Genomic DNA, 66,058 nt, shown 5'->3' with positions numbered 1-66,058 from the left:
TGCGGTTAGCTAGCTGCGATGATCCAGATGAAAAGGTTCTGAGTTTGCGGTAGGAATCCGGGGATATGGAGAGAAAAATAGGTCCGGTATGCTCTGGTTTGAAACGCATTGTACGAACTGGCGAGAGCTTTCCGAGCTAAGGGTTAGCTGATGACCGCTAGCAGTAGTTATCTGACTGATAGCTGATAGCTGGTAGCTAGGTAGCTAGCTAGCTTCAGTTGAGGGATTCCAGTTCGGAGGTAAATAGAAATACTTTAGAAAAAAAACAGATCCACACCACATTGGGTGAGGCGGGTTGCAGGAGAGTATATTGAAGTTGAGGTTTAGGAAAAATATTAAAAAGAATGCGAAAGGGAAATCACGTGACCCTTGAACGAGATGGCCGCATGAACTAAGAGCTCCGCAGAAGTAGTTTCCAATTAATCTTACTTCCACTTCAAGGTTAAACCCCTTTAGCTTTAGTCAAAAAGTCATGGCGGCTACAAAAGGCGACATTACAGGTGACATTTTTACCCTGACTCGAGCACTAGCGGCGGAAAAAGCCTCCAAGAAGCAGCTAGCTTCAGAAAAAGCTAGCGCCATTAGCGAGGAGCAAGAGGACCCGTCCCCCTCCGAGGCCCAACAAATGCCAACCTCACACTCTGTCGAAGACATCCTTTCTGAGCTGAGATCCCAACGTACAGAACTCAACATTAAGTTAGATGCCATTAACTCTCAGCTCAGTGCGATAGGGAGAAAGGTGACAATCCTGGAAAATGCTTTGCCTGACATCAACAAAAGATAACCATCAACGCGGGGCGCCTGGACGAGGCAGAGGGGAAAATCCTATCCATGGAAAACTTACTGACAGACGCCATGGAAACAATAGCATATGCTAAAAAGAAAATAGAGCATCTGGAAGAGAAAACAGAGGACCTGGAAAACAGGGGGCGAAGGAATAATTGTGTTCTATTAAATCTGGGCGAAAAAGAAGAGGGAAACATGCCACTGATCCGCTACCTGCAAGACAAACTTCCCGAGTGGCTCCACCTGTCCACCGACAGGCCCATAGAACTCGAGAGAGCTCACCGAGCATTGAGGCCCCCACCAGCAGCCAGACAACCACTGCTCCCAATCACCATACGTTTCCTGAGATTCACCGACAAGGAACGAGTCCTACAAGGTGGCGAAAATCAACACCATTACAGTGGGACACGCCAAACTCACTTTACACCAGGACCTGTCAGCTGGAATACGTTGAAAGCTCCGAGAGTTTGACGAGGTGAAGAAATACTCCATTGACCGAGGCATCTTTAGGGGATTCAAATACCCAAATGAGCTCAGGATTCTTCACCAAGGAGCCCTGCGACACTTCAAAACTCCCGAAGAGGCAAAACGGTTTTTTTGAAAGACATTCCTGGTCAATGAGAAATGGACCAATGACTAAATGCGATTACTGTTATTACTAATGGAGGTAAGACAACATATAGCCGGCATCCAAGACCCACCCGCCCCGCTGAATGTCATTATAGCCGTCTAATCTATATTTATTTTCCTTTAGCTGAGAGGGATAGGCTCTATAGCCTAACCTAGGCCTACTAACATTTCAGCCTACTTTTATTTCCCTCTTTTTTTGTGCTATTATTACTTGTGGTTCCCTATGTCCCTTGGGGGAGGTATATGTAGGCTGGGCTATTGATTTTATTTTCTCCCTCTTTTAATGTTGTCTGGACGGGGGCTACGTTGTCATTTACTCAATGCGGGGCGGAGAGGATGAGGCATTTATTTGGTAGGGAGGGGGAGACGTTGTGCGTTGCTAACTGTTCCCGGTTTTTTGGTTTTTTTCGGACGCAGAATTGAGACTGAGCGGGGGGGTAATAGATCCAACGGGATATGTCGAGTGGTTTGGGAACTCGGCTGGGATGTTCAGAGATTGTTATTTTATGTACACCATTTATTTTCCTTTTATGTGAACGCAGCTGTAACGATTATCCACCTTTACCCAGAGATGACTTGCACTAAAGTTTGATTTCTGTTCGATGACGATGACTAGTACCTTAAATCTACTGACATGGAACTGCCATGGTCTAGGTCATGCAATAAAACGGAAAAAGATACTATGTGCTCTAAAAAAGGAAAAAGCAGACATTGCGCTATTACAAGAGACACACCTCTGTGATGGCGAACATGCCAAACTCCGCAGAGCTTGGGTGGGACAGGTGTATTTCTCATCTTTCAAATCAAACAGATTAGGTACAGCCATACTTATCCATAAGAATGTTCCACTCATAATTGACAAAAACATATCTGATCTGGAGGGGAGATTTATTTTGATAACTGGGTCACTGTATGGGCAACCAATTACTATCTTAAACATATACACCCCTAACACAGATACTCCTGCTTTCATGTCAAAAATGATAACCCTGTTCAATGAGCATTGTGTTTCCTTTGGAGGGGTGGTCGGAGATTTTAATTGTACCCTCAACCCAACCCTAGACAAATCATCTCAAGTCCCCACCACAACTCCTAGATCTGTAAAGACGTTGAACTCTCTTACTAAAGAGATGGGACTGACAGATATCTGGAGAGAGACTAATAGCTCAACTATGGACTATACATACTACTCTAATGTCCATAACACCTACTCCCGTATAGATTATAATCGGACCCATAGCACTTTCAGATCACGCCTTTGTCCACCTCCGCTTTGACCTCTGCAAAAACATTCCGAGGTCAAAGAGCTGGAAATTCAACACCTCCATGTTATCAAACGAAGCGTTCCATACATTGGTAACTACATGGATAGACAACTACACACAAGACAACAAAGATTCTCCTGTTTCTCCGGCCACAATGTGGGACGCTGCCAAAGCCACACTAAGAGGTCATCTAATTGCATATGCTTCCTCTAAGAAAAAAGCAATGGAAGCACACAGGCTAGATCTTGAGAGGGAGCTGGAACGCTGTGAAAAAGTACATAAACAATCCCCAGACAGCACCTCCTGGAGTCAACTTAAAGCAGCCAAAGCCGAACTGAATTTGGACTATACTCGGGAGATAAAAAAAGTTTTCTTTACTAAACAGAAATACCATGAGTATAGCAATAGGCAGAGTAGATTGCTTGCTTACCAATTAAAAAATAGCAGTCAGAGCGTACAATCATGGCTATCCGAACAGCAGAGGACGAGGTCACATATGACCCCAAAAAATATAAATGTAACTTTTCATGATTTTTACTGCAAACTATAAACCTCTGAGAGAAAACATATGGAGGCAGAACTCCACTCCTTCCTAGAGGGATTCTCGCTCCCTAAACTATCAGAGACCGACCGAGAAGATCTCAACTCCCCCCTTCACTCCTGAGGAGATCCTGGAGGCAATTACCTCCATGCCACCTAATAAGTCCCGAGGCCCAGATGGATTCCCCAGAGAGTTCTACAAAGCTTTTTGGCCCCAGCTTAGCCCTATTTTCATGCCAATGCTGGATGATTTTTGCAAAAATGGAGTTCTCCCAGACTCAATGCACACAGCTCACATTACAGTGTTGCTCAAAAAAGACAAGGGCCCTCTATCCTGCTCGTCCTTCCGGCCCATAAGCTTGTTGGATTTTGACTACAAAATAATTACCAAATTGCTCGCCAAAAGACTAAACAAAATAATAAAAGCGGACCAAACTGGATTTATTAGAGACAGATACTCTTCGCCGTCTTTTTGATATTATTGCTCAAGTAAACGCACAGAAGACCCCTGTCCTGCTGGCTTCACTGGATGCTGAGAAGGCGTTCGACAGGATGGAGTGGAGCTTTCTGTTCGCAGTCTTAGAAAAGTTCAATATGGGCCCAAACTTTATTAAATAGACTAAGTCCTTATACTCTCATCCAAATGCCATGGTGACTACTAACGGACTGAACTCTGACAGATTCCCTTTGGGACGGGGCACAAGACAAGGGTGCTCGCTGTCCCCCCTGCTCTACTTGTTAGGGGCAGAGCCTCTGGCAGAGTTGATAAGAAGCAATCCAAGTATTATGGGTGTCTCTGCAGGCAGCCTGCAGCACAAGATTTCGCTTTATGCGGATGATGTCTTGCTCTACATATCCAACCCTGAGAAATCCCTCCCTCCCATTTTAGACACAATTGCTCAGTATGGCAAGTTTTTAGGATATAAGATCAATTTTAGCAAATCCACTGTCTGCCCTCTCAATCTTACACTCACCAGCTCTATGAAGACACTATGTCCATTTCAATGGAAGACAAAGGGGTTTCAATACCTTGGTTTCTTCATAACACCAGATCTGAATAGCCTTTTCAAGGAAAATTATCTTCCACTCCTGGATCGAATCAAGAACGATCTCCAAACCCGGATCTCCCTCCCAATTAGCCTAGTCGGAAGAATTAATGTCATCCGTATTAACATCCTCCCTAGACTGAACTACTTATTTCAGATGCTCCCATGCTATCTCCCAGTTTCCTTTTTCAAAACAACTATCCAAAGCTTCACCAAATTTATATGGGGCAATAAAAATTTCAAGGATCAAGTTCTCCACTCTATCGAAACCTGAATCTAAAGGTGGTCTTGCCTTTCCCTCCCTTCAATTGTACTACTGGTCTGCCCAAATCCACAACATGCTAACATGGATCACAAACAGACAAGAGTCAACATGGATTCAGATAGAAGCCCAATCCTGTGGTTCATTGCCCCTAAGCTCAATTATATTCATTAATAACTTTAGTGAACTGGGGAACATAGCCAAAACCTTTGTGATTTACAGCACCCTACTAGCGTGGAGGGACTGTAAGAAATGCCTGGGCATTTCCTCCCAAATATGTTCTCACTCGCCTACAGTAGGCAACCTAGACTTGCCAAAAGCCCTGAGTGATGCCAACTTTAAGCTTTGGCATACTCTAGGAATCAGGATCTTTTCAGACCTATTTCATCAGAAAACCACTACACTGAAATCCTTTCAATCCTTTCACTGCTCTGCAGTGAATTCAATGTGCCAAGATCCCTTTTTTTTTTTATATCTTCAAATTAGATATGTCATACACTCATTTACTTCAGCTGAATGAGTTTGAAACCCTTCTTGTCACAGCACAATCCATTAAAGGCAAAATCTCCTATATCTATAGACTCCTTTCTGAGAAAGGAGGCTCCTCCTTTACTCCTTTGAAAATAATCTGGGAAAAGGACCTTGGTCTGACTATCAGTGATGAGTTATGAGCGGAGGTTTGCGACAGGGTTTACTGCTCCTCTACTAATGTAAAGATGAAAGAATCTAATTCCTCATTTTTGTACAATTTTATTACACTCCAATGAGACTCCACAGAATGAAAACAGACACTTCTCCTAACTGTAAAATATGTACCTTGGAAAGTGGAACCTATATGCATGTATTTTGGAGCTGTAGAGAGATTGCCAAAATCTGGCAATCTATACATACTGCTGCACAGAAAATACTAGATGTAAAGTTTGATATGACCCCGTGTATCTATCGTCTTAATGCCCAGCAGGACTTTGTTCTTGATCCTGACAGAGAAAATTAGCTAATGACTATTAAATACTTTGCTAAGAAATGTATTCTTCTATTGTGGGCCTCTAATACTTCTCCTACATTTAAAATGTGGATTGACCAGATTGTTGACTTTCTCCCTCTTGAAAAGCTCACTTATGACCTCTGCAAGAGACAGCCCAAGTTTGATAGAGTCTGGTCTCCACTACTCAACTATATTTCAAATTGGACAGAGTGAATGGGGTGATTAGGGAAATGAGCAGATACGTGTTGTGTAAGGTGCTGTAAAAACTAAAAACGAATTATTTGCTAGTCGTGTCAGCTAAGGCTGGAAATAGCTAATAAGAACCTTGATAGTGCTGCTGCAAGTTTTTAGATATATTTTTTTTCATTTTTAATAATTATTCTTTACTTTTTTGAAATATATATATATATTTTCATTTCCAATAGTATTATTGTTAGTTTTTATTAAAAAATATATATATTTATATTATTAGTTTATTTTTATGATTATTATTTTTTTTAAGTCTGTCACATCTGTGAGTGTGGAATGTGTTTTGTTAGTTGATTGAAAAACAAGAACCTAAAACTTTATATTTAAAAAAAAAAAGAATGCGAAGAAAAATATAAAAAGATGTATACATGGGACAAGACAAAAGACAAAAGCGTCTGACTGCTACGCCATCTTGGAATTGTATTTTTTTGTTTCATCAGACCAAAGGACATTTCTCCAAAAAGTACAATCTTTGTCCCCATGTGCAGTTGCAAACCGTAGTCTGGCTTTTTTAAGGCGGTTTTGGAGCAGTGGCTTCTTCCTTGCTTAGTGGCCTTTCAGGTTATGTCGATATAGGACTCGTTTTACTGTGGATATAGATACTTTTGTACCTGTTTCCTCCAGCATTTTCACAAGGTCCTTTGCTATTGTTGTGGGATTGATTTGCACTTTTCGCACCAAAGTACGTTCATCTCTAGGAGACATAACGCGTCTCCTTCTTGAGCGGTATGACGGCTGCGTGGTCCCATGGTCTTTTATACTTGCGTACTATTGTTTGTACAGATGAAAGTGGCACCTTCAGGTGTTTTGGAAATTGCTCCAAGGATGAACCAGACTTGTGGAGGTCTACAATTTTTTTCTGAGGTCTTGGCTGATTTCTTTTGATTTTCCCATGATGTCAAGCAAAGAGGCACTGAGTTTGAAGGTAGGCCTTGAAATACATCCACAGGTACACCTCCAATTGGCACAAATGATTTCAATTAGCCTATCAGAAGCTTCTAAAGCCATGACATCATTTTCTGGAATTTTCCAAGCTGTTTAAAAAGCACAGTAAACTTAATGTATGTCAAATTCCGACTTAAACTGTATGTAAACTTCTGACCCACTGGAATTGTGATACAGTAAATTATAATGTATTGTGTAATGCCCAAAGTTCATGTTCTAACCGACGTGCCAAAACTATAGTTTGTTAACAAGAAATTTGTGGAAAGGTTTAAAAACAAGTTTTAATGACTCCAACCTAAGTGTATGTAAGCTTCTGACTTCAACTGCATCTACATTACTAAATCCATTTGTATGTATAGTGCGTATGCTATTGTGTGTGTTTGTGTGTGTGTATACATGTGTCTGTGCCAATGTTTGTGTTGCTTCACAGTCCCTGCTGTTCCATAAGGTGTTTTTTAAATATTTTTTAAATCTAATTTTACTGCTTGCGTCAGTTACTTGATGTGGAATAGAGTTCCATGTAGACATAGCTCTATGTAGTACTATGTGCCTCCCATAGTCTGTTCTGGATTTGGGGACTGTGAAGAGACCTCTTGTGGCATGTTTTGTGGGGTATGCAGGGGTGTCCGAGCTGTGTGCCAGTAGTTTAGACAGACAGCTCGGTGCATTCAACATGTCAATACCTCTCATAAATAAAAGTAGTGATGAAGTCAATCTCTCCTCCACGTTCAGCCAGGAGAGATTGACATGCATATTATTAATATTATCTATGTATACATCCAAGGGCCAGCCGTGCTGCCGTGTTCTGAGCCAATTGCAATTTTCGTAAGTCCTTTTTTATGGCACCTGACCACACGACTTAACAGTAGTCAAGGTGCGACAAAACTAGGGCCTATAGGACCTGCCTTGTTGATAGTATTTAAGAAGGCAGAGCATCGCTTTATTATAGACAGACTTCTCCCCATCTTAGCTACTACTGCATCAATATGTTTTGACCATGACAGTTTACAATCTAGGGTACTCCAAGCAGTTTAGTCATCTCAACTTTCTCAATTTCCACATTATTTATTACAACATTTAGTTGAGGTTTAAGGTTTTGTGAGTCTCTTTTGTTCCAAATATAATGTTTTTAGTTTTAGGAATATTTAGGGCTAACTTATTCCTTGCCACCCACTCTGAAACTAACTGCAGCTCTTTGTTGAGTGTTGCAGTCATTTCAGTCGCTGTAGTAGGTGACGTGTATAGTGTTGAGTCATCCGCATACATAGACACTCTGTCTTTACTAAAAGTCAGTGGCATGTCGTTAGTAGAAATTTGAAAATGCAAGGGGCCTAAACTGCTACCTTGGGGAATTACTGATTCTAACTGAATTGTATTTGAGAGGCTTCCATTAAAGAACACCCTCTGTGTTCTGTTAGACAAGTAACTCTTTATCCACATTATAGCAGGGGTGTAAAGCCATAACACATACGTTTTTCCAGCAGCAGACTATGATCGATAATGTCAAAAGCTGCACTGAAGTCTAACAAGACAGCCCCCACAATCATTTTATCATCAATTTCTCTCAGCCAATTATCAGTCATGTGTGTAAATACTGTGCTTGTTGAGTGTCCTTCCCTATAAGCATGCTGAAATTCTGTTGTCAATTTGTTTACTGTGAAATAGCATTGTATCTGGTCAAACACAATTTTTTACAGAAGTTTACTAAGGGTTGGTAACAGGCTGATGAGCCAGTAAAGGAGGCTTTACTATTCTTGGGTAGCGGAATGACTTTAGCTTCCCTCCAGGCCTGAGGGCACATGCTCTAGAGAGCTACTAAAGCTACCGGCTACTAGAGTAGGCTTAAATTGAAGATGTTGAAGATCAGGACCATGTCTTTCAAAGATAATTCATAAAAATCCAAATAACAGATCTAAATTGTAAAGGGTTTAAACACTGTTTCCCATGCTTGTTCATTGAACCACAAACAATTAATGAGCATGCACCTGTGGAACGGTCGTTAAGACACTAGCAGCTTATAGACTGTAGGCAATTAAGGTCACAGTTATGAAACTTAGGACACTAAAGAGGCCTTTCTACTGACTCTGAAAAACACCAAAAGAAAGATGCTCATCTGCATGAACGCTGGCATGCTGCAAGGAGTCATGAGGACTGCAGATGTGGTCAAGGCAATAAATTGCAATGTCCGTACTGTGAGACGCCTAAGACAGCGCTCGACAGGATGGACAGCTGATCGTCCTCGCCGTGGCAGACCACATGTAACAAACCTGCACAGGATTGGAACATCCGAACATCACACCTGCGGGACAGGTACAGGATGACAACATCAACTGCTCGAGTTACACCAGGAAGGTACAATCCCTCCATCAGTGCTCAGACTGTCCGCAATAGGCTGAGAGAGGCTGGACTGAGGGCTTGTAGGCCTGTTGTAAGACAGGTCCTCACCAGACATCACCGGTAACAACTTCACCTATGGGCACAATCCCACCATCGCTGGACCAGACAGGACTGGCAAAAAGTGCTCTTCATTGACGAGTTGCAGTTTTGTCTCGTCGGGTGAGATGGTCGTATTCGCGTTTATCGTCGAAGGAATGAGCGTTACACCGAGGCCTGTACTCTGGAGCGGGATCGGTATGAGGGTCCGTCATGGTCTGGGGTGGTGTGCCACAACGTCATCAGACTGGGCTTGTTGTCACTGCAGGCTATCTCAACGCTGTGCATTACAGGGAAGACATCCTCCTCCCTCATGTGGTACCCTTCCTGCAGGCTCATCCTGACATGACCCTCCAGCATGACAATGCGACCAGCCATACTGCTCGTTCTGTGCCTGATTTCCTGCAAGACAGGAATGTCAATGTTCTGCCATGGCCATCGAAGAGCTCGGATCTCATTCCCATTGAGCACGTCTGGGACTTGTTGGATCGGAGGGTGAGGGCTAGGGCCATTCCCCCAGAAATGTCCGGGAACTTGCAGGTGCCTTGGAAGAAGAGTGGGGTAACATCTCACAGCAAGACCTGGCAAATCTGGTGCAGTCCATGAGGAGGAGATGCACTGCAGTACTTAATGCAGCTGGTGGCCACACCAGAAACTGACTGTTACTTTTGATTTTGACCCCCCCTCCTTTGTTCAGGGACAGATTATTCCATTTCTGTTCTTGTTCAGTTTGTCTCAGTTGTTGAATCTTGTTATGTTCATACAAATATTTACACATGTTAAGTTTGCAGAAAATAAATGCAGTTGACAGTGAGAGGATGTTTTTTTTGCTGAGTTTATATATATACTGCTCAAAAAAATAAAGGGAACACTTAAACAACACAATGTAACTCCAAGTCAATCACACTTCTGTGAAATCAAACTGTCCACTTAGGAAGCAACACTGATTGACAATAAATTTCACATGCTGTTGTGCAAATGGAATAGACAACAGGTGGAAATTATAGGCAGTTAGCAAGACACCCCCAATAAAGGAGTGGTTCTGCAGGTGGTAACCACAGACCACTTCTCAGTTCCTATGCTTCCTGGCTGATGTTTTGGTCACTTTTGAATGCTGGCGGTGCTTTCACTCTAGTGGTAGCATGAGACGGAGTCTACAACCCACACAAGTGGCTCAGGTAGTGCAGCTCATCCAGGATGGCACATCAATGCGAGCTGTGTCAAGAAGGTTTGCTGTGTCTGTAAGCGTAGTGTCCAGAGCATGGAGGCGCTACCAGGAGACAGGCCAGTACATCGGAAGACGTGGAGTTCATAAACTGCACTGTTATGTCATCCTGTCTGAGCTGACAAGGTAAAGATACAACTTCATGCATTGGGACCAGCTTCTTCACAACATGGCTCTATTATACTTCAATCTATCACTGATCTGAACGAGGTGTGGTCTCATATCAGTTACAGTATATACACACTTCATACCTAGGAGTGCAACAACCCAGCAGCAGGACCGCCTTTGTGCAAGGAGGAGCAGGAGGAGCACTGCCAGAGCCCTGCCAAATTAACTCCAGCAGGCCACAAATGTGCATGTGTCTGCTCAAACGGTCAGAAACAGACTCCATGAGGGTGGTATGAGGGCCCGACATCCACAGGTGGGGGTTGTGCTTACAGCCCAACACCGTGCAGGACATTTGGCATTTGCCAGAGAACACCAAGAATGGCAAATTCGCCACTGGCGCCCTGTGCTCTTCACAGATGAAAGCAGGTTCCCACTGAGCACTTGACAGCCGTGACAGAGTCTGGAGACGCCGTGGAGAACGTTCTGCTGCCTGCAACATCCTCCAGCATGACCGGTTTGGCAGTGGGTCAGTCATGGTGTGGGGTGGCATTTCTTTGGGGGGCCGCACAGCCCTCCATGTGCTCGCCAGAGGTAGCTTGACTGCCAGTAGGTACCGAGATGAGATCCTAAGACCCCTTGTGAGACCATATGCTGGTGCGGTTGGCCCTGGGTTCCTCCTAATGCAAGACAATGCTAGACCTCATGTGGCTGGAGTGTGTCAGCAGTTCCTGCAAGAGGAAGGCATTGATGCTATGGACTGGCCCGCCCGTTCCCCAGACCTGAATCCAATTGAGCACATCTGGGACATCATGTCTCACTCCATCCACCAACGCCACGTTGCACCACAGACTGTCCAGGAGTTGGCGGATGCTTTAGTCCAGGTCTGGGAGGAGATCCCTCAGGAGACCATCCGCCACCTCATCAGGAGCATGCCCAGGCGTTGTAGGGGGGTCATACAGGCACGTGGAGGCCACACACACTACTGAGCCTCATTTTGACTTGTTTTAAGGACATTACATCAAAGTTGGATCAGCCTGTAGTGTGGTTTTCCACTTTAATTTTGAGTGTGACTCCAAATCCAGACCTCCATGGGTTGATAAATTGGATTTCCATTGATTATTTTTGTGTGATTTTGTTGTCAGCACATTCAACTATGTAAAGAAAAAAGTATTTAATAAGATTATTTCATTCATTCAGATCTAGGATGTGTTATTTTAGTGTTCCCTTTATTTTTTTGAGCAGTGTATATTTACCCCAAAAATATATGGGGGATTGGAAATGATGCAGGCAATTACATTGATGGAAGCAACAATCTTTCCGCAACATTAAAGCTGATCCACTCCTTATTATAATTTTTTTTTAAACGTGCCATTGGAACGCAGGAGTGATGGTTTCTGATAATGGGCCTCTGTATGCCTATGTAGATACAGTAAGGGAAAAAAGTATTTGATCCCCTGTTGATTTTGTATGTTTGCCCACTGACAAAGAAATGATCAGTCTATAATTTTAATGGTAGGTTTATTTGAACAGTGAGAGACAGAATAACAACCAAAAAATCCAGAAAAACGCATGTCAAAAATGTTAGAAATTGATTTGCATTTTAATGAGGGAAATAAGTATTTGACCCCTCTGCAAAACATGACTTAGTACTTGGTGGCAAAACCCTTGTTGGCAATCACAGAGGTCAGACGTTTCTTGTAGTTGGCCACCCTGTTTGCACACATCTCAAGAGGAATTTTGTCCCACTCCTCTTTGCAGATCTTCTCCAAGTCATTAACCTCTTAGTGATCCCTTCCCAGTTATCGGGATTGATTTGACAACACCCAGTGAAATTGCAGTGTGCCAAATTCAAACAACAGAAATCTCATAATTAAAATTCCTCAAACATACAAGTATTATACACCATTTTAAAGATAAACTTCTTGTTAATCCCACCACAGTGTCCGATTTCAAAAAGGCTTTACGGTGAAAGCATACCATGCGATTATGTTAGGTCAGCGCCTAGTCACAAATAAACATACAGCCATTTTCCAGCCAAAGAGAGGAGTCACAAAAAGCAGAAATAGAGAGAAAATTAATCACTAACCTTTGATGATCTTCATCTGATGGCACTCATAGGACTTCATTTTACACAATACATGTATGTTTTGTTCGATAAAGTTCATATTTATATCCAAAAATCTCAGTTTACAAAGCGCGTTATGTTCAGTAATGTTTTGCTTCCAAAACAGCCGGTGATTCTGCAGAGAGCCACATCAATTTACAGAAATACTCATCATAAACGTTGATTTAAAGATACAAGTGTTATGCATAGAATTAAAGATAAACTTCTTAATGCAACCACTGTGTCATATTTCAAAAAAGCTTTACGGCGAAAGCCATAAATATATCCTAGCTTCTGGGCCTGAGTATTAGGCAGTTAACTCTGGGCATGCTTTTCATCCGGACGTCAAAATACTGCCCCCTAGCCCAAAAAGGTTTCGAGGCTGACGTTTGGCAACTCGAACCTTCAGCTCCCTCCACAGATTTTCTATGGGATTAACTTTTTAAGGTATAGGGGGCAGTATTTTCATTTTCGGATGAAAAGCATGCCCAGAGTAAACTGCCTAATACTCGGGCCCAGAGTCAAATATTAGCATATTATTAGTAGATTTGGATAGAAAACACTCTGAAGTTATAAAACTGTTTGAATGATGTCTGTGAGTATAACAGAACTCATATGGCAGGCAAAAACCTGAGAAAAATCCAACCAGGAAGTGGGAAATCTGAGAATTGTAATTCTTTTGAATCCCTATCAAAACTACAGTGTCTGTGGGGTCACGTTGCACTTCCTAAGGCTTCCATTGGCTGTCAACAGCCTTTAGAAACGTGTTTCATCCTTCTCCTGTTACTGGGCAGAAAATAGGAGTTCAGTCAATGAGTGGACTGCCTGGAACTCACTGGTTGTTTACTGCGCAGGCACATTTGGCGCACCGCTCCTTCTTTTTCCTCTGTAATGAATACGCTATTGTCCGGTTGGAATATTATCGACGTTTTATTATAAAAAGACCCTAAGGATTGATTGTAAACAACGTTTGACATGTTTCTACGAACGGTAATGGAACTATTTGACTTTTCGTGTCTGGATTTACGCTCGCGCGTTATGCCTTTCGATTGTGATCTGAACGCACGAACAAAACGGAGGTATTTGGACATTAATATGGAGTATTTCGAACAAAAATAAAATGTATTGTGGAAGTAGGAGTCCTGGGAGTGCATTCTGACAAAGATCAGCAAAGATAAGAGAATATTTATAATATTAATTCTGAGTTTAGTTGACCCCAGAACTTGGCGGGTATCTGTATAGCTTGCTTTGATGGCTGAGCTATGTACTCAGAATATTGAAAAATGTGCTTTCTCCGTAAAGCTATTTTAAAATCTGACACAGCGGTTGCATTAAGGAGAAGTATATCTATAATTCTTTCAATAACTGATGTACATTTTATCAACGTTTATGATGAGTATTTTTGTAAATTGATGTGCTCATTCACCAGGAGTTTTGGTGGGAATACATTTTCTGAACATCACGCGCCAATGTAAAATGGGGTTTTTGGATATAAATATGAACTTTATCGAACAAAACATACATGTCTTGTGTAACATGAAGTCCTATGAGTGCCATCTGATGAAGATCATCAAAGGTTAGTGAATATTTTAGCTGTATTTTTGGTTTTTGTGATGCATGTCCTTGCTTGGAAAATGGCTGTGTGGTTTTTCTTGTGAAGTTTATGTCCTAACATAATCTAATTTTATGCTTTCGCCTTAAAGACTTTTTGAAATCGGACAATGAGGTTAGATTAACAAGAAGTTTATCTTTAAAATGGTTAAAATAGTTGATTGTTTGAGAAAATGAAATTATGAGATTTTTGCTGTTTTGTATTTCACGCCACGCTATTTCACTGGCTGTTGAATAGTGTGTCCCGCAGGTGGGACGCTAGCATCCCATGTAGCCCATAGAAGTTAAGGTCTGGAGACTGGCTAGGCCACTCCAGGACCTTAATGTGCTTCTTCTTGAGCCACTCCTTTGTTGTCTTGGCCGTGTGTTTTGGGTCATTGTCATGCTGGAATACCCATCCACGACCCATTTTCAATGCCCTGGCTGAGGGAAGGAGGTTCTCACCCATCGTCCCTTTGATGCGGTGAAGTTGTCCCCTTAGCAGAAAAACAACCCCAAAGCATAATGTTTCCACCTCCATGTTTGACGGTGGGGATGGTGTTCTTGGGTTCATAGGCAGCATTCCTCCTCCTCCAAACACAGCGAGTTGAGTTGATGCCAAAAAGCTCAATTTTGGTCTCATCTGACCACAACACTTTCACCCAGTTGTCCTCTGAATCATTCAGATGTTCATTGGCAAACTTCAGACGGGCATGTATATGTGCTTTATTGAGCAGGGGGACCTTGCGGGCGCTGCAGGATTTCAGTCCTTCACGGCGTAGTGTGTTACCAATTGTTTTCTTGGTGACTATGGTCCCAGCTGCCTTGAGATCATTGACAAGATCCTCCCGTGTAGTTCTGAGCTGGTTCCTCACTGTTCTCATGATCATTGCAACTCCACGAGGTGAAATCTTGCATGGAGCCCCAGGCCGAGGGAGATTGACAGTTCTTTTATGTTTCTTCCATTTGCGAATAATCGCACCAACTGTTGTCACCTTCTCACCAAGCTGCTTAGCGATGGTCTTGTAGCCCATTCCAGCCTTGTGTAGGTCTACAATCTTGTCCCTGACATCCAGTGAGAGCTCTTTGGTCTTGGCCATGGTGGAGAGTTTGGAATCTGATTGATTGATTGCTTCTGTGGACAGGTGTCTTTTATACAGGTAACAAACTGAGATTAGGAGCACTCCCTTTAAGAGGGTGCTCCTAATCTCAGCTTGTTACCTGTATAAAAGACACCTGGGAGCCAGAAATCTTTCTGATTGAGAGGGGGTCATATACATATTTCCCTCATTAAAATGCAAATCAATTTATAACATTTTTGACATGCGTTTTTCTGGATTTTTTATTATTATTCTGTCTCTCACTGTTCAAATAAACCTACCATAAAATTATAGACTGATAATTTCTTTGTCAGTGGGCAAACGCACAAAATCAGCAGGGGATCAAATACTTTTTTCCCTCACTGTATTCCATAAAAAAATGCCATTTCCAGCTAGAATAGTCATTTACAACATTTTATTTTATTATTTATTTAACTAGGCAAGTCAGTTAAGAACAAATTCTTATTTTCAATGACAGCCTAGAAACAGTGGGTTAACTGCCTTGTTCAGGGGCAGAATGACAGATTTGTACCTTGTCAGCTCGGGGATTTGAACTTGCAACCTTTCGGTTACTAGTCCAACGCACTAACCACTAGGCTATGCTGCCGACCCCGTTAAAAATGTCTACACTGTGTTTCTGATCAAATTGATGTTATTTTAATGGACAAAAAAATTGTGGTTTTATTTTTTTTTTAAACAAGGACATTTCTAACTGACCCCAAACTTTTGAACGGTAGTGTATATAGCATTCTGTTGGTGGCAAGAATTGTATATAATAATTTTAATGGAAAAGCTCGAGGTGCATTGCAACCTGTATGGCGCAGCTGTCAACATTTTGGTCCTGAAATGAAGCTCGTATATTTTTCAATTAATGCTAGTTCCTTTCAGCCAATGTGTATCTTTAACATATGGCAGGCAAACAAGTTCCCTACTTTCTCCCTTCTCGACTCGCCTCCTCCATTTTGTGGTTGTGCTGCAATCAGTTGGTTGTAAATTTGGATTGAGCAGATATTCCCATATATTTTCGATAACTGCATATGTGACATAACTCCTCTGTTTCTATTCATAATAACATTAACAAATTGAATTCCATTTTTAAACATTTTTTCCATAAAGAATTGTTTGTTATTAATCAGTATATTTGAATTTAACCATAATTTGTTCTATCTTTTCTGCAAGATGAAACTGAAATTGTAACCAGCTTTGTATGGCTTGTTTAAGAAAGGGCGATACTTTAAACAAAATGTAATTTTCAATTCGTCGGAAATTAGATGTTGTAATCTGTATAAAGGCAGTTTTTGAACCAACGATGAGCTTTTCTTTAATCTACTTGAGAACCATTTTGGGTTTAAATATAACTTATGTATGAGTGAAGCTTTTAGTGAGCGGTTTAAAGCTTTAATATTTAATCATTTTTGCCCCCCCAAACTCATATTCATTATATTAATAGGCACGTTTAATTTTGTCTAGCTTAGCGTTACAAATAAAATGCTCATATGATTTCAAAAAATTAGTAATCTGGAGTAGGCAGCGCCATTAGTAAGTAAGTAAACTGTGATGGGACCAAAGAGTTAATCAATGTGATTTTTCCATTGATAGGCAAGTAATTACCTCTCCATGGTTGCAGAATCTTATCTATATTTGCTAACTTTCTATTGAAATTAATTGTGGTATGTTCATTTAAATTTTTTGAAATGTGAATACCAAGTATGTCTACTTCACCATCTGCCCATTTTATTGGTAAACTACAAGGTAGTGTAAACACTGTATTTTTTAACGATCCAATACGTAATATGGTACACTTGTCATAATTAGTTTTTAATCCATAGAGGCTAGAAAAGTGATCAAGATCTTCAATGAAACTGTGCAGGGATCCAGATTGCGGACTTAAGAAAAAACTAGAGTCATCGGCATACATTGACACTTTTGTTTTTATCCCCAGGATTTCTAACCCCTTAATGTTCTTGTTGGATCTAATTTTAATAGCTAGCATTTCAATGGCCATAATAAATAGATATGGAGGCAATACTTTCTGAGAAGTAACCATTATTTACTATTTTACATCTGGGGTTGCTGTACATAATATAAGAGATTCACCAAAATTAAAGTAATCCAGGCATTTATATATAAATTCTAGTCGTACTTTATCAAACACCTTTCCAAACTCTTCTATGAAGACCAGGCCTCGTATCTTCGATACATTTTACAGACAGCTAGCCTCAACCCCTCCCATCTATCTCTGAAAACCTTCCATACATTTCTCAACTATCCTGTGATGTTTTACAAAAGTTCTGAACCTTTATATTATCATAGTTTATTACTGATCAATTTACTTTGGCTTTTAAAGTCACCCAGTCGTGCTATTTGCAGATTTAGCTTTAGGTAAATGTTGTGATTTTTCCATTCCTGAAACTTCGACCAAAAACAAGCCACATATGGGCAATACCAAAACCACTGATCTAATGATTGTGTCTCTTCACAGCAAAATCTTCAGAGCTTGGATGGTTGTATACATACATACATATACATAACATTCTATTGGTTGCAAGAATTTTGTGTAATAATTTTAATGGAAAAACTCTACCTTTTGAATCCAGTGTTGTTTTGTGTATCAGTTCATCAACCATGTGCCATGGAATCGGCACATAAAAAAATCTCTTAACAGCTATTTTGCAACCTGTATGGCGCAGTTGTACATTTTTGGTCCTTAAATGGAACTGGCATGTTTTTTTTATTTATCCCAAAAATTGTTTAGGAATTTTGATCTTTAATTCAGGGCCGACATACAGGTTCCATAACATCTCCGCCTTCCACTTTCCTCCTTCAATTTTGCAGTAATGCTGCAATCAGTTTTTTGTCATTTTGAATGGAGCAGACATTTCCATATATTTTTTATATCATTAAACAAAAAACCTGAAGACTGTTATTTTTTTTTAATCACTAGTGTATTTGTTCCTTTTTTTTCTGGTGGATTAAACTTGCAAATAGTCCAGCTAGCCATTTGATGAGCTGTTCATGAGTCTTATGGCTTGGGGGTAGAAGCTGTTAAGAAGCCTTTTGGACGTAGACTTGGTGCTCCGGTACCGCTTGCCATGCGGTAATAGAGAGAACAGTCTATGACTAGGGTGGCTGTAGTCTGGCAATTGTTTGGGCCTTCCTCTGACACCGCTTGGTATAGAGGTTCTGGATGTCCAGTCATGATTCTCTTGATGGTGCAGCTGTAGAACTTTGTGAGGATCTGAGGAACCATGTCGAATCGTTTCAGTCTAGGCGTTGTCGTGCCCTCTTCACTACTGTCTTGGTGTGTTTGGACCATGATAGTTTGTTGATGATGTGAACACCAAGGAACTTGAAGCTCTCAACCTGCTCCACTGCAGCCCCGTCGATGAGAATGGGGGCGTGCTCGGCCCTCCTTTTCCTGGAGTCCGCAATCATCTCCTTTGTCTTGATCAAATTGAGGGAAATGTTGTTATCCTAGGCTGTCTCATCGTTGTCTGTGAACAGGCCTACCACTGTTGTGTTGTCTGCAAACTTAATGGTGGTGTTGGAGTTGTGCTTGGCCTTGCAGTCATGGGTGAATAGGGAGTACAGGAGGGGACTGAGCACATACCCCTGAGGCGACCTCCGTATTGAGGATCAGCGTGGCAGATGTGTTGTTACCTACCCTTACCACCTGGGGGCAGCCCGTCAATTAATGCCACTGGCAATAACTCAGTTCAAGCCCATCATAAAAAGCTCTATGCAAAGTTGTTTTCAAACTGGTGATGCGCAAATTGCATGTTAGATATCCCAGGTCTGCTTGAAACATGTTGGTATTACAGACTTGGTCAGGGACAGGTTGAAAATGTCAGTAAAGACACTTGCCAGTTGTTCAGCGCATGCTCGGAGTACACGTTCTGGTAATCTGTCTGGCCCTGCGGCCTTGCGAATGGTAACCTGTTTAAAGGTCTTACTCACGTCGGTTATGTTGAGCGTGATCACACAGTCATCCGGAACAGCTGATGCTTGTGCTTCTAGTTCCGACCATGCAGTAATATCTAACAAGTAATCTAACCTAACAATTTCACAACTACCTTATACACACAAGTGTAAAGGAATGAAAAAGAATATGTACATAAAAAATATATGAATGAGCGATGGCCGAACGGCATAGGCAAGATGCAGTAGATGGTATAGAGTACAGTATATACATATGAGATGAGTAATGTAGGGTATGTAAACATTATATAAAGTGGCATTGTTTAAAGTGGCTAGTGATACATTTATTACATCAATTTCTCATTATTAAAGTGGCTAGAGATGAGTCAGTATGTTGGCAGCAGCCACTCAATGTTAGTGATGGCTATTTAACAGTCTGATGGCCTTGAGATAGAAGCTGTTTTTCAGTCTCTCGGTCCCCGCTTTGATGCACCTGTACTGACCTCGCCTTCTGGATGATAGCGGGGTGAACAGGCAGTGGCTCGGGTGGATGTTGTCCTTGATGATCTTTTTGGCCTTCCTGTGACATCTGGTGGTGTAGGTGTCCTGGAGGGTGATGCGTTGTGCAGACCTCACTACCCTTTGGAGAGCCTTACGGTTGTGGGCAGAGCAGTTGCCGTAGCAGGTGGTGATACAGCCCGACAGGATGCTCTCGATTGTGCATCTGTAAAAGTTTGTATGTTTTTGGTGACAAGGCGAATTTCTTCAGCCTCCTGAGGTTGAAGTGGCGCTGCTGCATCTCTTCACCACGCTATCTGTGTGGGTGGACCATTTCAGTTTGTCCGTGATCTGTACGCCGAGGAACTTAAAACTTTCCACCTTCTCCACTACTGTCCAGTCGATGTGGATAAGGGGCTGCTCCCTCTGCTGTTTCCTGAAGTCCACGATCATCTCCTTTGTTTTGTTGACATTGAGTGTGAGGTTATTTTCCTGACAACACACTCTGAGGGCCCTCACCTCCTCCCTGTAGGCCTTCTCGTTGTTGTTGGTAATCAAGCCTACCACTGTAGTGCCTTCTGCAAACTTGATGATTGAGTTGGAGGCGTGCATGGCCACGCAGTCATGGGTAAACAGGGAGTACAGGAGAAGGCTGAGAATGCACCCTTGTGGGGCCCCAGTGTTGAGGATCAGCAGGGTGGAGATGTCGTTACCTACCCTCACCACCTGGGGGCGGCCCGTCAGGAAGTCCAGGAACAAGTTGCACAGGGCGGGGTCGAGACCCAAGGTCTTGAGCTTAATGACGAGTTTGGAGTGTACTATGGTGTTAAATGCTGAGCTGTAGTTGATGAACAGCATTCCTACATAGGTATTCCTCTTGTCCAGAAGGGTTAGGGCAGTGTGCAGTGTGATTGCATCGTCTGTGGACCTATTGGGGAGGTAAGCAAATTGGAGTGGGTCTAGGGTGTCAGGTAGGGTGGAGGTGATATGGTCCTTGACTAGTCTCTCAAAGCACTTCATGATGACAGAAGTGAGTGCTATGGGGCGATAGTAATTTAGCTCAGTTACCTTCGCTTTCTTGGGAACAGGAACAATGGTGGCACTCTTGAAGCATGTGGGAACAGCAGACTGGGATAAGGATCAATTTGAATATGTCCGTAAACACACCAGCCAGCTGGTCTGCACATGCTCTGAGGACGTGGCTGGGGATGTCGTCTGGGCCAGCAGCCTTGCGAGGGTTAACACGTTTAAATGTTTTACTCACATTGGCTGCAGTGAAGGAGAGCCCGCAGGTTTTGGTAGCGGGCCGTGTCAGTGGCACTGTATTGTCCTCAAAGCGAGCAAAGAAGTTGTTTGGTTTATCTGGGAGCAAGACATCGCGGTCCACGACGGGGCTGGTTTTCCTTTTGTAGTCTGTGATTAACTCTGCCACATACCTCTCGTGTCTGAGCCGTTGAATTGCGACTCTACTTTGTCTCTATACTGACGCTTAGCTTGTTTGATTGCCTTGCGGAGGGAATAGCTACACTGTTTGTATTCCGTCAGGTTTCCGGTCACCTTGCCCTGATTAAAAGCAGTGGTTCGTGCTTTCAGTTTTGCGCGAATACTGCCATCAATCCACAGTTTCTGGTTGGGGAATGTTTTAATAGACGCTGTGGGAACAACATAACCGATGCACTTGCTAATAAACTCGCTCACCGAATCAGCGTATTCATCATGTTATTGTCCGAAGCTATGCGTAACATATCCCATTCCATGTGATCGAAGCAATCTTGAAGCATGGAATCCGATTGTTCGGACCAGCGTTGAACAGACCTGAGCATGGGCGCTTCCTGTTTTAGTTTCTGTCTATAGGCAACAAAATGGAGTCATGGTCAGATTTTCCGAAAGGAGGGCGGGGGAGGGCTTTATATGCGTCGCGGAAGTTAGAATAACAATGATCCAGGGTTTTGCCAGGCCGGGTCGCGCATTCAATATGCTGATAAAATTTAGGGAGCCTTGTTTTCAGATTAGCCTTGTTAAAATCCCCAGCTACAATAAATGCAGCCTCAGGATATGTGGTTTCCAGTTTACATAGAGTCAAATGAAGTTCTTTCACGGCCGTCGATGTGTCTGCTTGGGAGGGATATACACGACTGTGATTATGATCAAAGAGAATTCTCTTGGGAGATAATGCGGTCGGCATTTGATTGTAAGGAATTCTAGGTCAGGTGAACAAAATTACTTGAGTTCCTGTATGTTGTTATGATCACACCACGTCTCGTTAATCATAAGGCATACACCCCCACCCTTCTTCTTACCAGAGAGATGTTTGTTTCTGTCGGCGCGATGCGTGAAGAAGCCAGGTGGCTGTACCTACTCTGATGACGTATCCCGAGTGAGCCATGTTTCCGTGAAACAAAGAACGTTACAATCTTTGAGGTCTCCCTGGAAGACAACCCTTGCTCGGATTTCGTCTACCTTGTTGTCAAAAGATTGGACATTGGCGAGTAGCATGCTCGGGAGCGGTGCGTGATGTGTCTGTCTACAGAGCCTGACCTGAAGACCACTCCGTCTGCCCCTTCTGCAGCGCCGTTGTTTTGGGTCGCCGGCTGGGATCCGATCCATTGTCACTGGGCAGCTTGCGGCTGTGCTTCCCTTTGCAGTCCGTAATGGTTTGAAAGCCCTGCCACATCCGACGAGCATCAGAGCCGGTGTAGTACAATTCAATCTTAGTCCTGTATTGACGCTTTACCAGTTTGATAGTTCGTCAGAGGGCATAGCAGTATTTCTAATAAGCATCCGGGTTAGAGTCCTGCTTCTTGAAAGTGGCAGCTCTACCCTTTAGCTCAGTGCGGATGTTGCCTGTAATCCATGGCTTCTGGTTGGGGTATGTATGTACCGTCACTGTGGGGACGACGTCATCAATGCACTTATTGATGAAGCCAGTGACTGATGTGGTGTACTCCTCAAAGCCTTCCGAAGAATCCTGGAACATATTCCAGTCTGTGCTCGCAAACTAGTCCTGTAGCTTAGCATTTGCGTCATCTGACCACTTCCTTGTTGAGCGAGTCACCGGTATTTCTTGCTTTAGTTTTTGCTTGTAAGCAGGAATCAGGAGGATGGAATTATGGTCAGATTTGCCAAACGGAGGGCGAGGGAGAGCTTTGTTTGCGTCTCTGTGTGTGGAGTAAAGGTGGTCTAGAGTTTTTTTTCCTCTGGTTGCACATTTAACATCCTGGTTAAAATTAGGTAAAACGGATTTAAGTTTCCCTGCATTAATTAAAGTATCTGGCCACTACGAGCGCCGCCTCTGGATTAGCATTTTCTTGTTTGCTTATTGCCTTATACAGCTCCTTGAGTGTCGTCTTAGTGCCAGCATCGGTTTGTGGTGGTATGTAGACAGCTACATAAATCTTGGTAAATAAGTGTGGTCTACAACTTATCAGGAGATACTCTACCTCAGGCGAGCAAAACCTTGAGACTTCCTTAATATTAGATTTTGTGCACCAGCTGTTATTTACAAATAGACACAGACCGCCACCCCTTGTCTTACCGGAGGCAGCTGTTCTAGCCAAAATCCAGCCAGCTGTATGTTATCCATGTCGGCGTTCACCCACGACTCGGTGAAACATAAGATATTACAGTTTTTAATGTCCCATTGGTAGGATAGTCTTGATTGGAGTGCATCCATTTTGTTATCCAATGATTGCACGTTGGCTAATAGGACTAATTGTAGAGGGGGATTACTCACTCGCCATCGGATCCTTACAAGGCACCCCGACCTACGTCCCCAATCTCGGTCTCTTCTTCATGCGAATGACAGGGATTTGGGCCTTGTTGGGTGTCTGAAGTAAATCCCTTGCGTCCGACTCATTAAAGAAAAAATCTTTGTCTAGTACGAGGTGAGTAATCGCTGTTCTGATATCCAGAAGCTATTTTCGGTCATAAGAGACGGTGGCAGAAACATTATGTGCAAAATATGTTACAAATAATGCAAAAAAACACACCATAGCACAATTGGTTAGGAGCACGTAAAAAAAATAACCGGAAGTGAGAGACTGTAGCCTCCCGAGTCTGTAGACTGTAGACTGAGAGACTGTAGACTGTAGCCTCCCGAGTCGCCAGCTGGACGGTGTTTCCTCCGACACATTGGTTAAGCGAGCAGTGTGTCAAGAAGAGGTGCGGCTTGGCAGGGTCGTGTTTCGATGGATGCATAGCTCTCGACATTAGCCTCTGCTGAGTCTGTAGGAAAGTTGCAGTGATGGGACAAGACTGTAACAACCAATTGGGGAGAAAAAGGACTAAAAAAAGTAAGAGGTTGTAATCTGACTAAAGGGAAAAAGGCAATTTTTAACATGGGGTGAGCCATTCTTACTAATCTGTTGAAGAACCTGTTCGGATTCAAGTATACATTTTGTATGACTGAAGCCTTTAGTAAGAGGTTCAATGCTTTATTATATAATAATTTTAGCCCTCCGAATTCATATTCATTATATAAAAAGGTCAGTTTAATTTTGTCTGGCTTGCCATTCCAAATAAAGTGGAATATTTTTTGCTCATATAATTTAAAGTCGTTCAGTGTACGCAGGGCCATAATCTGGGAAATGACTAAAGAGTTAATCAGGGTGATTTTTCCACAAATAGACAGGTATTTACCTTTCCAGTGCAGCAAGATCTTATCTACTTTTGCTAACTTTCTATTAAAATATATTGTAGTGCGATCATATACAGTTAAAGTTGTAAGTTTACATACACTTAGGTTGGAATCATTAAAACTAATTTTTCAACCACTCCACAAATTTCTTGTTAACAAACTATAGTTTTGGCAAGTCGGTTGGGACATCAACTTTGTGCATGACAGTGGGTCAGAAGTTTACATACACTAAATTGACTGTGCCTTTCAAACAGCTTGGAAAACTCCAGAAAATTATGTCATGGCTTTAGAAGCTCCTGATGGGCTAATTTACATCATTTGAGCGAATTGGAGGTCTACCTGTGGATGTATTTCAAGGTCTACCTTCAAACTCAGTGCATCTTTGCTTGACATCATGGGAAAATCAAAAGGAATTAACCAAGTCTGGTTTATCCTTGGGAGCAATTTCCAAATGCCTGAAGGTACCACGTTCATCTGTACAAACAATAGTACGCAAGTATAAACACCATGGGACCACACAGCCATCATACCGCTCAGGAAGGACATGCGTTCAGCCTCCTAGAGATGAACGTACTTCGGTGCGAAAAGTGCAAATCAATGCCAGAACAACAGCAAAGGACCTTGTGAAGATATTGGTTGGAAACAGGTACAAAGTATCTATATCCACAGTAAAACGAGTCCTATTTCGACATTACGTGAAAGGCAGCTCAGCAAGGAAGAAGCCACTGCTCCAAAACTCACATTACAAAAAGCAAGACTACGGTCCCCACAGCTGCACATGGGGACAAAGATAGTACTTTTTGAGAAATTCCTCTGGTGTGATGAAACAAAAGTAGAACTGTTTGGCCTTATTGACCATTGTTATGTTTGGAGGAAAAAGGGGGAAGCTTGCAAGCCAAAGAACACCATCCCAACCGTGAAGCACGGAGGTGGCAGCATCATGTTGTGGGGGTGCTTTACTGCAGGAGGGGCTGGTGCACTTCACAAAATAGATGGCTTCATGAGGAAGGAAAATTATGTGGATATATTGAAGCAACATCTGAAGACATCAGTCAGGAAGTTAAAGCTTGGTCGCAAATGGGTCTTCCACTAGGCTCTAACCACTAGGCTATCTGCCGCCCAGTACTCCTTGGTCTTTCTGGTGCAGCTTGATAATGACCTCCAGCATACTTCCAAAGTTGTGGCAAAATTACTTAAGGACAACAAAGTCAATGTATTGGAGTGGCCATCACAAAGCCATGACCTCAATCCTATAGAACATTTGTGGGCAGAACTGAGAAAGTGTGTGCGAGCAAGGAGGCCTACAAACCAGACTCAGTTACACCAGCTCTGTCAGGAGGAATGGGCCAAAATTCACCCAACTTATTGTGGGAAGGTTGTGGAAGGCTACCCAAAACGTTTGACCAAGTTAAACAATTTAAAGGCAATGCTACCAAATACTAATTGAGTGTATGTAAACTTTTGGCCCCAGAGTCTGTAAGCAAGGGGCACCACCAAGCAAGCTGCACCAGAAAGACCAAGGAGTACTGGGCGGCAGATAGCCTAGTGGTTAGAGCGTTAGACTTATAACTGAAAGGTTGCAAGATCAAATCGCCGAACTGACATGGTAAAATTCTGTCGTTCTGCCCCTGAACAAGGCAGTTAACCCAGGCCATTGAAAATAAGTATGTGTTCTTAGCTGACTTGCCTAGTTAAATAAAGGTCAAATAAAAACAGGTCAGGGAAAAGTTGTGGAGAGGTACAGATCAGGGTTGGGTTATAAAAAAATATCAGAAACTTTGAACATTCCACAGAACACTATTAAATATGGTATGGCACCACAACTAACCGCCCACCAAAACTCATGGACCAGGCAAGGAGGGCATTAATCGGAGAAGCAACAAAGAGACCCTGAAGAAGCTACAACGCTCCACAGTGGAGATTGGAGTATCTGCCCATAGGACCACTTTAAGCCGTACACTCTGCTGAGCTTTACGGAAGTGGTCAGAAAAAAGTCAAAAGAAAAAAATAAACAAACACGTTTGGTGGGAGACTCCCCATACATATGGAAGAAGGTATTCTGGTCAGATGAGACTAAAATTTAGCTTTTTGGCCATCAAGGAAAACGCTATGTCTGACGAAAACCCAACACCTCTCATCACCCCGAGAACAGCATCCCCACAGTGAAGCATGGTGGTGGCAGCATCATGCTGTGGGGATGTTTTTATCAGCAGGGACTGGGAAACTGGTCAGAATTGAAGGAATGATGGATGGCGCTAAATACAGGGAAATTCCTAAGGGAAACCTATTTCAGTCTTCAAGAGATTTGAAACTGTGGTGGTTCACCTTCCAGCAGGACAATGGCCCTAAGCATACAGCTAAAGCAACATTCGAGTGGTTTAAGGGGAAACATTTAAATGTCTTGGAATGGCCTAGTCAAACTCCAGATCTCAATTCAATTGAGAATCTGTGGTACGACTTAAAGATTGCTGTACACCAGCAGAACACATCCAACTTGAAGGAGCTGGAGCAGTTTTGCCTTGAAAAATGGGCAGAAGTCCCAGTGGCTAGATGTGCCAAGCTTAAAGAGACATACCCCAAGAGACTTGCAGCTGTAATTGCTGCAAAAGGTCGCTCTACCAAGTATTGACTTTGGGGGAGGGGGGGTGAATAGTTATGCTCACAAGTTATGTCTTATTTCTTGTTTGTTTCACAATAAAACATATTTTGCATCTTCAAAATGGTAGATATGTTGTGTAAATCAAATGATACAAACCCCCCAAAAATCTATTTTATTTCCAGGTTGTAAGGCAACAAAATAGGAAAAATGCCAAGGAGGGTGAATACTTTTACAAGCCACTGTACCAACGCCCCTGCTGTGTTCCAGGCTCTGGTTAATGATGTTCTCCGCAACATTTTGAACTGGCTCATCTTTGTCTACCTTGATGAGCTCCTCGTCTTCTCCCGCTCCACCCAAGAACATGTGCTCCATGTTCGACAGGTTCTCCAATGCCTCCTGCAAATGGATCACGGGAAGGTGAAAGCGGTGGTGGATTGGCCCCAGCCTAATTCCAGGGTGCAGCTGCAATGTTTCCTGGGGTTCGCCAACATCTACCACCGCTTTATTCCTGGCTTCCACCCTGTCAGCCCTCACTTCGTCCAAGGTTCCGTTCACGTGGTCTCCAGCTGCTGACCGGGTGTTCCAGGACCTCAAACATCGCTTCATCACAGCTCCCATCTTGGTTCATCCTTGCCCATCCCGCCAGTTCGTGGTGGAGGCTGATTCTTTGGATGTTGGAGTGGGGGCTGTGCTGTCCTATCGTTCTGCCCTGGACTTCAAGCTACATCCCTGTGTCTTCTCCCATCGCCTCAACGCCATGGAGAAGAACTACGTTGTGGGGAATCGTGACCTTCTCATGGTGAAGATGGCATTGGAGGAATGGAGGCACTGGCTGGAGGGGGTGGAACATCCGTTCATCATGTGGACCGACCACAAGAACCTGGAGTATGTCCGCATCGCCAAGCACCTCAATTCCAGGCAAGCTAGATCGAGCTTTTCACACGGTTCAACTTTTCCCTCTCGTACCTGCCGAGATTCAAGAATGTCAAGCCGGATGCGCTGTCACCGGGGTCCTCAGTTCTCGTCCCAGTTCTGGAAGGCGTTCTGCACCCTCATTGGTTCGTCGGGCCAGCCTTTCCTCCGGGTTCCACCCCCAGTCCAACGGCCAGTCGGAGCGAGCCAACCAGGATCTAGAAACTACTCTGCGCTGCCTGGTCTCCACCATCCCCACCACCTGGAGCCAGCAGCTTGTGTGGGTCGAATACGCACGCAGCACCCTTCCCTGCACTGCCTGTTACTTCGACGTTGTCTGCATCTGGGTCTTACCTGAAACGTGATAATTGCTGTTTATTTACGGATTGTGACTTTAACTAAGTGGTGTGAGAACAATGTGTTTTTGACACCCAGGTTGTCTGAAGGATATGAGTAAATGTGAGTGACCTACATACATTGTCTATTAATGTGACACCTGCCTGGCAGCCTTGCGACACTCCATGCACAGGTGACACACAAGTGACACTTACACATGCTCACTAGTCATCTATCACCTGGGAAAGCGATTATAGATTGAGAACGAGAACGAGAACAAACTAAGGAGGTGAGGAGTGAGTGGGTGTGTTAAAAAAACAGATAGGAAGGGGAATTGTATATGAATCATTCACCTATTATTGTTTATGAAATATACATTAACTTCCTCTTTCTTATAAGGGTAATTTCCCCTCCCCACATGGGTTAAATGGAGAAGACAAATTTCAGTTGAATACATTCAGTTGTATAACTGACTAGGCATCCCTCTTTCTCTTTCCCTAAATATACCCTGCCCATTATTGTTCAGCCTCTGTATTATTTATAGGAACTTCACTTCCCTATGTCTGCCACCAGTGCTGTTTCTCGGTATAAGCTACATAAGTGGCTGTTAGGGGGCACCAAACCAAAATAAAATGAATCCTGTGACACAATACTTTATTTCTATTGTGCACAATATAATCCGAAACACATCCAAAACAAAATGCAAATGCATCCAACAAGTTTGTAGTCACAAACTTGAAGGAAGTCATTGCTTGCTAGGAATACGGGACCAAATACTAAACTTTTTAATAATTGAATACACTATTCGTGACTTTGTCCAAATACTTATGACACCTTCAAATAGGGGGACTAGATACATGAAGTGCTTTAATTTCTAAACGTGAAACAGATATGTATGAAACTATCTTCAAATAAAAGGTGGCATTCCGTACTGTCACCTCATGAAGAAAAAAAACATCTCACAGTGTAGAGCCAAAAATAAAAGTCTTAGCTTCACTGTTCCAAAAAATATAGAGGGGAGTGTATGTTTAAATAGAGGGAAGAGGAGGGGAAATTCCCCGAAGTCCCAAATTCCAATCTCAGGAATTCTTGCAATGTGTGACTTTTTCTATATTCCCCAGGTGACTTTGACGCAGTGAAACAATCCCCTTATATGAGCTATAACCACTATAACCTTTACCCTTTAACACTTGACGTGTGTGTGTGTGTTGATGATAGTCAACAATGCAAGTTATAGAAGCAAAAAGTCATCATTCAGCAGAAGAAGAGCTGGATCCTGAGGGAATTGTTAACCTGAAAGTGTCTTCTTGATGTCAGAGGGCATGTTTGTACTGAACAACTGATTTCTGTCAAACACATGTTGGAGGTGCCAGACAGATATTTCTGCATTTTATAAATTTTGGTGTGATATTTTGGTGTGATGCTTATTTTGAGTGCAATAGCCTTATCTGTATTGATTAATTATTGTGTGCTTACTTTTATTTTGCATGATCCCTTTTGGTTTGCTGTTCTTTTTGTGTTTCACGAAGACTGACTAAACCCGATCCAATGGACCGTTTAAAAGAGGAACAGAGAGATCTACAACAGAAGAGAGAGAGAGAGGGAGAATGCAGAGTTGTTACTGCTGTAACGCACACCTCTTCCCAGATGGGGATGAACAATTACCTGTGTAAGTGAGACTGAATGATACTGTGAGAATGGCCTACTCTTTACACTTGCTCTGCTTCTCCCCTTTGTGTGTTCAGTATGCATTGAGATCCTGAGGCCCATTGTCGTACCATTCATCCACCACCATCACCTCATTTTTCAGCATGATAATGCACGGCTCCATGTCGCAAGAATCTGTACACAATTCTTGGAAGCTGAAAATGTGCTAGTTCTTCCAAAACCTGCATACTCACCAGACATGTCTCCCATTGAGCATGTTCGGGATGCTCTGGATTGATGTGTACGACAGCGCGTTCCAGTTGGAAGTAGAAGCCTAAATATTTTTTTTCTGCAATTCCTGAGGACGCATACAATAATCCAGAGGGCGTGATCAGAGAATTCATGCAATCCGCCTTGAAACTTCCTATAGAGACTGTAAACAAGGTGGCTTTCCACCGAGTACACAGACTTGGAGCTCTGAGCGACAAGACCAAGGGTCCCTTACCGATCATCGCAAAATTTGAACACTACCAACAAAAGGAGCTGATCAAAAGCAGGGGAAGGGAGCTTAAAGGGACCAAATTCGGTGTCAATTACCAATTTCCAAGGGAGATAAATGAATGTTGTAAGAGACTGTGTCCGGTACAAAGACAACAAAGGGAGAATGGTAAGTGTGCCTTTATCATTGTGGACAAACTCTTTATAGATGGACAGCTATTCTGAGAGAGCTCCATAACACCGTGGCTGTACTAAATTCTACAGGGACTTCAGGTTATGAAAAAAAGAAGGTATGGGAACTGTAAAAATATCTGAACATTATGATGTGGATATGAACACACGTATTCAATTACATGCTTATACATACACACACCTGATCTCGCTCTATTCTCTCACTCTCTCTTTTCTCTTCTTTCCCTCTCTCTATTGTCGAGAACTGTTTTATAATTGAATGTGTTTGTTTGTCTGTCTTTTTTATGTATTTGTCTACAAGTTTATATATGTTTACAACAAGCAAGGGGAAGATATCAGAATAGGGGCATTGGGGAATAATAACATATTATACGGAATACATTTGTACTTGTAACGATTGTCGTGTGTGGAGGACCAAGACGCAACAGGGAAGTGTATACTCATCTTCTCTTTTTAATATATAAGAAGGAGAAACAAAATAAACACGTATACAATTAACAGAAACGACACTAACAGTTCTGTCAGGTGACAAGCACAAAACAGAATACAACTACCCACAATACAAACACACCCCTAATTATAGGACCTTCAATCAGAGGCAACGATAGACAGCTGCCTCCAACTGAAGGCCCCAACACCAATTAGCTAAACATAGAAACACAAACGACTAGACTGGACATAGAAATAAACTAACAGAACAATAACCAAAACCCTGGACTAATAAATCAAATACCCCTCTACCTGGACACATACACAAAACCACATAAAACAAATACCCCCTGCCACGTCCTGACCAAACTAAACACTAACAAATAACACCTTTACAGGTCAGAACATGACAGTACTGTAGTGAAGCCGTCTCTAGAGTAATGCAAGGTCTCTTTCATGATCATGTGAAACATCAATTGGTATGGAAATGCTGTTTTTCAATTATGTTAAAGGTAATTATGATGCAACTATGATGGTGATACGATATGGATTACAATTATCATCATGAATATTAAGGCTATACACACTACATGTTGCACACACAGACACTCAACAATGCAAATTGGCAGTTATTATTTATTTGGACATCACACATTTTAGTCTTACTCTTATACAGACATCGTACACACTCTCACTATATCACATCCAATATCATACACATCAACCTACTCAGATTTGCTAAACACATAATATCTTGTCTCAATTTTCTAACATATGTGGTATTGGCTCACAGGAAAACAGGCAAGGGAATAAAACAAATATTGCTAGAACCTATTTCTTGAATTCTAAATAGCAGACATTTGAAAGATCTAGTTTTGACCTTCATAATACCTCTGATGGCGGTAACTTTAAAAGCACTAATTATGGTCAATTTAGACTGCGAATAGTATGTAGTTATGATAAGGGGTGAAATAAGTATAGCCAGTTATAATTGTAACGGTTTAGCAGATTATAAAAAGGAGATCAGTCTTTACGTGGCAAAAAGTAAAGGAATATAACATATACTGTTTACAGGAAACTCACTCTACATCCTTAGATGAAGTTGCGTGGAAAAATAAATGGGGTAGTGAAATATTTTTCTGTCATGGACAAAGGAACTCAAAGGGTGTGATGATATTAATTAACAAAAATTTCGATCTGAATGTGCAAATAGTCAGGAAGGTGGATTCTTTTGAATAGGAAAGTGGACCAAAAAGAGATTTGGCTCATTAATCTATATTGTCCAAATCTGGATAATCCAGACTTCGAAAACATTTATACCAATTTATTGAACTTACAGGCAACACATGATCTAATAATTATGGTAGGAGACTATAACACAGTGTTAAGTACCTCAATGGACCGTAAAGGTAATCACTCTACAAACTATCATCACCATGCCCTTAAGGAAATCACAAATATTATGGACACATTAGAAATAGTGGATATTTGGAGAATAAAAAACCCCGACCTAGTGAGATATACATGGATTTTCCATGTGGACGGGGATATTGGAAATTACATTTAAAAAAAATTTACGCAATTTCGTGGTATCCAATTGGTAGTAGTTACAGTCTTGTCTCATTGCTGCAACTCCCGTACGGACTCGGGAGAGGCGAAGGTCGCGAGCCATGCGTCCTCTGAAACATAACCCAACCAAGCCGCACTGCTACTTGACACAATGCCCATCCAACCCGGAAGCCAGCCGCACCAATGTGTCGGAGGAAACACCGTACACCTGGAGGACAACACTGGAGGACAACTTATTTTTAACTAAGACAAAATTATTTATAACAGAATTTTTCCAGTATAATATAGGTTCAGCAAATCCCCTTATTGTTTGGGATACCTTTAAATGTACCTTCAGGGGTCATTCAATTCAATATTCATCAATAATAAAAAAGCAGTTTCTGGCTAAAGAGACAAGACTAACAAGGGAAATCCATTAGTTAATAGTACAGGTAGATAGCAATAAAAGCAATACTACAGAGATACAAAATAAGTTTGAGGAAAAACAAAAAGAACTTGAGGAACTTATTCAAGAACGATCTAATGTAATCTATTACAAAAATAAAGCAAACTGGATGGAATATGGAGAAAAATACACAAAATTCTCCCTGAATCTCCTATACAGGGATGTTAAAAAAAGAATTTGTAGAAAGTCGTTACTGAAGACGGAGTCATCTATGATTCTCCGAATTATATTTTAAAAGAGGAAGCAAATTATTTTAGGCAGATGTTCTCTTTTCTGTCTCATCCTCTCCCACTGAATGAAGATTATGGTAAGGAATTCTTTCCTAATAATATAAAAAATTGAAAATTATCAAATGTACAGAAAGATCAGTGTGAAGGCCAAAGTACAGAGGAAGAACTTTTTGAGGCTATTAAATCCTGTCAGTCCTGAAAAACCCCAGGGCTTGATGGCATACCAGTATATGAAGTATTTTTTGATATACTAAAAGCTCCTTTGTTAGATTGTTTTAACTACTCCTATAGAAATGGTAGTCTGTCAGGTACTCAGCAGGAAGGTCTGATTTCTCTATTATTAAAACAAGACCCAGATGGCAAATATAATGACCCAGTCTATCTAAAAAACTGGAGGCCCCTTACACTTCAATGTTGTGATGCAAAAATACTAGCAAAATGAATAGCACTTAGAATTAAAAGGGTTTTACCAGGTATTGTTCATCCTGATCAGACAGGTTTTTTGCATGGACGATACATTGGAGATAATATACGACAACTACTAGAAATAATACAACATCATGAAACATATAAGAAGCCAGTAATGGTATTTATAGCGGATTTTGAAAAGGCATTTGATAAAGTAAGGCTGGATTTTATTTATAAATGCCTGGATTTTTTTCAATTTCGGTAATTCTCTTATAAAATAGGTAAAAATAATCTGTAGCAATCCCAGGTGTAAAATAGTAAATAACGACTACTTCTCAGAGAGTTTTGAATTGTCAAGAGGAGTTAAACAAGGGTGTTCGCTGTCACCATGTCTATTCATTATGGCCATCGAAATGCTAGCTATTAAAATCAGATCCAATAACAACATTAGAGGATTAGAAATCCAAGGCTTAAAAACAAAGGTGTCCATGTATGCCGATGACTCAAGTTTTATATTAAGTCCGCAAGCTAGATCCCTGCAATGTCTCGTTGAAGATCTAGATAACTTTTCTGTACTCTCTGGACTAAAACCTAATTAGGATAAGTGCACAATATTACGTATTGGATCCTTAAAAAATAAAGCTTTTACATTATGCTGCAGTTTACCTATAAAATGGGCTGATGGTGAAGTAGACATACTCGGTATTCATATCACAAAAGATATAAATAAGCTCTCCACAATGAATTTCAACAGAAAACTTGTAAAAATAGACAAGATCCTGCAACCATGGAGAGGTAAATACCTGCCTATTTATGGAAAAATTGCTGTGATTAACTCCTTAGTCATATCTCAGTTTACTCAATTACTTATGGCGCTGCAAAAAATATTTCGCTTTATCTGGGACGCTAAACCAGACAAAATAAAACCTATCTATATAATGAATATGAATTGGTTGGGTTGAGATTATTTTATATAAAATCACTAAACCTCTCTCTTAAAGCTTCACTCATTCAAAAGTTTTATTTGAACCCTAAATGGTTCTCAAGTAGATTACTAAGAAAAGCTCATCCATTGTTTAAAAATTGCCTTTTTGCCTTTGTGCAGAATGCCATGTCTCATTTTCGATTAATTGAAAATGATACTTTTTTCAAAGTATCTCTCTTTTTCAAACAAGCATTGCAGAGCTGGCTACAATTTCAATTTCATCCCCCTGAAAAGATAGAACAAATATTACGGCTGAACTCAAATGTGCTGGTTGATAAAATACCTGTATTTATGGGAAAGATGTTTGAAAAGCGTATTTTGTTCTTAAATTATATTGTAAATTGGAATGGTAGAGTTATGTACTACATGGAATTATCAGATTTGTACGGGAAGGTCTGCTCAATCCAAGAGTACAACCAATTGATTACAGCATTACCCCAAAAATGGAGGAGGCAGGTGGCAGCGGAAGGAGGTAGGGAACTGGGCTGTCTGCCCAATATAAAGGATCAAAACTGGAGGAGGAATAAAAATAGCATAAATAGGAAAGTATACCAGTTTAATTTGAGGACCAGGATGTTGACAACTGTGCCATACAGATTGAAACATAGTTCGGAAGAGATTTTTGATGTACCGATTCCATGGTAGAGGATGTATGAGTTGATATATAACCTCGGAAGATTCAAGACTTTGTGCTTTTCAGCTAAAATTATTACATAGAATTCTCACCACCAACAAAATGTTGAATATTTGGGGCATAAAATCATGGACTCTTCAGATTTTGTTGTGAGGATACAGAATCAACAGACCATTTATTTTGGTATTGCCCTCAGGTAAGCCTGTTTCTGGTCTCAGGTTCAGGAATGGCTGAAAATGCATAGCATTGATCTAAAATTGACCCTAGAAATAGTACTGTTAGGAGATCTGGAGAGACCGGGTCAGTCAATTACTAATATACTAATACTCTTAGTAAAAGTATTTATCTTCAACTCTCAATCTGTGGATTCTATTCGATTATATAGATTGAAATTCTACGTTAAACATCACAACATAGTTGAAAGATATGTGTTGCGTAGAAACCCGAAGTGGGTGGCCAGCAGAGATAGATGGGATGGGCTAAGGGTTGGTATGTGGAAGTGGAGTTGCTGTGTGGGGGAGAGAATGATGGTCAAAGATAAAAGTTTTTAAAAAAAGTAAAAATAAAACATAATAAAAAGTGCATTTGAATGACACTAAGTGGCAGTGTTTTTACAACTAATGGCGGTTTGCCTGAGGCTGATGCCGTGCAGGTGTTTGTACACATGCATATACACACATACTAATTTAAATAAACACATACAAGAACACACACATACATCTAATAGTGCCAGACATGCACACAAACATATACAGTTGGCATTGCTGTTATGATTTTAGTTGTCCTTGATGTCCTTTGTTTTAAATGTATTATTTTTTTGCATCGTTGTTTGCTGTTTTCTTCTGTCTTTTCCTTTTTACTCTTTAGTTCATTCTCTTGGTTGTTGGTGCATTGGGGGGGTTCATGGGGGTGGGGAATGGAATTTTATTTTTCTTCCTGGGGTGGGACTGTGGGAGGGATCTCGAATGGTCGAGGGACAGCTATCTGTGCACACACCCCTGAGGGGCTCCAGTGTTGAGGATCAGCGTGAAAGATGTGTTGCTACCTACCCTCACCACCTGGGGGCAGCCCGTCAGGAAGTCCAGTTGCAGAGGGAGGTGTTTAGTCCCAGGATCTTTAGCTTAGTGATGAGCTTTGAGGGTACTATGGTGTTGAACGCTGAGCTGTAGTCAATGAATAGCATTCTCACGTAGGTGTTCCCTTTGTCCAGGTGGGAAAGGGCAGTGTGGAGTGCAATAGAGAGTGCATCATCTGTGGATCTGTTTGGGCAGTATGCAAATTGGAGTGGGTCTAGGGTTTCTGAGATAATGGTGTTGATGTGAGCCATTTCCAGCCTTTCAAAGCACTTCATGCATGCAGACAAGAGTGCTACGGGTCTGTAGTAATTTAGGCAGGTTGCCTTCGTGTTCTTAGGCACAGGGACTATGGTGGTCTGCTTGAAACATGTTGGTATTACAGACTCAATCAGGGACATGTTGACAATGTCAGTGAAGACACCTACCAGTTGTTCAGCACACGTCCTGGTAATCCGTTTGGCCCCGCAGCCTTGTGAATGTTGACCTGTTTAAAGGTCTTACGTCGGCTACGGAGAGCGTGATCACACAATCGTCCGGAACAGCTGATGCTCTCATGCATGCCTCAGTGTTGTTTGCCTCGATGCAAGCATAGAAGGTATTTAGCTCGTCTGGTAGGCTCGTGACACTGGGCAGCACGCGGCTGTGCTTGCCTTTGTAGTCTGTAATAGTTTGCAAGCCCTGCCACATAAGACGAGCGTAGGAGCCGGTAGAGTACGATTGACGCCCTATGGACATCTCTACTTGCACTTCATCATCTGCACATCTATCACTCCAGTGTTAATGCTAAATTGTAATTATTTCGCCACTATGGCCTATTTATTGCCTTACCTCCTTAATCTTACTACATTTGCACACACTGTATATAGATTTTTCTATTGTGTTATTGACTGTACGTTTGTTTATCCCATGTGTAACTCTTTGTTGTTGTTTTTGTCACATTGCTTTGCTTTATCTTGGCCAGGTCGCAGTTGTAAATGAGAACTTGCTCTCAACTGGCCTACCTGGTTAAATAAAGGTAAAATAAAAAATAAAATAAAATCAATTGTGAGATGATCTCATTTGATGACTAATGATACTGTTTTGATTGAGTTCGCTGCTTTTGTAATATGTATTTTAAGTTGAGATGGTTTTAAGTTCATATTGCAAAATAAATCTCATTAGATGACACATTATACTTGTTTGATGAAGTTATAAAAAAATATATTTCAAGTTTTAATAGTGTTAGTGCATTTTGCAATAGAAATGCAGTTGTAGTGGGCTGCGTTAACTGTTTCGCAAAAGTAATCCCTGAATCGAGAAAAGTGTTCAAGCGATTGAAAAAAAACGGTAAAATGTTGTCTGTGGTTGAACTGGCTTTTCTAAAACTGGCCTGATGAATGCCCTGTACCCCTAGGGCCTCTACAACTTTCCCAGGTTGCGTAAAATACCAGACCAGATGGTGTAAGGACATTGTTTTCTTGGAGTTTAGCTGGTCTGATGAAAAGTCATAGAAAGTAAACTGAAGACATTTCTGTGGTTTTACTTTGATTGCCAAAATCCGACAACTGGTTTAGATAAAGAGTTGATTCCAAAGATGTTACAACCAACCCTGGCCTGACTAGTGACTCACTTTACTGCCTGTATATAAAGGACTGGTGCCTCCACACAGGGAGACAGACAGATAATGAGACTGAATCATACTAAGAGACAAGGACACAATCTCATAACAATAAACGGAGTAATATCTAATAAACTGTTAATGATTTGTTTTGTTATTCGAGCTTTGGCTTCCAGCAGGACCATAGTTACTGTAACTCCAGCTTGTCTTAGGATCATACTACCTTGTCGTCTAGTTACTGGAACTCCAGTTTTTCGCTAAAATGAAGATGAGCATCAGAATGTCAGACAGCTCTATCTGTGTGCTCCTGGCCCTCCTGACCATCACTGAGGGTGAGTTTATATTATTATCTACTCTATTATTACTTTGACTCAATGCATTGACACCCTATGGACATAAATATAATTCATATGCGCAGTAAAATAATTAAAGGTATCAAAATATGTTATACATTTTGTTTTATTGAACCTTTAACCAGGCTAGTCAATTAAGAACAAATGGTAACACCAGACGTATTAAAACGATGTGGAGTGTTGGTTAAAATAAGATCAACCAAAGAGGATTTTAGAACACACTTTGCATTAAACCTGGTTACATTGTTAACAATCTGAGTAAGATTATAGTCATTATTACATAGATTATTGAGTTGATCAGAGTTCGATGTCAACCAGTCTAGATTCAGGTCACCCTTAATCACAAATTCAGATGTGACATTTTATGATAACAATTCAAAAATACAACCCAGAGAGCTAGCAATAGCAGATGGGGGTCTATAACAACAGGAGAAAACTCAATTTAAGGATGCGCAAAGATTTATATTCAAAGCCAGATATTGAAATTGCTTGGGTTTGGAAATAGAAGAAGTCAGAATGGTTGCCGAAAACATGCCTTTTATAGCAACACCACCACCCTTAAATGTGTGATCTGACTGAAAAACATTGTAACCATCAATGCCAATGTTTTTGTCAGTGATAGATCTTTTGAGCCAGGTTTCAGAAAGCATAAATTCATGTAGGTCTGTGGTTTTTATCCTAATATTCACAAAATTGGAAGAAGACTTTTTACATTTATGTGCAGAAACTTCACACTATTCTGACTTTTTAATTCAGATTGGGTAGAAATGTAAGGACGTGGGTTAGATTACCCATTTCCTGACAGTAAAGCAGCAAAATAATGGCAAGTCTAGATCGGATTTTTACAGGCAGTACTAAAACCATAGTCCAGAGGAACCAGAGTCTTTAACACAACATATTTCAAAAGGTGTATACAATCCAGAGACATGGTTAAGTACCGAAATAACAATCCAGACATGCAAGCGTGCGGTTTCTCCTATGTCGAATGGGAAAAACACACAGAGTTCTCCAGTGCAATAGCGGGGCAAGCGTATGATTTATCCCAGGACACAACATAGAAAAATATTAAAAGTTCTCTGCATTTAAGGGGCATCGGGCAAGAGTCAAGGGTAGACAATAGCAACAATAAGTGAAGAAATACCTTTTAGAGAGAATTTGTATTTCTGACAGTACAGTATGTGCGTATTTGAGTAACAGCTACCTATTTAAATATAGCTTTCTATCAAGCTAATCATGGCTCCCAATTACAAGTGTTGTAACTCACAAGTTTTTTTTAATTACAGTAACAAGCAAGGAATGAAACAAGCATTAGATCAAATTTCTAATTGTAGACCAGTCTATTGAATGAAAAATTCTCACCTTTCAAACATACATCAGTTATCATGTAATCACGATTTAAATCATGAAAAGCCTAACAATCAAATTAAATGCATGTTATAAACTCAGCAAAAAAAAGAAACCTCCCTTTTACGGACCCTGTCTTTCAAAGATAATTCATAAAAATCCAAATAACTTCACAGATCTTCATTGTAAAGGGTTTAAACACTTTTTCTCACCAAAAGAAAGATGCCCAGGGTCCCTGCTCATCTGTGTGAATGTGCCTTAGGAATACTGCAAGGAGGCATGAGGACTGCAGATGTGGCCAGGGCAATAAATTGTAATGTCCGCACTGTGAGACGCATAAGACAGCACTACAGGGAGACAGGACGGACAGCTGATCATCCTCGCAGTGGCAGACCATGTGTAACAACACCTGCACAGGATCGGTACATCCGAACATCACACCTGTGGGACAGGTACAGGATGGCAACAACAACTGCCCGAGTTTCACCAGGAACGCACAATCCCTCCATCAGTCCTCAGACTGTCCGCAATAGGCTGAGAAAGGCTCATCCTGACATGACCCTCCAGCATGACAATGCTACCACCCATACTGCTCGTTCTGTGCGTGATTTCCTGCAAGACAGGATTGTCAGTGTTCTGCCATGGCCAGTGAAGAGCCCGGATCTCAATCCCATTGAGCACATCTGGAACCTGTTGGATCGGAGGGTGAGGGCTAGGGCCATTCCCCACAGAAATGTCCAGGAACTTGCAGGTGCCTTGGTGGAAGAGTGGGGTAACATCTCACAGCTAGAACTGGCAAATCTGGTGCAGTCCACGAGGAGGAGATGCACTGCAGTACTTACTTAAAGCAGCTGGTGACCACACCAGATACTGACTGTTACTTTTGACCCCCCCCCCCCCCTTTGTTCAGGGATACATTATTCTATTTCTGTTAGTCACATGTCTGTATAACTTGTTCAGTTTATGTCTCAGTTGTTGAATCTTATGTTCATACATATATTTACACATGTTTGCTGAAAATATACTCAGTTGACAGTGAGAGGACGTTTCTTTTTTTGCTGAGTTAATTTTTTTAGTTAATTTTTTATTTCACCTTTATTTAACCAGGTAGGCTAGTTGTGTCACGGTTGTCGTCGGGAATGGAGGACCAAAACGCAGCAGGAATGTGGATGCTCATCTTGATATTTATTTGAACCAAGAAAACACCAAAATATCAAACGAAGAACGAACGATCAACAAAACAGTCTTGTAAGGCTCACACACGCAAAACAAGAAACAACCTCCCACAAACACTAAACCAAACAATTACCCATATATAGGACTCTCAATCAGAGGCAATGAGAAACACCTGCCTCCAATTGAGAGTCCAACACCCAAACCTAAACATAGAAAACCTAAACTAGACAACATGCAGAAATACAACCTAGAACAACTAACCTAGAACATACACCCAAAACCCAGGAACACATAAGTCAAACACCCCTCTAACACACACAAAAAACCCCACCATACAAAACAAACATCCCTCTGCCACGTCCTGACCAAAATACTAAACAACTACTCCCTCTGCTGGTCAGGACGTGACAAGTTGAGAACAAGTTCTCGTTTGCAACTGCGACCTGGCCAAGTTAAAGCATAGCAATTCGACACATACAACAACACAGAGTACCACATGAAATAAACAAAACATACAGTCAATAATACAATAGAAAAAGAAAACAAAAAGTCTATATACAGTGAGCGCAAATGAGGTAAGATAAGGGAGATAAGGCAATAAATAGGCCATGGTGGTAAAGTAATTACAATATAGCAATTAAACACTGGAATGGTAGATATGCAGAAGATGAATGTGCAAGTAGAGATACTGGGGTGCAAAGGAGCAAGATAAATAAATACAGAAAGGGGATGAGGTAGATAGATGGGCTGTTTACAGATGGGCTATGTACAGGTGCAGTGATCTGTGAGCTGCTGTCACGACTTCCACCGAAGTTGGGTCCTCTCCTTGTTCGGGTGGCGGTCGGGCGTCGCCGGTCCTCTAGCCATCATCGATCCACTTTTCATTTCCCATGTGTTTTGTCTTGTTTTTCCTCACACCTGGTTTCAATTCCCTCAATTACTTGTTTTGTATTTAACCCTCTGTTCCTCCCATGTCTTTGTGTGGGATTGTTTATTGTAGTGCTTGTGCACGTTCCCCATGAGTGCACGATGGGTTATTTTTGCGCCCATTTATTTTATTGTTCTGGATGCTGTTGGTTTTGCTTAATAAATCTCTGGTTATTACCCAGTTCTGCTCTCCTGCGCCTGACTTCACTGCCGCCAATTACGCACCCCGCTACAGCTGCTCTGACAGCTGGTGCTTAAAGCTAGTGAGGGAGATATGAGTCTCCAGCTTGGATTTTTGCAGTTCGTTCCAGTCATTGGCAGCAGAGAACTGGAAGGAAAGGTGACCAAAGGAGGAATTGGCTTTGGGGGTGACCAGTGAGATATACCTGCTGGAGCGCGTGCTACGAGTGGGTGCTGCTATGGTGACCAGTGAGCTGAGATAAGGCAGGGCTTTACCTAGCAGAGACTTGTAGTTAACCTGGAGCCAGTGGGTTTGGTGACGCGAGGGCCAACCAATGAGAGCATACAGGTCGCAGTGCTGGGTAGTGTATGGGGCTTTGGTGACAAAACGGATGGCACTGTGATAGACTGCATCCAATTTGTTGAGTAGAGTGTTGGGGGCTATTTTACAGATGACATCGCCGAAGTCGAGGATCGGTAGGATGGTCAGTTTTACGAGGGTATGTTTGGCAGCATGAGTGAAGGATGCTTTGTTGCGATATAGGAAGCTGATTCTAGATTTAATTTTGGATTGGAGATGCTTAATGTGAGTCTGGAAGGAGAGTTTACAGTCTAACCAGACACCTAGGTATTTGTAGTTATCCACGTATTCTAAGTCAGAGCCATCCAGAGTAGTGCTGGACGGGCGGGCAGGTGCGGGCAGTGATCGATTGAATAGCATGCATTTAGTTTTACTTGCATTTAAGAGCAGTTGGAGGCCACGGAAGGAGAGTTGAATGGCATTGAAGCTCGTCTGGAGGTTTGTTAACACCGTGTCTAAAGAGGGGCCAGAAGTATACAGAATGGTGTCATCTGCGTAGAGCTGGATCATAGAATCACCAGCAGCAAAAGCAACATCATTGATATATACAGAGAAGAGAGTCGGCCCGAGAATTGAACCCTGTGGCACCCCCATAGAGACTTCCAGAGGTCCGGACAACAGGCCCTCCGATTTGACTCAATGAACTCTATCAGAGAAGTAGTTGGTAAACCAGGTGAGGCAATCATTTGAGAAACCAAGACTGTCGAGTTTGCCAATAAGAATGTGATGATTGACAGAGTTGAAAGCCTTAGCCAGGTCGATGAATACGGCTGCACAGTAATGTCTCTTATCGATGGTGGTGGCTGAGGTGCACCCATGACCAGCTCTGAAACCAGATTGCATAGCGGAGAAGGTACGGTTGGATTCGAAATGGTCGGTAATCCTTTTGTTAACTTGGCTTTCAAAGACCTTAGAAAGACAGGGTAGGATGGATATAGGTCTATAGCAGTTTGGGTCTAGAGTGTCACCCCCTTTGAAGAGAGGGATGACCACGGCAGCTTTCCAATCTTTGGGAATCTCAGACGATACGAAAGAGAGGTTGAACAGGCTAGTAATAGGGGTTGCAACAATTTCGGCAGATAATTTTAGGAAAAGAGGGTCCAGATTGTCTAGCCCGGCTGATTTGTAGGGGTCCAGATTTTGCAGCTCTTTCAGAACATCAGCTGTCTGGATTTGGGTGAAGGAGAAATGGTGGGGGCTTGGGTGGGTTACTGTGGAGGGTGCCAGGCAGTTGACCGGGGTAGGGGTAGCCAGGTGGAAAGCATGGCCAGCCGTAGAGAAATGCTTATTGAAATTCTCAATTATAGTGGATTTATCGGTGGTAAGTGCTTCCTAGCCTCAGAGCAGTGGGCAGCTGGGAGGAGGTGCTCTTATTCTCCATGAACTTTACAGTGTCCCAGAACTTTGAGTTTGTACTACAGGATGCAAATTTCTGTTTGAAAAAGCTAGCCTTAGCTTTCCTAACTGCCTGTGTATATTTGTTCCTAACTTCCCTGAAAAGTTGCATATCACGGGGGCTATTCAATGCTAATGCAGAACGCCACAGGATGTTTTTGTGCTGGTCAAGGGCAGACAGGTCTGGAGTGAACCAAGGACTATATCTATTCCTGGTAAAAAAAAAATTGTTGAATGGATCATGCTTATTTAAGATGGTGAGGAAGGCACTTTTAAAGAATAAGCAGGCATCCTCTACTGACAGGATGAGGTCAATTTATAATGGAAGTGTAATTCAAATCAAAGGTAAAACTGTGACTGTTTATTCAGCTCTTTAGGATTTGATTCAAGCCTTGTCTGTTTCATTTGAACGGTGGGACGATTCTTTGAAAGCTGTGCATTTCATTTGACTGTTGGGCTTTTCATGAGTTGAATCGTGCTCATATGATCTAACTGTTAATGATTTGATATGAAAGATTCATTTGTTCATTAAAGAGACTGGACTACAGTGTGTAGTTTGATTTAAAGCCTTTCAAGTTTCAAGTTTTTAATGTCACATGCACAAAAACAGTCAAATGCCTTTCTTTTTTGCTCTTTCCCAACAATATCAGTAGTACTATGAAAAAGTAAAGTAGAACAAATACACGAGAAACAGAAATAAGAAGAAAGTAAGTAAGCTACAGTACATATATACATATATCTTCAAGGTCAGTTCCACGGTCAGTGCCAATACCGTATTTACAGTGGAGTGGGAGTGTTAGATATGTAAGGCGACTAGGCATCATGATAAATGATAAACAGAGTAGCAGCGGCGTATATTATGATTGTATGTGTGTGTGCGCATGTGTGTAGAGTAAGTTTGAACGTGTGCGCGTGTTATGTGTGTGTGTGTGAGCAAGTGAAGTGTGTGTGTTAGTGTGTGTGTTGGAGTGTCAGTGTGAGTGAGCGTATGAGTGTGCGTACAGTCAGTGCAAAAATCAAATAAGGGTCAGTGCAGATAGTCTGTGTAGCCATGTTGTTAGCTATTTAGCAGTCTTATGGCTTGGTGATAGAAGCTGTTAGGAGCCGTGATAGAAGCTGTTCAGGAGCCTGTTGGTGTCAGACTTGTTGCTCTGGTACCGCTTGCCGTGCGGAAGCAGAGTTATTAGTCTATGGCGTCGGTGTCTGGAGTCTTTAACAATTAAAAGCTTGCTTCTTTCATTCACATTTTTGTGACTTCCACCCCTCATACCCAATATTATGTAGTCTAAAACTGACCTCTGACCTTCTACAGGGATGAGCCTAAGTGACGTGGGGTCAGACTTACGTTGTCGCTGCATCCAGATGGAGAGGCGTCGGATTGGTAAAGTCATCGACAAGGTAGAGATGTTTCCTCCCAGCTCGCACTGCAAAGACACTGAGATCATGTGAGTTCAGACTACCGACTTAAATCATGCTGACTCTAAAATATGACTATTATATATAAGTTGATATTGATATGGGTTTTAAATAATGTTGATATCAACTATGGCCATCTTATATTAATCAAATTGAATTAAGTTAGTGCTGACAAAAATATGTTATGTTGACTATCTTAAATTATGCTTATAGTCGTGTTCTAACACTAACACCGTCTCTAAAATATGGTTATTATACTATGTTCACATTCAGATATTTACCTTAAATTATTCTATGTGAGTCCTATGTGAGTGCTTACTATGTGAGTGCTTGCTAACGTCCTATTTAATTTACAAAAGCTGATTTAGCTCTAGGTTGTGATAATGTTAGTTCCAGGTTGTGGTAATATTAGTTCTGTTTCTGACTGTACTGTGTGCCTGTCTTGCAGAGCCACTCTGAAGGGGAGCGGTAAGGAGATTTGTTTGGACGTCAGTGCTCCCTGGGTCAAGAAGATCATTGAGCGGATACTGGCCAAGCACAAGAGAAACTCATACAGCCCAAAGACCTGGAATAAACGAGCCAGGTAAAACAATAAAATGTTTGTCTGTCTACCTATCCACCCATTTGGAAAAGGGTCTACAGTATATGAATCATGTACAGATAACATATACAGTTGCTGGCAAATATACTGCTAAAAAAAATAAAGGGAACACTTAAACAACACATCCTAGATCTGAATGAAAGAAATAATGTTATTAAATACTTTTTTCTTTACATAGTTGAATGTGCTGCCAACAAAATCATACAAAAATAATCAATGGAAATCCAATTTATCAACCCATGGAGGTCTGGATTTGGAGTCACACTCAAAATTAAAGTGGAAAACCACACTAGCAACACTGATTGACAATACATTTCACATGCTGTTGTGCAAATGGAATAGACAACAGGTGGAAATTATAGGCAATTAGCAAGACACCCCCAATAAAGGAGTGGTTCTGCAGGTGGGGACCACAGACCACTTCTCAGTTCCTATGCTTCCTGGCTGATGTTTTGGTCACTTTTGAATGCTGGCGGTGCTTTCACTCTAGTGGTAGCATGAGACGGAGTCTACAACCCACACAAGTGGCTCAGGTAGTGCAGCTCATCCAGGATGGCACATCAATGCGAGCTGTGGCAAGAAGGTTTGCTGTGTCTGTCAGCGTAGTGTCCAGAGCATGGAGGCACAACCAGGAGACAGGCCAGTACATCAGGAGACGTGGAGGAGGCCGTAGGAGGGCAACAACCCAGCAGCAGGACCGCTACCTCCGCCTTTGTGCAAGGAGGAGCAGGAGAAGCACTGCCAGAGCCCTGCAAAATGACCCCCAGCAGGCCACAAATGTGCATGTGTCTGCTCAAACGGTCAGAAACAGACTCCATGAGGGTGGTATGAGGGCCCGACATCCACAGGTGGGGGTTGTGCTTACAGCCCAACGTCGTGCACGACGTTTGGCATTTGCCAGAGAACACCAAGATTGGCAAATTCGCCACTGGCGCCCTGTGCTCTTCACAGATGAAAGCAGGTTCACACTGAGCACGTGACAGACGTGACAGAATCTGGAGACGCCGTGGAGAACGTTCTGCTGCCTGCAACAACCTCCAGCATGACCGGTTTGGCGGTGGGTCAGTCATGGTGTGGGGTGGCATTTCTTTGGGGGGCCGCACAGCCCTCCATGTGCTCGCCAGAGGTAGCCTGACTGCCATTAGGTACCGAGACGAGATCCTCAGACCCCTTGTGAGACCATATGCTGGTGCGGTTGGCCCTGGGTTCCTCCTAATGCAAGACAATGCTAGACCTCATGTGGCTGGAGTGTGTCAGCAGTTCCTGCAAGAGGAAGGCATTGATGCTATGGACTGGCCCGCCCGTTCCCCAGACCTGAATCCAATTGAGCACATCTGGGACATCATGTCTCGCTCCATCCACCAATGCCACGTTGCACCACAGATTGTCCAGGAGTTGGCAGATGCTTTAGTCCAGGTCTGGGAGGAAATCCCTCAGGAGACCATCCGCCACCTCATCAGGAGCATGCCCAGGCATTGTAGGGAGGTCATACAGGCACGTGGAGGCCACACACACTACTGAGCCTCATTTTGACTTGTTTTAAGGACATTACATCAAAGTTGGATCAGCCTGTAGGGTGGTTTTCCACTTTAATTTTGAGTGTGACTCCAAATCCAGACCTCCATGGGTTGATAAATTGGATTTCCATTGATTATTTTTGTGTGATTTTGTTGTCAGCACATTCAACTATGTAAAGAAAAAAGTATTTAATAAGATTATTTATTTCATTCAGATCTAGGATGTGTTGTTTAAGTGTTCCCTTTATTTTTTTTAGCAGTATATTTGTCCGCAACTGTAAATAACATATAAGTGGTATATGAAGTAGGCCACAATCGTACACATGCAGAATACAAGAACCAGATGTTTTATTTATGTTTTCACATTAAAATGAAATACAGATGCAGTCAAATATATTGGCACCCTTTCATGATTGTGTAACGGCTGTCGTATAGAGGGGACCAAGGTGCAGCGTGTTGAGTGCTCATAATTACTTTTATTAAGCTCAGAACACTAAAGAAAATAACAAAGAGAAAAACGATCAGCTAATAGTTCTGTCAGGTATTAAAGTCTACACAGAACACAACTAAACAGAAATCAACTGCCCACAAACACGCTAGAAAAAACCCCAACTTAAATATGATCTCCAATTAGAGACAACGCGAACCAGCTGCCTCTAATTGGAGATCATCCCAAAAAACTCCAACATAGAAATAGAATTATAGAACAAAACATAGAAATAGAAAACATAGACAAACCACCCAAAACACCCCCTGTCACGCCCTGACCTACTCTACTACAGAAAATGACATCTTACTAGGGTCAGGAACGTGACAGATTGACTATTTCTTCTAAAATAAATTTGTTTGATATACAACAGCACAGGACCAAGAATAAAATGTCTAAACTGAAATTTAGATTTTTTTCACTTCAAATTCAGAAAATGGCCTGGGACTATGGATCGATCTCCATCTGTTCGTTAGACACCACTAGCCCAATTTTGACAAAACTCCGGCCATGTCAAACACTACTTCCACATTTGCAGCGAACTGATACTGATCTGATCAGCCTCAGATCTAAACAAATGCAGAATTAGTGGCTCAGGCTGAGAAAAAATTGCATGTCAAGTGTAGCAGGTCTGTTAATAATTTGCACAACACGTCTGCAATGCTGCAGCTTGGAAGGCTACTGTTTTAGACCTGTGACACCAGAGGTGCTTTCAACAAGGTGTTTGGTCAGTAGAATTGCTTCTTATGCAACTGAATTAAAAAAAATATATACAGTACGAGTCAAAAGTTTGGACACACCTATTCATTCAAGGGTTTCTATATTTTTACTATTTTCTACATTGCAGAATAATATTGAAGACATCAAAACTATGAAATAACACATATGGAATCATGTAGTAACCCAAAAAGTGTTAAACAAATCAAAATATATGTAATATTTTAGATTCTTCAAAGTAGACACCCCCTTTGCCTTTATGACAGCTGTGCACACACTTGGCATTCTCTCAACCAGCTTCATGAGGTAGTCACCTGGAACACATTTCAATTAACAGGTGTGCCTTGTTAAAAGTTAAGTTGTGGAATTTCGTTCCTTCTTAATGCATTTGAGCCAATCAGTTGTGTTGTGACAAGGTAGGGGCGGTATACAGAAGATAGCCCTATTTGGTATAAGACCAAGTCCATATTATGGCAAGAACAGCTCAAATAAGCAAAGAGCATCAACAGCCCAAGGTCAGTCAATCTGGAACATTTCAAGAACTTTGAAAGTTTCTTCAAGTGCAGTTGCAAAAACCATTAAGTGTTGAAACTGGCTCTCATGAGGACCGCCACAGGAAAGGAAGACCCAGAGTTACCTCTGCTGCAGAGGATGAGTTCATTAGAGTTAACTGCACCTCAGATTATAGCCCAAATAAATGTTTCACAGAGTTCAAGTAACAGACACATCTCAACATCAACTGTTCAGAGGAGACTGCGTGAATCAGACCTTCATGGTCGAATTGCTGCAAAAAAAACACTACTAAAGGACACCAATAAGAAGAAGAGACTTGCTTGGGCCAAGAAACACGAGCAATGGTCAATAGACCAGTCCTTTGGTCTGATTAGTCCAAATTTGAGATTTTTGGTTCCACCCGCCGTGTCTTGCAGAGTAGGTGAACGGATGATCTCCGCATGTGTGGTTCCCACCGTGAAGTATCGAGGATGAGGTGGGATGGTGTGGCGGTGCTTTGCTGGTGACACTGTCGGCGACTTATTTAGAATTCAAGGGACACTTAACCAGCATGGCTACCACAGCATTCTGCAGCGATACGCCTTCCCATCTGGTTTGCGCTTAGTGGGATTATCATTTGTTTTTCAACAGGACAATGACCCAACACACCTCCAGGGTGTGTAAAGGCTATTTGACCAAGAAGGAGAGTGATGAAGTGCTGAATCAGATTACCTGGCCTCCATCCCCCGACCTCAACCCAATTGAGAGAGTTTGGGATGAGTTGGACCGCAGAGTGAAGGAAAAGTAGCCAACAAGTGCTCAGCATATGTGGGAACTCCTTCAAGACTGTTGGAAAATCACTCCTCGTGAAGCTGGTTGAGAGAATGCCAAGAGTGTGCAAAGCTGTCATGAAGGCAAAGGGTGGCTACTTTGAAGAATCTAAAATATTACATATATTTTGGTTACTACATGATTTTTTGGTTACTACATGATTCCATATGTGTTATTTCATAGTTTTGATGTCTTCATTATTATTCTACAATGTAAAAAATATTAAAAATATAGAAAAACCCTTGAATGAGTTGGTGTGTCCAAATTTTTGACTGGTACTGTGTATATTTGCATATATATCAAAATATAGATCAATATATGATGTTTTATTTTCCAGACGTAAAAAGTAATGATTTGCCAATAACTAACCAATAATTCATTAATTTAGTAACACCATCCTCATAAGTTAGAATATTAAGACACTGCACTGTAAACCTACTGCCTATCAATAGGCTACTGGCAAATTTTGCATTGTGCAGTGCCTGGTACGGCAATTGCTCGGCCTCCGACCGCAAGGCACTTCAGAGGGTAGTGCGTACGGCCCAATACATTACTGGGGCAAAGCTGCCTGCCATCCAGGACCTCTACACCAGGCGGTGTCAGAGGAAGGCCCTAAAAATTGTCAAAGACCCCAGCCAGCCCAGTCATAGACTGTTCTCTCTACTACCGCATAGCAAGCGGTACCGGAGTGCCAAGTCTAGGACAAAAAGGCTTCTCAACAGTTTTTACCCGCAAGCCATAAGACTCCTGAACAGGTAACCGGATGGTTATACAGACTATTTGCATTGTGTGCCCCCCCCCCAACCCCTCTTTTACGCTGCTGCTACTCTCTGTTTATCTTATATGCATAGTCACTTTAACTATACATTCATGTACATACTAACTCAATTGGCCCAACCAACCAGTGCTCCCGCACATTGGTTAACCAGGCTATCTGCATTGTGTCCCGCCACCCGCCAACCCCTCTTTTTACGCTACTGCTACTCTCTGTTCATCATATATGCATAGTCACTTTAACCATACCCACATGTACATACTACCTCAATCAGCCTGACTAACCGGTGTCTGTATATAGCCTTGCTACTCTTATTTTCAAATGTCTTTTTACTGTTGTTTTATTTCTTTACTTACCTACGCGCGCACACACACACACCTTTTTTTCGCACTATTGGTTAGAGCCTGTAAGTAAGCATTTCACTGTAAGGTCTACACCTGTTGTATTTGGCGCACATGACAAATAAACTTTGATTTGATTTGATTTAATGCAACAACACCAATGAATAACAGATTACTTGCTGGCATGGCCCTTTCTGTTTATGGAGGCATCCCCTGATGGTAATCTGGGTGCCATCTATACACCCAATCACCCCAAGGAACATCGCCTTTCTCTCAAACGCGGCCTCTACCACTGGCAGCTGCTCAACAAAAGGCCACTTCACATAGTCAGATACCAGCTAGGTATGGTCTGTGACCACTTGAATGAAGTGATGATGCAATGTTCCTTTGTGGAAGATGAAACAGTCCGCCACTCCCCTGAAACTTTCCTGGTTGGCCATCAGCCACAGGGAGGCCAATACCCTATTTTCAATGGGTCCACCTCTATGAGGAACTAGAGGAGCCAAGTCCTCACACACTATCTCGAACAAAGAAAATTAAGAATAATTTAGCTCTGTCTTTCAGCTGAGAACACTCAATCTTAAGCTTCCAACTCCAGTCAGTGTGCAACAGCCAGCTCATGTTTAGAAAACATCTGCACAGGGATTGCTGGTTCTGTGCACGTACCCCCTGAGTGTGGACTTAATTGTCCCAATCAGAAACACCTTGAAGATGAGTAAAGCATTCCAACCAGGTCCACAGTTCAACAGGTGGACACATTGAGAGGGCTTTTGGGCTACTCAAGTGGAGAATACTGCAGCACTTGGACATGTTCCTTCTAAACAAAGTACCCTATGTGATTGCCAGTGCATGTGTTCTCCACAACTTGGTCCTGATCCTTGAAGGGATCACAGAGGAAATACCAGTGGAGGCCCCCATTGATGAAAACTCATGCACCAGACCCCCAATGGCAGCTGTTCGACAGGCAGCAATGCTGAAGAGGGACAACCTGATGCGGCTAATCTAAGCTACAATACATATCTAAAAATCACAACATATAATACTCAATCACACACATGCACCCACCCATCACTGACGTTCACCTATCAAAATTAGTGGTACATAACCCCATTTAATCAATAATATATTGGAATACATTACAAAAATGTTTGTGTGCACACCCAAGGTAACAAAGTCACAGTTCAATTAACAAGTTATTTAAGTTTCCATTTGAATAAAACATGTTCCAAAACAATTAGTTAAACATACGATCAAGAAAAATCTCAGGAGAATTATTTATTAGTGTACAATTAACCAATCACAATATCCATGACAATTAGTTATTACAGAATTCAGTTAAACATACAATCAAGGAAAATCTCAGGAGAATGAATTATTAGTGTACAATAAATAAATCGATTTAGGCTACTGTTCTTCGAAATTCTGTATTGCAGTGGTAAACTGTTTAAGAATAACGTTCCTCTCACTCTGTGCTTGAAGTGTTTGTTTCTGAAGTGCAAGGACATTGTCCAGTTTTGCCTCAATGGCAATGGTCTTCTTTTGGGGTTGAGTGTGGGGAGTGGTGTTTATTTGTATTTTTTTTAACCTTTATTTAACTAGGCGTTTTATGTGTTGTAGTAGAGGGAGATGGTATCAGTGTTTGCGTGCTCTGTGTGGGGTGTCTGTGAAGGTGTTGGGTTTAGTGACAGTGTAATTATTATTGTATGCTGTATGTTGTGTGTGTATGTAGTGATGTTTTGCTTGGTGTGGGTTGTAGTGTGAGTGTTGTAGGTGACAGTGTGAGGGTTACGTGTCGGAAAATATGATATAATGACTGCAGGGTCACCGCAGGATCACCAAAGAGGACCAGCTCCATGATGGTGTAGAACTCCCACTTCCTTCTCCCCTGCCCCGTCTTCTGATGCCCATCAATGATGGCCCTGTACCTGTGTGACACACAATTTGGCATCATGGGTGAACATTAACAATAGATGTTTTATTTCTCATTTAAACGTGTCTTAGGCATGCTGCAAGGAGGCATGAGGACTGCAGATGTGGCCAGGGAAATAAATTGCAATGTCCGTACTGTGAGACGCCTAAGACAGTGCTAGAGAGGACGGACAGTTGATCGTCCTCACAGTGGCAGACCACGTGTAACAACACCTGCACAGGATCGGTACATCTGAACATCACACCTGTGGGACAGGTACTGGATGGCAACAACAACTGGCCGAGTTTCACCAGGAACGCACAATCCCTCCATCAGTCCTCAGACTGTCCGCAATAGGCTGAGAGAGGCTGGACTGAGGGCTTCTAGGCCTGTTGTAAGGCAGGTCCTCACCAACACAAACCCACCGTCGCTGGAACAGACAGGACTGGCAAAAAGTGCTCTTCACTGACGAGTCGCGGTTTTGTCTCACCAGGGGTGATGGTCGGATTCGTGTTTATCATCGAAGGAATGAGCGTTACACCGAGGCCTGTACTCTGGAGCGGGATCGATTTGGAGGTGGAGGGTCCGTCATGGTCTGGGGCGGTGTGTCACAGCATCATCGGACTGAGCTTGTTGTTATTGCAGGCAATCTCAACGCTGTGCGTTACAGGGAAGATATCCTCCTCCCTCATGTGGTACCCTTCCTGCAGGTTCATTCTGACATGACCCTCCAGCATGACAATGCGACCAGCCATACTGCTCGTTCTGTCCATGATTTCCTGCAAGACAGGATTGTCAGTGTTGTGCCATGGCCAGCAAAGAGCCCGGATCTCAATCCCATTGAGCACATCTGGGACCTGTTGGATCAGAGGGTGAGGGCTAGGGCCATTCCCTCCAGAAATGTCCGGGAACTTGCAGGTACCTTGGTGGAAGAGTGGGGTAACATCTCACAGCAAGTACTGGCAAATCTGGTGCAGTCCATGAGGAGGAGATGCACTGCAGTAACTTAATGCAGCTGGTGGCCACACCAGATACTGACTGTTACTTTGATTTTGACCCCCCCCCTTTGTTCAGGGACACATTATTCCATTACTGTTAGTCACATGTCTGTGGAACTTGTTCAGTTTATGTCTCAGTTGTTGAATCTTGTTATGTTCATACAAATATTTACACATGCTAAGTTTGCTGAAAATAAACACAGTTGACAGTGAGAGGACGTTTCTTTTTTTGCAGAGTTTAGGTAGGGGTAAAGTGACCATCCATAGATAATAAACAGAGAATAGCAGCAGGAATGTGTGAAGGAATGTGAATGTATGTGTGTGTGTGTACAGTATGTGTTTTCTTAACACAGGCAGAAAAGAAAACCAACAGTACTACAGTCCTCCAGGCTTGGATATCTCTAGTCTACCACATGCAAATATGGCTCTTGCTCAGTATCAGGTGATGGTCGAGGATATTCGGTTAAGGTTGCAACAGTCTTGGACAGGAAATTGTCCAAAACTGGAAACACACTGTTTGAAAGAGAGCAACCCAGATGTACGTATTTACTGACCTGTGACCCACTGACACCGGCCCCGGTTAGAGGGGTATAAGGCAGCCCAAGAGTAAACACACCCAGGGACTTTATTTACACACACTGACGAGCAAGAGCAACATGGGGATGGTTCTGGAAAGGTATAGAGACAGAGCGATAATAAATATGTTATACAGGAGATAAATACACTGGCCTGAATAGATATAAGCAGGTATGCAACTTTTTAGAAATGGACATAACTCCCATTGTTTGGGGGCATCTAAAGCTAATTTCATCCATTTCTACACAATCTAATATGAACCATGGCCCTTCTAAACGTCTCTATTTAGAATGACAAAAAGTAAGCAAAAATGCCCACAGTCATCAAGCTAGGTAAGAGATCGTTATTAAATATGTTTCAGTGATTTATAAGACTGAACTATATTTTTGTTCGGTGTAATTCATATCATAGTCCTAATAGTATTGTAGAACTCTTTTTACTTGTACACAATATAGCTGGGTCACCCTGGCATACCCCTAGGGGTCCACGGCCCTGCAGTGCCCCAACCCAACACACCCACTCAGCTTCAGGATCTTAGTGAAACATTCATTATTGGTTTCAGGTGGGTTAAGCCAAGGGCAGAGTGACAGCCAACAGTACGGCAGACCCCCAGGGCCAGGGCTTTCCTAAATAGGTAGATGTGGACATGTTTTCTACACAAACTCCTTTTGTCATACAGTATTCCATATAAGGCATCCAGACCTTATGAAGGTTTTACAGTATACCCTTAATCTTGTAGTAAATCAGATCTAGTGATACATAACTTGACATTTCTTCCATCCATTGTGGGAGGATAACCAACTTTCCCAATTAATGGCATTGTCACAAATGTTGAAGCCGTGTTGAAGAGACCAAACTGCATGCGGAATGTGGACACTCATCTTTTAATATAATGAAGTAAAGTATACACAGAAAACAATAAACACTCACGACAGGCTAACAGGCTACTTACAAACAAAACGAATAGCAGTGTTAACTCAACCACCCACAACCCCAAGTGACAAACATACTCCTAATTATATGACTCCCAATCAGGAACAACGATCACCAGCTGTCCCTGATCGGGAGCCACACAGACCCACATAGAAATACAACACCCAGAACACACATACACAGACATACTCTGCCACATCCTGACCAAAACTACACAACAACACCCTCTGCTGGTCAGGACATGACAGTACCCCCCCTAAAGGTGCATACCCAGAATGCACCTAAAAAAGAAACCACAAAATCCCCCAAAACCACAACAAAAACAAATACAAATACCCCCTAAACAATAAGGGAGGGAAGGGAGGGTGGCTGCCGTCAACGACGGCACTGTGCTACACCCTCCCTCCCCAACCCACCTATCCTGGAGGTGGCTCTGGTTCCGGCCTCCTGCCCTCCAGGTTGTAGGCAGACTCATTGGGGTCCGGGTCGTAGACAGACTCAATTCGTTGTGGATCGTGGGCAGGTTCCTTCATTTCCACGCTGTAGGCAGACTCATTCAATACACAGTTTTTCACATTCAGTTCTGAGTCGCAGGTAGACTCCTTCGGTTCCGGGTCGCAGACAGACTCACCCGGTTCTGGGTCATAGGCAGACTCCTTCGGTTCCGGGTCGCAGGCAGACTCCCTCGGTTCCGGGTCGCAGGCAGACCCCTTCGGTTCCGGGTCGCAGGCAGACCCCTTCGGTTCCGGGTCATAGGCATACTCCCTTGGTTCTGGGTCACAGGCAGACTCACCCGGTTCCGGGTCGCAGGCAGACTCCCTCGGTTCCAGGTCGCAGGCAGACCCCCTCGGGTTCCGGGTTACAGGCAGGCTCCCTCGGTTCCGGGTCACAGGCAGACCCCTTTGGTTCCGGGTAGCAGGCAGACTCCCTCGGTTCCGGGTCGCAGGCAGACTCCCTCGGTTCCGGGTCGCAGGCAGACTCCCTCGGTTCCGGGTCGCAGGCAGACTCCCTCGGTTCCGGGTCGCAGGCAGACTCCCTCGGTTCCGGGTTGCAGGCAGTCTCCCTCGGTTCCGGACTAGACACTGTTGCCGGATACTCTAGACTGCACACTGTTGCCGGATACTCTGGACTGCACACTGTTGCCGGATACTCTGGACTGCACACTGGTGCCGGATACTCTGGACTGCACACTGGTGCCGGGCTCTTGAGGCTGGGCCGACGCACTGGAAGCCTGGTGCGTGGGGCTGGTAGACGTGGTACCAGGCTGAAGACACGCACCCTAGGGCTAGTGCGAGGAGCGGGAACAGGCTGAATAGGACTAGGCCGACTCATGGGAAGCTTGGTCCAGGTTGCTGGTACTGGTCGTGCCAGACTGGAGGAACTCACTTCCGGGATATCACGAGAGGCGGGAACCGGAAAGACTGGGCCATGGAGGCGCACAGGTGGCCGTGACCGCACCGCCTGCACAACCCGTCCTGGTTGGATGGAACTAACAGCCCTGTACGAGCTGGGTGATGGTACAGGGCGAACTGGGCTGTGCAGGGGCCTGATGGTTGCCGTGCGTAGAGCGGGAGTAGGGTAGCCTGGTCCTAGGAGGCGTACCGGCGACCAGACGCGCTGCGCAGGCATCCTCCAACCAGGCTGGATGCCCACTCTAGCACGGCATCTGCGAGGGGCTGGAATGGCGCGCACCGGACTGTGCGTGCGTATGGGCGAGATAGTGCACACATCAGCGAAACACGGCGCCCTCCACTCCATACGCTCCTCCATGTACTCACGGGTAGCTGGCTTATGGCTCTTCCTAGGCCTAGCCAAACTACCCGTGTGCCCCCCCAATTTTTTTTATTGGGGGTGCCTCTCCGGCTTCCTCGCCAGTCGTGTACCCCGGTAGCGTTCCCGGTCCTCACCAGCCTTTCGCCGTTCCTCCCTCTCTCTTTCCACCTGTACCCATGGAAGGCGATCCTTCCCAGCCTGGATCTCCTCCCAAGTGTATGAGCCTTTTCCCTCCAAGATCTCCTCCCAGGTCCATTTCTCACTATTGTCCATATCAAAGTCCATTTTTTCAGCGTTCCTCCTCTCCTTCTTCCGCTGCTTGGTCTTGTTGTGGTGGGTGGTTCTGTCACAAATGTTGAAGCCGTGTTGAAGAGACCAAACTGCATGCGGAATGTGGATACTCATCTTTTAATATAATTAAGTAAAGTATACACAGAAAACAATAAACACTCACGACAGGCTACTTACGAACAAAACTAATAGCAGTGTTAACTCAACCACCCACAACCCCAAGTGACAAACATACTCCTAATTATATGACTCCCAATCAGGAACAACGATCACCAGCTGTCCCTGATCGGGAGCCACACAGACCCACATAGAAATACAACACCCAGAACACACATACACAGACATACTCTGCCATGTCCTGACCAAAACTACACAACAACACCCTCTGCTGGTCAGGACGTGACAGGCATTCCATTTCTTTGCCGCTATAAAGGCTAGGTTACAGTTTCTTCTGATAACAGTCTCCAGTATCAACATTTCCAAGCAAACAGAAACAGGGAGAAGGAAGAATCTGTAGACATGCTGAGATAAACTCTGCCAGAATTCAGCCAGCCTTCACAAGAGCATAACATATGCAAATATGTCCCCTTTTATGTCAAACACCTCCAGCAGAAGAATAACATTTCTGAGTGCATGATATCCAGCTTGATGTAGGCTATACCTTCCAAAAGTGTTGAAAAATACCTATCTCCCATTCATAACACTGCACTAAGCCATTAAATATTTTCACAGTAAAGTATAACCTGTGTTTTTGCTTGTGTTTGCTTGTCTCCTACCCTGTTCCCTTTAACTCTGCTCTTGTTCTCCGGGACGTAGGGGTTATGCCCACCACCCAGATGTCGATCCACCTGATGTCCTCCATTACCAAGCACCCTCAAACTTATTACATCGTCTACAGCTACATATTATCATCATGTTGTCATTATCTGCTCAGGAAGTTTTCTTCCTGATTAACTAAAAACGCTAGCACTGCAAACACTCAGAACAAAGAAAGCAGCAGTGCCTGGACTTTGCAGTCTCCCTCTTCAAGTCCCCCTTCCGAGACTGGCTGCCTGTTGACAACAAGTGACAGGCAGAACATCCCACCCACACAGCAATCACCTCCTCAAAATTCCACACACCAGAATTCAGTATTATAGTCTATGATTGTCTATGAGTGTACAACAAAATCTGTGAAAATAAATTAATGACACAACTTGACGGTTCTTGTGCTTCACCCCCCCTTCCCAATTCTCCCCCCTACGGAGGTGGCTCAGGAGCGGGACACAGACCCTTGCCGCCGACGCCGGACGGCTCTGGCAGCGCCGGACAGGCGGGCGGCTCTGGCTGCGCCGGACAGGCGGGCGGCTCTGGCGGCGCCGGACAGGCGGGCGGCTCTGGCGGCGCCGGACAGGCGGGCGGCTCTGGCGGCGCCGGACTGGCGGGCGGCTCTGGCGGCGCCGGACTGGCGGGCGGCTCTGGCGGCGCCCGGACTGGCGGGCGGCTCTGGCGGCGCCGGACTGGGGGGCGGCTCTGGCGGCTTCGGACTGGGGGGCGGCTCTGGCGGCTCCGGACTGGGGGGCGGCTTTGGCGGCTCCGGACTGGGGGGGGCGGCTTTGGCGGCTCCGGACTGGGGGGCGGCTCTGGCGGCTCCAGACTGGCGGGACTTTCAGTAGGCCTGGCTCTGGGCGCAGGCACAGAACTCACCAGGCTGGGGAGACATGCAGGAGGCCTGGCTCTGGGCGCAGGCACAGGACTCACCAGGCTGGGGAGACATGCAGGAGGACTGGCTCTGGGAGCAGGCACAGGATGCACCAGGCTGGGGAGACACACATGAGGCCTTGTCCTTGACCGAGGCACCGGATACCCTGGGCCATGGAGGCGTACTGGAGGTCTCGAGCTGAGAGCCTGCACAACCCGTCCTGGCTGGATGGTGACCTTGGCCCGGCACGTGCGGGGCGCAGGCACAGGACGCACTGGGCTGTGCTGATGCACTGGAGACATAGTGCGCAGAGCCGGCGCAGGATATCCTGGCCCGAGGAGACGCACTGGAGGTCTGGAGAGTAGGACTAGCCCAATCCTTCCTGGTTGGATCCTCACCCTAGCCCGGCAGATGCTCGGAGCTGGGATGTAACGTACCGGGCTGTGACCGCGCACTGGAGACACCGTGTGCTCCACCACATAACATGGTGTCTGACCAGTACAACGCACGCCACGGTAAGCACGGGGAGCTGGCTCAGGTCTCCAACCTGACTCTGCCACACTCCCGTGTGCCCCCCCAAAAAACATTTTGGGGGCTGCCTCTCGGGCTTCCTTGCCTGCCGTGTTCCCTCATACCGTTGCCGTTGGTCCTTCCTTCCTGCTGCCTCCGCTCTCCTGGCTGCCTCCACCTGTTCCCATGGGAGGCAATCCCTTCTGGCCAGGATCTCTTCCCACGTGTAGGATCCCTTGCCGTCCAGGATGTCCTCCCATGTCCAGTCCTCTTTTCCACGCTGCTTCGTCCGCTTGTGGTGGGTGGTTCTGTAATGGCTGTTGAAGGGAGTAGACCAAGACGCAGCGTGGTTAGTGCTCATCTTGTATTTATTAACTTCTCTAGGGCCAGTGGGACGATTTCGTCCCACCTACGTAACAGCCAGTGAAATCCCGTGGCGCGTTATTCAAATACCTTAGAAATGCTATTACTTCAATTTCTCAAACATATGACTATTTTACACCATTTTAAAGACAAGACTCTCGTTAATCTAACCACACTGTCCGACTTCAAAAAGGCTTTACAACGATAACAAAACATTAGATTATGTCAGCAGAGTACCCAGCCAGAAATAATCAGACACCCATTTTTCAAGCTAGCATATAATGTCACAAAAACCCAAACCACAGCTAAATGCAGCACTAACCTTTGATGATCTTCATCAGATGACAACCCTAGGACATTATGTTATACAAAACATGCATGTTTTGTTCAATCAAGTTCATATTTATATCAAAAACCAGCTTTTTACATTAGCATGTAACGTTCAGAACTAGCATTGATTTATGAACATTTGTCCTTGTCTTATTTTTAAAGGTATTGACTTCCGGTGAATTTACAAAAAATTTACTAAATTACTCACGATAAACGTTCACAAAAAGCATAAAAATTATTTTAAGAATTATAGATACAGAACTCCTCTATGCACTCGATATGTCCGATTTTAAAATAGCTTTTCGGTGAAAGCACATTTTGCAATATTCTAACCTGTTAGGGCTAGGGGGCAGTATTGACACGGCTGGATAAAAAACGTACCCGATTTAATCTGGTTACTACTCCTGCCCAGTAACTAGAATATGCATATAATTATTGGCTTTGGATAGAAAACACTCCAAAGTTTCTAAAACTGTTTGAATGGTGTCTGTGAGTATAACAGAACTCAAATGGCAGGTCAAAACCTGAGAAGATTCTGTACAGGAAGTACCCTGTCTGACCATTTCTTCCCCTTCTTGATTATCTCTATCCATTACAAAGGATCTCTGCTATAACGTGACACTTCCTACGGCTGACATGGGCTCTCAGAAGGTGGCAAAAAGCTGAATCGTGGCTTTGCAGGCTCTGGCTGAAACAAAGTAGCGCGTTTGGGTAGTGGCTGGTTACAGTACTGTGAGACTCAGGCTCGTGACCGCGTCGACCGAAAGCCTTGTTTTCTTTCCTCTGTTTACCTAAAAGGAGATTCCCGGTCGGAATATTATTGCTTTTTTACGAGAAAAATGGCATAAAAATGGATTTTAAACAGCGGTTGACATGCTTCGAAGTACGGTAATGGAATATTTAGATTTTTTTTGTCACGAATTGCGCCATGCTCGCGACCCTGATTTACCATTTCGGATAGTGTCTGGAACGCACGAACAAAACGCCGCTATTTGGATATAACGATGGATTATTTTGGACCAAACCAACATTTGTTATTGAAGTAGCAATCCTGGGAGTGCATTCTGATGAAGACAACAAAAGGTAATCAAACTTTTGTAATAGTAAATCTGATTTTGGTGAAGGCTAAACTTGCCGGGTGTCTAAATAGCTAGCCCGTGATGGCTGGGCTATGTACTTAGAATATTGCAAAATGTGCTTTCACCAAAAAGCTATTTTAAAATCGGACATATCGAGTGCATAGAGGAGTTCTGTATCTATAATTCTTAAAATAATTGTTATGCTTTTTGTGAACGTTTATCGTGAGTAATTTAGTAAATTGTTAGTAAATTCCCCGGAAGTTTGCGGGGGTATGCTAGTTCTGAACGTCACATGCTAATGTAAAAGCTGGTCTTTGATATAAATATGAACTTGATTGAACAAAACATGCATGTATTGTATAACATAATGTCCTAGGGTTGTCATCTGATGAAGATCATCAAAGGTTAGTGCTGCATTTAGCTGTGGTTTGGGTTTTTGTGACATTATATGCTAGCTTGAAAAATGGGTGTCTGATTATTTCTGGCTGGGTACTCTGCTGACATAATCTAATGTTTTGCTTTCGTTGTAAAGCCTTTTTGAAATCGGACAGTGTGGTTAGATTAACGAGAGTCTTGTCTTTAAAATGCTGTAAAATAGTCATATGTTTGAGAAATTGAAGTAATAGTATTTCTAAGGTATTTGAATATCGCGCCACGAGATTCAACTGGCTGTTGCGTAGGTGGGACGAATTCGTCCCGCCTAGCCCAGAGAGGCTAAGTAGATAGCCCGGCATCACAGGGCTAGCTATTTAGACACCCTGCAAGTTTAGCCTTCACCAAACTCCGATTTACTATTAGAAAAGTTTGATTACCTTTGGTGTTCTTCATCAGAATGCACTCCCAGGACTTCTACTTCAATAACAAATGTTGGTTTGGTCCAAAATAATCCATAGTTATATCCAAACAGCGGTGTTTTGTTCGTGCGTTCAAGACACTATCCGAAAGGGTAAAGAAGGGTGACAAGCACGGCGCATTTCGTGACAAAAAAATTCTAAATATTCCATTACCGCACTTCGAAGCATGTCAACCGCTGTTTAAAATACATTTTTATGCCATTTTTCTCGTAAAAAAGCAATAATATTCCGACCGGGAATCTGCGTTTAGGTCAAAAGACGAAAGAAAATAAAGCACGGGGTCGACTCGTTTACGCACCTAAGCCCATTGTCCTCTAATCGGCCACTTGCCAAACGCGCAAATGTGTTTCAGCCTGGGGCTGCCTCGATATCATTCAGCTTTTTCCCGGGCTCTGAGAGCCTATGGGAGCCGTAGGAAGTGTCACGTTACAGCAAAGATCCTCAGTCTTCAATAAACAGAGACAAGAAGAACAAGATCTTGTCAGAGAGGGCACTTCCTGTAAGGAATCTTCTCAGGTTTTTGCCTGCCATATGAGTTCTGTTATACTCACAGACACCATTCAAACAGTTTTAGAAACTTTAGGGTGTTTTCTATCCAAAGCCAATAATTATATGTATATTCTAGTTACTGGGCAGGAGTAGTAACCAGATTAAATCGGGTACGTTTTTTATCCGGCCGTGTCAATACTGCCCCCTACCCCCAACAGGTTAAACTGAGAACACTATAAACAAAGAAACAAAAATGACAGCCCACAGTTCGGTCAGGTTAGACAACTAAACAGAAATAAAACCACCCACAAACACAATGAAAAAAAAAAACTACTTAAATATGGTCTCTAATCAGAGTCAACGAGATTCAGCTGCCTCCAATTAGAGACCAAACCCAAACAATTCCAACATAGAAATAGATACCCTAGAATAAACATAGAAATAGAAGAACATAGAACATAACCCCAAAACACACAGAAAAACACCCCCTGCCACGCCCTGACCAAACTACAATAACAAATAACCCCTTTTACTGGTCAGGACGTGACAGGTATCCTTTGATGGTATTTATTTGTTCCACATTTTTCATTGTTTTATCCTAGGACCTACAAATAGATACATATATTTTCAACCACAAGGGTGTACTAATGAGCTATGCGACATTTTCTTTTTATGATAATAGCGGACTACTGAAATTATATTATTTCAGTGTAGATAAAAGAATGGCTGGTTAAAATAAAAACATGACAGCCAGACAAGCCAGTTTATGAATGAAATGGATCTGCATATGAATGGATAGGAAATTAGCTGACTTCGTGATCTGTAAGGTAAGTAACTTTAATGTGTCTATCACTTTCAGGCTGCTGATTATACTCCCTCTCCGGCCTCTAGGTCATCAGGCTGCTGATTATCCCGCACACCTGTCACCATCGTCTCACGCACCTGCGCCTCACGACACTCACCTGGACTCCATCCCCTCCTTGATTAACTTCCCTATATCTGTCACGACCCTTGGTTCTTTCCTCAGGTGTTATTGACTCTGTTTCATGTCGGTGCGTTGTTTGTGTTTCGTGTTTATTGTTTTGTTTATTTATTAAAACACTCACTCCCTGTACTTGCTTCCCTGTACTCGCGGGGCACATCGTTACAGTGTCAAGCAGATCACACATTTTATTTGCCATTTCCGAAACGTAGCAAAGTTTAAGACATGGATTTCATGTTGTAATGTTAACAAGGTACCCAAAAGTAGTTTGAAGTAATGTTTTCAGTTTATTAGCTAAACAAAACTTTTAAACAGCGAAATTGTGGCAGCAATCCCCCTTGTTAGCATAGCAATGATCAAAATAACATCATTTAGGCTGTAATGATCTCCAAAATTTGAATCATTACTTCATCACACCATTGATATAGAAACGGCCGCTAATAGTTTATTTAATCCCATTGTGACAAAGAGGGGGACACTTTTGGCCAGGGGACATTATTTGGCATGACTGGCCCCAGTTCAAGACTTTGCTTTTTTTGCAAAAGCCTGGGAGTTCCATCATGTGACCTCCTTACCCTACCACAGTAAGAGTAATGGTAAGGCTGAGTCAGCATTGAAAATAGCAAAGACTCTCATCACAAAGGCTATGCAGGAAGGCACAGATGTGTGTAAGCCATTTTGGCGTGTATAAATACTCCCACAGAGGGCTTCGGCAGCAGTCCTGTACATCGCTTAATGTCTAGACGCACTCGCTCTCTGTTGCCAACAACTCGCAATCTCCTCGCACCAAAGGTCATTAGGGATGTTCAGGCACACAATCATGCATGTCAGGACAAGTCCAAACATTACTATGACCAGCATGCAAAACATCCGCCTGTAATAAAACAAGGCCAAGCTGTCAGAGTGCTCCTGTCACCTCACACCAGGGATGCCACATGGAGTCCTGGCACATGCATAGGGCACATCAGCGCAAGGTCATATGATGTGGAAGTAAAAGGCCGAAAGTATTAAACGAACCGGGGGACATAGTTCAGGAGAGAATAGGGCACAGGAGGGCCACATGGGAAGACTGTGAATATCCTCTGGATGGTGTGGTCAGGACACATAATGAGGAGACAGGGAAGACCCCACCAGGGCAGTTATCTCTGCATGACTGTGCCTCCACAATTTCAGGAGGATGTGGAAGAGGAAGGAGAGACCCTGAGGCTCCCAAAGGTGCCCAACATCCTAGAGGTGCCAGGAGAGGACAGGCCTACTCATTCAAGTGTTTTCTTTATTTTTACTATTTTCTGCATTGTAGAATAATAGTGAAGACATCAAAACTTTGAAATAACACATATGGAATCGTGTAGTAACCAAAGAATTGTTAAACAAATCAAAATATATTTTACATTTGAGATTCTTCAAAGTAGCCACCCTTTGCCTTGAGGACAACTTTGTACACTCTTGGCATTCTCTCAACCAGCGTCATGAGGAATGCTTTTCCAACAGTCTTGAAGGAGTTCCCACATATGCTGAGCGCTTGTTGGCTGCTTTTCCTTCACTCTGTGGTCCAACTCATCCCAAACCATCTCAATTGGGTTGAGGTGGGGTGATTGTGGAGGCCAGATCATCTGATGCAGCACTCCATCACTCTCCTTCTTGGTCAAATAGCCCTTACACAGCCTGGAGGTGTGTTTTGGGTCATTGTCCTTTTGAAAAACAAATGTTAGTCCCACTAAGCGCAAACCAGAGGGGATGGCGTATCGCCGCAGAATGCTGTGGTAGACATGCCTGTTAAGTGTGCCTTGAATTCTAAATAAATCACAGACAGTGTCACCAGCAAGGCACCCCCACACCATCACACCTCCTCCTACATGCTTCAACGTGGGAACCACACAGGCAGAGATCATTTGGTTCACCTACTCTGCATCTCACAAAGACACAGCGGTTGGAACCAAAATCTCAAATTTGGACAAATCAGACCAAATTTACAGATTTCCACCGGTCTCATGTCCATTGCTCATGTTTCTGGTCCTATGCAAGTCTTTTCTTCCTATTGGTGTCCTTTAGTAGTGGTTTCTTTGCACCAATTCGACCATGAAGGCCTGATTCACGCAGTCTCCTCTGAACAGTTGATGTTGAGATATGTCTGTTACTTGAACTCTGTGAAGCATTTATCTGGGCTGCAATCTGAGGTGCAGTTAACTCTAATGAACTCATCCTCTGCAGCAGAGGTAACTCTGGGTCATTCCAGGTGACTACCTCATGAAGCTTGTTGAGAGAATGCCAAGAGTGTGCAAATCTGTCATCAAGGCAAAGAGTGGCTACTTTGAAGAATCTCAAATATAAAATATTTTATAATAACCAATTACACTGGGTTCATGCAGTGTGATAATTATCGTAACATTTTAAGGTAAGCATTAGATAATAGCTTTTATCAAAAGGAAGTTATTCTATTAAAGTAAGCAAAATCAACACACACAACAAGTCACTTCATCCTTTCAAACCCTTCACTCTG

At 43.0% G+C, this 66,058-nt stretch overlaps 1 protein-coding gene across 1 annotated transcript; it reads left to right on the top strand.

Moving 5' to 3' along the window:
- The first annotated feature begins 37,943 nt into the window (after positions 1-37,943).
- Positions 37,944-63,514, top strand: LOC106580715 (interleukin-8). Its single transcript, XM_014162047.2, has 4 exons — positions 37,944-38,209; positions 44,926-45,058; positions 45,478-45,612; positions 63,468-63,514. Exons 1-4 carry the CDS (start codon positions 38,140-38,142, stop codon positions 63,481-63,483), a joined length of 354 nt encoding a protein of 117 aa, XP_014017522.1. The 5' UTR covers positions 37,944-38,139; the 3' UTR covers positions 63,484-63,514.
- Positions 63,515-66,058: the final 2,544 nt, after the last annotated feature.

This window comes from Salmo salar, chromosome ssa20 (genome assembly GCF_905237065.1).
Source record: "Salmo salar chromosome ssa20, Ssal_v3.1, whole genome shotgun sequence".
Taxonomy (NCBI): domain Eukaryota; kingdom Metazoa; phylum Chordata; class Actinopteri; order Salmoniformes; family Salmonidae; genus Salmo; species Salmo salar.
This window is presented reverse-complemented; position numbering and strand designations above follow the sequence as displayed.

Coding starts and splice junctions, on each gene's coding strand:
- LOC106580715 (XM_014162047.2), top strand. CDS start 38,140: ATGAAGATGAGCATCAGAATGTCAGACAGCTCTATCTGTGTGCTCCTG. Junction 38,210..44,925: donor CCTCCTGACCATCACTGAGG/GTGAGTTTATAT, acceptor GACCTTCTACAG/GGATGAGCCTAAGTGACGTG. Junction 45,059..45,477: donor TGCAAAGACACTGAGATCAT/GTGAGTTCAGAC, acceptor CCTGTCTTGCAG/AGCCACTCTGAAGGGGAGCG.